This window comes from Gigantopelta aegis, unplaced genomic scaffold, assembly GCF_016097555.1.
Source record: "Gigantopelta aegis isolate Gae_Host unplaced genomic scaffold, Gae_host_genome ctg3560_pilon_pilon:::debris, whole genome shotgun sequence".
Taxonomy (NCBI): domain Eukaryota; kingdom Metazoa; phylum Mollusca; class Gastropoda; order Neomphalida; family Peltospiridae; genus Gigantopelta; species Gigantopelta aegis.
This window is the reverse complement of record NW_024533401.1, coordinates 7,289-79,377: the sequence shown is the minus strand read 5'-3', so window position 1 is coordinate 79,377 and position 72,089 is coordinate 7,289. Positions and strand designations below refer to the sequence as shown.

The window sequence follows — 72,089 nt, the reverse complement described above, 5'->3', positions numbered from 1 at the left end:
AGTGGGCAATTTTAATGGTCATTATAGCTAAAGTTAGGCTACTTTGTCCACAGGTATGTTTGTCAGCATTATTTTGTATCTTTTATTTTGAAATACTATTGAGGAGTAACCTCATCCTATTGGTCATAACAATACTTCATGAACATGGTGTTGTGAAATTAACCTTTCATCTTGGTTACAATAAATTAATTTTTCCTACATATATATACTACTGATGCACACAACAACCTATTTATTTCATTAACACTCTGTCAAGCTTCTGATTATAGAATTTTACATACTTCTTGCCTACATATAGATGATTAACTTTAACACAGTGTTTGTAATTGCAAAGTTTCATTTGTTTTTTTTTTCTTCATGAAATTAAGCTTCAGCTTTTGTTTATGGCTGTGTCAAAGAGTATCTAGAGATTATCTATATGTTATTAAGGTAGAGAATATGAGTATATGGTAGAAAGGAATACAGTAAACCACTAGTTATCCAAAAGTACTACATACAATAAAGATAACAATATTAAACAACTTTAAAAAGAATACTTTAAAAATTACATTTAAAATAAATTCATTTGGCGGGTCTAGTTTCAGAATTTCTTCACAGTTAGCCAGTATTAGGATTATGCCTGTGAAATCTTTCATAGCCACAAAGATAGTTGGAGCAGTTTCGTTTTCAACGCAGAGTAATCATATGTGTATCTGTAACAAATAATAGGGCCAGAGTTGTGTAAGTACAGATACCTTAATGATTATTTGATTTAAATAAGAACCCTTGGAACATGTTTCTTAATGTACACAAGACGTTGGCTGTAATTCCTCCACTGAACTAATGTAAAGGCTATTTGGGTGGTGGACTTACAGCTCAAGAATATTACATCCAAGCCTCATCATGAAAAAAATCATGAATATTTTAGGACAAAATTGTTAAGCTTAATGATAAACAAAGATTAGATTTTAGATATTGAAGGGAATATTGTATAGTTTGCTCTCTGTAACCTGCCTTTACCACCAACTCAATGTACCTTAAAACTAGTGCTAGGTGTATATATTTTATATAAATGAGAAATAAGATATATACCTGATGCGGTTATCAGGCAGGCAGGAGGTTATCATCATCTTGTCTATTGCCCTGGGTAAACCTTACAAACAAGTAAAGAACACACTAACATGGGTTTATAACCATCAGAATCAAACACATGAAAACTTATCACTGGAGGAGAGCAATGAAGATACAGAGCAAAGTAAGACTCCTTTGCCATAAAGAGCAGCTAAAAAGAAGAAAAAGAAAAGTGATAAGTACTAGAGCACATTAGTTTTGAGACTCAAAGAGTTAGAATATATAAAAATGAGCAACTATTGGTCATGTTGTTGAAGAGCCAGGTTAAATTTTGAAATTCATTGATTGTAATGCCTACACAAACACAAACTAAATGCAGCTTATTGCTGTTCTCATAATTATCAGAATAATCTAGCATTCAAAGACACTAAAATTCTTACCATTAGATCAGCTGGAAAATCCTCTGTTAATCCCATTGAACAAATTGGGTCAACACTCTCCTTCTTTGCTCCATGGAATAAATCTTTTTCCGTCACATAACCTTGACCATGAAGCATCACCCAGGTCTTCTTGAGAGTCTGGTATTGGCTGTTACTCAGATGATTCTGTATTCGTTGTAACTTAACTATTTCATATTTGGAATTTCCCTTAGTTTCAAAAAACGACCAGAGCTAGAGCATATTCGTTGGATGTTGCATCAATACTTTCAAAATGAACAACCTTAGTTCCCATGTTTAAGATTCATGCTTGTGGATAATCTGATAAACAGAAAAACAACAAAGTATCCACAACACAACACTGAGATAAAAGAACATTCAAAACAAGAGCAACAAACACACTATACCTGTGATCATTTTCCTGGTCCTAGAAATAGCTCTAGTCACTCCAGTAACATCACGTTCCTCCATAGCATTAAAATCAACAATACACATAACATCACCAATCATTCAACTCTAAAACGTGCTGATTATGTTGGTATGTTGCTGGGAGTCCAGCTGTTTGGAAATTTCAGGATTATATAGTTTTAGCATGCCATCATCACCTTGTGATGAACCACTCATAGACACGGAGGTACATAATTAACGAGACATTGTCACAACTTTCATCTGTATTTTGTGGCATACTCTCTCTACTGATCTTTCATCTCCTTTCACAATGGGACTCGACTTAGTTCAGAGCTGAGATGCTAATTTCAACACATTCTCTTCTCCAAGTGCATCCATATCAACATAATCCAAATTCTGTAAGAACATATTACAGTCTCTCCAAGGTCGACCATGTCATGAATAATCTTTGCATAGACAAATGCTTTCAGTTCTTTCTCAAACAATTGTCAAAGTCTGTTGTACAAGTCCATAAATCTTGAAAATGATCTTGCATTTCTTTCAAATTAGGTTTACCTTGTGGAGGGACTATTGTTGCAAAAACTAGGTCTAAAGACAGTTTGTGGGGCTATTACAGCATAAACACAATTCTTGTCTGAGGCTGAGGCAGTTTGAATAACCATATGGAGATGAGAAGGATTGATGACCAATATCAGCAAAATATCACAAAAATAGTCATAATATTGACCATACAGTCTATCGCTAAAAATGACAATACGAACATTTTTCAAGTTGGTAGGATTGTTTTAGCAAAACTCCTTAATAGCATCCAATGTTGGTTTAGCTGATTCAGGTACAGTTGTAGTACATCATCTAGACAAAATGCAGGCAGGCATAGCTAAAGAAAATTTGGCCCTCACCTCAGCTAATTTAAGACAATTGAAGACAACTTTCTGAAGAAGGTTATTCTGGGCTTGTGTAGGAGGCACTCCCTTCAATTTACTAGGAACATGAGTATGGTAGATTTTGTTACATCGTAATATTCCACTGGCGTTTTGTCGAAACAATCATACCATCCTTTACAAGACATTTTGGTCGATAAACAATTGAGGCTATACTTAAATCTTGTTCAACAGTAGCATGAATGACTTTACAATAATATTCGTTACAATTACATTCTGTTTCTTCAGCAGTGATATCACCAAGTAGTAGTTGCACTTGAACCCTTCTCCATTTCTTGTCACACCACTTTGCAGCCTTTTCTCTGGCTACCTTGAGTATATCCGGACATAATGGCTGGTGTGTGGTTAGTAATCTGATCACTAATTCTATCTTCTTCTTGTATTTTCACTGATATAATGTTTGTAGTCAGAGTCTTGGTAAACAGTAAAATGAAAACATGTGATAACATCTGGATTTGTTTATATGAAATGACACTACTTCTTCAAGGACAACTGGAAACAGTCTCACTTGTTGGATAACAAAGATTAGTGGCACCAAGACAGGGGAAGGCAATAGATTTTGTGGCCCTAAGCTTTAGCTGTTTGAAGAATGTTCTGAATGGTCTCTTAACCACGTATAATAAGGATATTAATGAGTTCAGATTTAACATAATTATTTATATGAATAAATTTATAAACTATTGGTTTGCAGAAAACTTATTAAGGTACAATACCAGGTATCTAAGATCATCTTGCTAATCTATATAGTATTGGTGACATGTATATCACCTACAATCAAATAACTTTATTAAATATTATATGGTTTAATTTTTAAATTTTTAGAATAGACCAACAATAAATAAGATGTCATTGTCTTAAATAGTGACGCACATTCCAAAACTACATAAGTAAATTGAGCTGCTATTACATACTCACCTTCCATGGGGCCCACATCAGAATATTGGGGTAAAGCAAATGATAAATAGCTTTGGCATTATGTTATCAGCAGTTGTTACTGCTACTTGACTAGGTTTGATCTCTACCAAACTGTTCATGTATTTTTGAGCTTCATCTACCAGTTTCTGGCCACATATCTTCCTTAATTTCTTAGACATTTCATTAGTTGAAAGATCAAACTAGGGTTAGTAAAATTGATGTATACATCAACCTAAAAAGGACAAAAGTGGACAGGTTATTACTATTGTGTTGTCAATTACAATAGATCTTTCAATCTCAAACCCTATCATATAAGTAACATGACTATAAATATCGTGTCCAAAATCATCTTAAATTGTTTTACAAAATGCTAATGTTGCTGAAAAAACAATGAAATTTAAAAAATTGGTAAGTTGGCAGAGGCTATGGAGAGAATAATAGAGACAACAACATGGATATAAAGCTGAACTTCAAAAGCTCAAAGTATGTTCAGTCACATCCACCTAGTTCTTAGTAATGTGTATATAATAAATTCAACTACGCCAAATAAATAAATCAAAATTCCCTGTGATAGTCAAATGGATTACTATACATACCTCAAGATCCAGCATGTTTCCCTTTATATAGTTTAATAGCATTCTTAAGAGGTTCAGTACTTGACCTTGCAGGAGTGGAGTTACCTCCTTACTTTCATCTTTATGACACCACTTGTGTTGGAATTCCAATTCACCCAACACTTTTCATTCAAAGAACCTTGCGCAATGAGTGATGCAGACCAGGCTCAGGTTCCAAAGGGACTTCTTCTCATAACTTCAAACTAGCATCAATCTCCAGTTGTCCTTTAATATTGTCAACTGATTTGACATCACCTTGGAGAATAATAAAAACTTCATAATTGTCGCCATTTTTGTCGGAAATTCCAACTTAACTTTCATTTTGCCTGCATCTTCTTCAAGCTGTTTAAGCTTCAGAAGTTGTTGTTCTGTTTTTATCTGCCATTTTGCACCTTTGACTGGAAAACTCTTCAGTAATTATTCTGAACATCTAAAAAGAATCAATTTGCTCGATCTTTCTGTTTAGCTGTAGAGCAAGACAGAATCTGACCGAGAGATAGATACAAAGTTGATGAGTGTATTGCTTCTCTCTGCTCTATCCTTCTCAAATACATAGTAAAGATTTCATCATTTCTTGTAATTGTTCAGCAATTTTGTCTTTTCCTTGATGACTAGATAACAGACTGTAAGCAGCCTGAGTTAACAATATGTTTTCAGTATGAACTGAGAGAGTTTCTCTTCTGCAATTTGTTTTACAAACACATTCTAATGACTTTCTTGACACACAAGCGGAAAACTTCCCTGGGTTCTTTGTTATAATTTTTACTGGAGGTGAATTGCTTTCGATTTCATTTGGGAAAATTTCAGGAGATATTCAATTTCTCAGAGGTGGTCTTTTTAATGTCAATAGAGAAACTCTATCTCTTCGGTCAGGAATGTTGTTAATAACGTCAGTGGCTGCACGAACACGCTGAGTATGACAGCCATTTTTAAACACCACTGGCTAAACTTTAATGAAGATCACGATTGTTTCTTTAAATTCACGCTAAACGGTCAAGAACCATAGTGATTGCTTGTGGCAATTCAATTGGCTGTTCAACATTGGGGGGGGGGGGGGGGGGGGGGGGGGGGGGGGTTTGTTGGGGTGTGTGGGGGGGGGGGGGGGGGGGGGGGGGGGGGGGGGGGGGGGGGGGGGGGGGGGGGGGGGGGGGGGGGGGGGGGGGAATGGGGGGGGGGGTGTGTTATACTTGCTCAGTACAGATGTACTTGAAAGTTCAGTCTATCAGTTGTTGTAGTGTGTTTTTTTGTTTGTTTGGTTTTGTTTTGGGGGGAGCTAATTCTAGGGGCTTATTTGCTCAAGGCAACTTGATGAATTAGTGCCTCTCCATAAATAGCAAGTAGTAATCATTATTCATTTCCTTTAGAGCATGTATATAATAGCTCTCAGATTCTGGTGCACTCTGTTCTCTGATAGATGGCCAAGTTAGGCATCGTTAGGACTAAGAAGAATAAGAGGAGGTGTGTCACTTGATACAGAGTCTATCTGTTCAATTTCAGCTAGAATAGGATGATTATGAAGTTATTGTTAGAGGTTGTGTACCTAATAAATGTATTTCTTGATCAAGGATTTTTTGATGACCTATGAAACAACAAATATAAACAATAAAGACATTAAATTTTAGTATACTTCAGATATTCTAACAGCATGCCAACCCCCTGGTCTGGTGTGGTGATAAAACATTGTAGTGGTAACTGTTTGATTTAGTCAATGGTCAATCTAAACAGATTTAATATTGCATGCAGTGAGTGAGAGTGTTAACATAATCTTAAGACCATCTGGACAAGAAAAAACACAACATGATCTCCCAGGACATGACGTAAGAAATATGCTACAATGAACATTAACCTTGTTGCATGTATACTGGACCAATGACATATATAACATATATAGATATATTTAACGACTGTTCAAGAAAGAGTAAGGCACAAGTCTTTGAAAACATTAAAAAATGTTTATTATTAGTCCAAGGACAAAGTGGGCTCCTATAGTTAAACATTTTGAATGAACTTACTGTCTTGTCTCTAAAAGACACAACACTATTCTCCTGGTCCATGTTCTTTTTTCTCAATAATCTCTCCAATCCTTCACAGTACATATCAAAAACGTAAGATGCCATATCTTTCTGGGCCTTTAATTAGAACACTAGTTGTTGGCTTTAGTGCTTCAATGTTAAGAATAACATGTCCTCAGGAAGGGGAGAAATAGACGCTTTATATCGCATGGATTGACATCTGTAAAAAAAAAATAAGTTGAAATAAATATAAAAAGGTTTACTATTAACTGTACATACAATTAAGAGGCTATAAGAGCTATCCTATATAAATACTTCATAACTTTCTCTGTTCTTACCTATCTTCTCTTTCATTTCCACAACTGACCCCATTGCTCCTTTCATGTGACTTTTTTGGCATGATACCACCAGTTCAAATTTTGTAGATATAACTCAAGGACCAGTCTTTAACTCCATCAGGAATGTTCTTCACTACAATAGTTCCAGAACATGATGGAGTTGTAGGATTAGGGACTGATGAAGGATGAGACTCTTTCTCCACTTTCATCTAGAAAGGAAATGGTTTAAACTGAAATTAATTACATACAAAATCAATAGCAATTTTATTCACAACAATACTTAGTAGAGAATGCCTTGACAGATAAATAGAATAAACATATAGTACATGTATATATACTATATGTAACCACTTACCTGAAGGAGGTTAGGTCTTCTTCAAGACTTAGAAATTTGACCGGTGACTTATTCATACTAGACAGATCTGTAGGATCTGATGCATGATGTTTTAATCTTGGTGTGTAAAGGTGATCCACTAATAGGCTAGTCATTGTCTTATATGTGAGTTGATTACCAAATGAATGGTACATTTGGAGGATTTTCAGCAATTTCTTTGCATCTAAAGTAAAATTTCAAATAACCACGAAACTCTAGAACATTTTCTACAGTAGCCAAATTATAGTGTATGTATTTTTAATGGAGATTCACATCCTTTGCATGCAGTAACTCAGCCTAGTTTTTGCTACTAATAAATTCCTATAAATTAAATCTTTTAATATTGTTTGTCATGTTTTACATACCATAAAATAATAATTGGAATACACATATATTCTAAGAATGATCAATAACTCAATGTTATAACTCTGACTAGGAATGAACTAAAGGATAATGACTTATATCATTCAAAATGTCTTGAAAGTCCTGCAATTTTTTTATCAAAAAAAAAAATCTTATATAAAAGAAATCGTGTTCTTTGTATTCCACCATGGACTAATGTTATACATAATTTGTATATTATTAATGAACACTTGTTCTACTTCAACAGAAAAATTCAAAAATCTAAAGCTTTAATATGACTCACAAAACTTTGCAACTACAACACCACACCTAGTTAGGTTGATGAAATTCTACTAAACTGCAGTCATTCTCAATGTGAACAAAGTATAATAGTATTGTTGTATGCTAACAACATAAATCATTTAACACATCATTAGACTTCAGAGACAGCAAAGGGCATCATTACATAGGCCTTTATCACTTAATGCATAAAACTAACATGTCACTCAATATAATTTTCTCCTTACCTGTTGGATCATCGTACTTGATGTAAGCTTTTCCATCTTTTATTTCACAAGAAAAGTTAGACTGTGTCTGGTTGCATTTTTCAAGAATACAAGGAAAAGCTTCTTCAAGACCAGGAAATCTGATGGTAATCCATCTACTACTACTACAGAAGTGTCAACGTCATCATCACTATTGGGTGATAGTGGACACTTATCTTCATCCACACTACTATAGATAACTGGATGACCCAAACAGTGTTGCGTCTGAAGGGAGAACTAACAAATGAAATACAGCTACAGTGAAGAGAAATCTAGTAAAAATATGGTACTATAAAACCCGATGAGCAATTTTTTGCATGTCTCTTATCCTTTAAATATGCAGCTCAGAGTCTGTTAGACTAATACAACTATATAATTCAACCATTATAATATAAACATTGTGGTTTTTCACTATGAAAACATTCATCTTTTCCTGATTAGGTATAAACATAAAAGATAAGCAATGCTTGATCTAGAAAGTAAATGGTTGAACTAAAATTAAAATACATATGAAATCCATGGGAACTTCATTCACAGCGAATCTTAGTAGAGAATGCTTTGATAGATAAATAGAACTCTCTAGTTATGTACATGCACATGTACTATATGATACTACTACTTACCTGGCTCAGTCATTATCTTATATGTGAGTTGATTACAATGAATGGTACATTTGGAGGATTTAGCAATTTCTTGCATCTAAAGTAAAAATTCAAATATCCACAAAACTCCAGAAGAATATTTTCTACAGGAACTGAATTATATTGTATTGTTTTTAATGGAGATCACAGATCGTTATGTATGTCGTAAGTCAACCTAGTTTTGCTACTAATGAATTCCTTTATTAAATAAGCTATAAGAAGCAATTATAGAAGCTAAAACTTTAATCTAGTTATTTACAATGCCTTCGTGATTTAAGCAAATTAAATTATTATTTGCAATGTGTGTCATAAGTCAGTTGAAGTAGATTAATTTTATTTAGATCTGTCATCATTATTCCTTCATATGACAATAGGATAAAATTCTATATATATATGTACTGTCTTGTCATTTTTACATATCATGCAATAAACATTGGAATGCACATATATTCTAAGAATGATCAGTAACTCAATATTATAACTCTGACTAGGAACGAACTAAAGGAAAATGACTTATATCATCAAATGCCTTTTCATTGAAAAAAGAGAGTGCTAATTATCTAGAAAAGTCAAACTGTATAAAGTGAATAGTGTTCTTTATATTCCATTATTATTAATGAAACAATTGCTTTAGTTTCAGAAGAAAAGTTCAGAAACTGTTGAAAATACCTTTAATAGTAAACGTATGATAGATTAAGAAAGACACTTCCACAAAGAATGATGAAAAGCTTCAATGTGACTTACAAAAACTTTGGAACTACAACACCACACACAAGTTGAGGTTGATGAATTGTAATTGAAATTCCACTAAACATTAGTAACATGAACGGAATATAAAAGTATTGGTGGTATGCTAAAAAACATATCATTTAACACATCATTAAAAAGGATATCATTACTCAAGGCCTTTATTATAACATCAACTGATATATACTCTACATGTAACTCAATATAATTTGCTCCTTACCTGTTGGATCATCGTACTTGATGTAAGCTTTTCCACTTTTATTTCACAAGAAAAGTTAGATTGTGTCTTGGTTGCATTTTCAAGAATACAAAAGAAAAGCTTCTTCAAGACCAGGGAAATCTGATGGTAATCCATCTACTACTACTAAAGAAGTGTCAAACATCATCATCACTATTGGGTAATAGTGGCATCTCATCTTCATCCACACTGCTATAGATAACTGGATTGACCCAAAATAGTACTGTTGTCTGGAGGGCAAGCTAACATTGAGATATACTACAGTGAGAGAAATCTAGTAAAAAATTATACTAATGAAACTGATTGAACAATGTTTGCATTAGATATTAGCTTGTTTAACTTATCAGAAGGAACAAATAGCATTCTTGGCAAACTTGAATCTTTATAGATATTTATGTCATAATTAAGATATGGTAAGAAACAGACCAACATTACAGACAATATGGTAGGTCCTTTATATATAGCATAGGGAATACTTCAAGTTGCATGGTAAAACATGTCAAATTGATAGAAAAATTGATGTAAACCTTAGAAATCTCAAATCTCATTAGGAGCTATGACAGTCAATTATTTGCAGTTTTTGACAAACATTGGATCACAAACTATAATTATAATTAAAAGTATAATTAAATTATACTTAAATTATAATTAAAGTATAATTATGATTAAATTTAATGAAATGGTATATATATATTTTATAATAATTACAATAATATGCTGAGTTTTATTTAAGGTAACCATCATACAATATACATCTATGTGTATGTAAGAGGGAATGCGTATGTACTCTAAGGTCATAATAACTGGCAGACCAGTCCCGACTACTGTTTGGGCAATGTTCAATTTTAACCTTAATATAAGTACATTACATTATTACATTACCACAAAGAATTACATGTAGCTATATTATAACATGTATTGTACATGTAGCATATACATACACGCTATATCCACTCTACAATCCTGACACATGTGATCATTTCAGTTGAGTTTATACTGCAGTAAGCATTATGTTGAGGGATATAATGTTTATTACAAATAGTGACACACACTATAATTAAACCACACCAGTTTGCTTGACCATGCCTACGTCATTAACCCACATCTATAGCTGTGTATGGCCACTCTAATGATTGTTGATAAGCAAAGTTCTCACTCAGAGGTGGGATTTTAATTCCATTAAATACATAATTTTAAGGAATGTATGGTATAATTGAACACTACATGATGCTATATATGTAAATCTGGAAATATCTAGGTGGATACATAATCAAATGTTAAATACTTACATCATTTTACTTTTGTGATGGAGAATTATAAATTTAGTTTATACTGGAAATTTCTGGTTATAAGCTTCATAGTTATAGAAGTGACAACTGAAATAATATCATTGACTATAAAAATTTCCAGTATTTACAATAGTATAAAATGTAGTGTTTGGTATATCCATTTACAAAATTAAATTTATCTCCTTACATTTTTGTCTTGAAACTTGAACATATGCTTCACTTTCCATCTATAACACATGTAGTTATAGTATGTCCTGCTAGTATTAACTGTCTTTGTAGAGACTGCTGATTTAAAAGGTTTGGTGGATCATCATCAGGAATATTCTTAATATGAAGAACTTGAGGCATACTATGAGGAGGTTGGAAGGCAGATACATCAGCTATGACTCGTACTGATTTACATTCACATAGGACATCCCAAGATATCTGTGGTGGCTGAGCCATTACATCAGACACTCCTATATGATGATGTGAACACAGATTATGTTGAGTTCACTACAGTCAAGTCCAATTAACTAACCCTTTCACATTGTAAATGTCAATAAGCAGTGTCCTCCTTCAATTACACAACGATCAACTTGCTAAATGATAAGGGTCTTTATACTAAAACAATATTTTAAAGCATTCTCAGCCAATGTTTCATTAAGCTGTATTCCAGTAATCTTCAAGCATGAGCTTCACAAGAAACTGGTCCATTACTCTCTTTTTTTACATTTATAGAAATGCCCCCTGTAGCCAAGAACGATTGCAAAGAGTGATCTTCCCCTTTTGGAATCACTTTGTCATCCAAATTTGGAAGGTCTATAAGAGAGAACAGAAAAGTGAACACAAACCTTCTTATTCCTTAAAAATATAGAGCAATTAGATGGATGCAATTACGTATTTTAAAACTTATAAACATTGGTGGTTTTTGTCACTATAAAAACATTTATCCTTTTTGCTGAAGAAAATGGTTGAAATGAAAATTAATTACATATGAAATCAATAGCAACTTTATTCACACAGCAAATCTTAGTAGAGAATGCTTGATAGATAAATAGAATTCCTAGTTATGTACATGTACTATATGTTGCTACTTACCTGGAGGAGGTAGGTCTTTTGTATGACTTTGAAATTTGACTGATGACTTATTCGTGCTAGAGAGATCGAAAGATCTGATGTACGATGATGTTCTATTCTTAGGGTACGGGTGATCAGTAATAGGCTCAGGTCATTGTCTTGTATGTGAGTTGATTACAATAAATGGTACATTTGGAGGATTTTCAGCAATTCTCTTTCGCATCTGAAGTAAAAATTTCAGATAGCTACAAAACTCAGAACATTTTCTACAATAGCTAAATTCACATTGTATAATAGAAATCCAGATCCTATGTATGGCAGTATGTCAATCTAGTTTTGCTCCTAAAGAATTTCTTTATAAAAATAAGTTAATAAGCTTTGATCTAGTTATCTGCAATACTCTCATAATTAAAAAAAATAAAATTTATTACTTGCACTTTGTGTCATGATTTGGTGGAAGTGGATTGATTTTATCTAGATCTAGTCACTAATGATTCTTTCATATGACAATCTATATATACATCTTTAGTACTGTCTGGAATGTTTTACATATCATGGAATAAAACAATGGAATACACATATACTCTAAGAATAACCCCCCAGTGTTATAACTCTGACTAGGAATGAATTAGAGGAAAATAATTTAGATTATTCAAAATTATGCTCTGTTCATGGTTGAGAATGACTAATGTTTAGTGGAGTTTCAATTACAATTCATCAACCTAACTTGGGGTTGTGACATTGTAATTAGTATCGTTTTTGTGAGCAGTCTATATTGAAGCTTTTCATATTTGAATGTTTTTGCTGAAGCTAGAGCAAGCATTTGTGACTAATATGCCCATATTATGTTGTAACATTAGTCATGAGGTGGAATGAAAAGAACACTGTTCACTTTATATAGGATTTCTGGTTTGTGACTTTCCTAAATACTGGGAGTATTGTGGTATGCTAAGAACATAAATCATTTAACACATCATTATATTTCAGAGATAGAAAAGGACTCATTATATCTAAACCTTTTCATTATAACATCAGTTGATATGTAAACTACATGTAACTCAATATATTTTCTCCTTACCTGTTGGATCATCGTACTTGATGTAAAGCTTTTCCATTTTTTATTTCACAAGAAAAGTTAGATTGGTCTTGGTTGCATTTTTCAAGAATACAAGAAAAGCTTCTTCAAGACCAGGGAAATCTGATGGTAATCCATCTACTACTACTATAGAAAGTGTCAACATCATCATCACTATTGGGTAATAGTGGCATCTATCTTCATCCACCATATTATAGATAAACTGGATGACCCAAAATAGTACTGTTGTCTGGAGGGCAAGCTAACAATTGAGATATAGCTACAGTGAGAGAAAATCTAGTGTAAAAATTATAATAATAATGAAAATGATTTGAGCAACGTTAACATTTACATTAGTTGCTAACCATCATACAAAACTTATAAGTACATATACATTATTGCTTTATTAAAACATTTATGTTAAGAGATATTGATGTTTATTATAAATAGCCACACACATTATAATTAAACCATAGCTAGTTTGTTTGACCATGTGCACTTCATTAAGCCACATCCACATCTCGCGGTCTAGCCATTCTGGGCCTGGTATGTTAAGCTCTCAATCAGAGGTAGAATTTTTAATTCCATTAAATACACAATTATAAGGAATTAATTATGTATGATTTAATTGAACACTACCTGCACTATAAACTGTAATTCTGGTGAAATATCTAGGTGGATAATACTCATTGCCATTTTAAATATTGTGGTTGAGAAGTAAGAATTTAATTTATAGCGGCAATTTCTGGTTGTAAATTATCATGGTTATAGAGTAACAACTAAAATTAAATTAGCTGACAGTTAAAGTTTTCAATTTTATATAGTATACAGATATATAAGTTGGTACATCCATTCCGCAAAACTACATTGTCTCCTTAACATTTTTGGTCTTGAAACTTGACATATGCTTCACTTCCATCTATAATACATGTAGTTATAGTATGTCTGCTAGTATTAACTGTCTTTGTAGAGACTAGATTTAAAAGGGTTTGGTGACTCATCAGGAATATTCTTAATATGGAGAACTTGAGGCATACTATGAGGAGGTTGGAAGGCAGATACATCAGCTATTCGTACTGATGTACATTTACTAGGACATCCCAAAAGATTGTTGTGGCTGAGCCATTACATCAGATACTCCTATATGATGTGAACAGCACAAGGATTATGGTGAGTACACTAAGCCAATCTAATTTCTAACTAACCTTGTTCACTTGTAAATGTCAAATAAGCAGGTATCCTTCAACAACACAACAATCAACTTGTAAATGATAAGGGGCTTCACCAAAAACGATCATTTTAAAGCATTCTCAGCCAATCTTCATTAAGCTGTATTCCAGTAATCTTCAGAGCGTAAGCTTCATGAGGAGACTCCTCCATTACTCTCATTAACTTTTAACACTTAAAAGAAATTCCTCTAAAGCAAGAGAGGTTCTAAAGAGTGATTTTCTTCTGTAATCACTCTGTCATCTAAATTTGAAAGAGAAAAAAAGTGAACCAAGCCTCTTTATTCCTTATAAATGTGAAGTTATCATAGCTCAAGAGTCTGGTTAGACTGATACAACTATATAATTCAACCTGAGTAGTCGTATATAAACATTGGTGGTTTATCACTATGAAAACATTCATCCTTTTGCTGAGATGTACACCAATTAAGTGTACAACATAAAGGATAAACAATGTTTGATCTAGAAACTAAATGGTTGAGCTAAAATTAATTACATACTATATGAAATCAATTTATTCACAGTAAATCTTAGTAAAGAATGCTTGATAGATAAATAGAATCCCTAGTTATGTACATGCACGTGTACTATATGTTATTACTTACCTGTTATCTTATATGTGAGTTGGTTACCAATGAATGGTACATTTGGAGGATTTTCAGCAATTTTCATCACATCTAAAGTAAAAATTTCCGAAATAACAACAAAAACTCCAGAACATTTTCTACAGGAGCTAAATTATTATTGTATATGTTTTTAATGAAGATTCAGATCCTTATGTATACAGTAAGTCAAATGATTTATTCCTTAAAACTGCAGCACCACACCCAAGTTTAGGTTGATGAATTGTAATTGAAATTCCACTAAACATTAGTCGTTCTCAACATGAACGGAAATAAAAGTATTGTGGTATGCTAAAAACATACACTGTAAAAATTGATTAGTTAATTTAACCCAATACATGGTATGTGGGTTGCATATGTAATAAGTAACTAAGTAATACTACTTTGATTACTAATGTATTATTTAATTAATGGTTATGTAGCTACATAAACAGTAGGGCATTAGTAATGAAAACAGTATTATGCTTACTTTTCTAACAAAAATAAGTTTGTAATTGCAACCTGTATAACCAAATTGGTTAAAATCAACCAATCATTTTTTACAGTGTATCATTTAACACATCATTACAACTTCAGAGATAGAAAAGGATATCATTACATCAAGGCCTTTATTATAACATCAGCTGATATATACTCTACAGTAACTCCTATAATTTTCTCCTTACCTGTTGGATCATCGTACTTGATGTAAGCCTTTTCCATCTTTTATTTCACAAGAAACGTTAGATTTGTGTCCTTGGTTGCATTTTTTAAGAATAAATAAAAGCTTCTTCAAGACCAGGAAATCTGATGGTATCCATCCATTTTAATACTACTACAGACGAGTGTCAACATCATCATCACTATTGGTAATAGTGGCATCTTATCTTCCATCCACACTACTATAGATAACTGGATGACCCAAAATAGTACTGTTGTCTGGAGGGCACGCTAACAATTGCGATATAGCTACAGTGAAAGAAAATCTAGTAAAAAATATAATACTAATAGAACTCATTAAGAAACATCTGCGCTAGTTTGTTAGTTTTGTTTTAGCTTATTAGAACGATATGAATAGCATTCTTACAAAATGGATCTGTCACAGATAGTAATGTCACCATTATAATATGTAAGAAACTAATCACATGTACAATATGATAGTACCTTAATATATAGAGTAGGGAAATATTTCAAATTACAACATATATATAATTAAAAATATACCCAGTTTTTCGACTTGCTCACTATTAAAGCCACACCCACAACCTTGTCTGGTCACTCTAATTTCTAATTTTGAGTCTGATTATTGATAATGAGTTTTACTCAGAGGTGAGAATTTAATTCCATTAAATACTTAAACATTAAAAAGAATTGTTCATGTATGTGTTAAATGAACACACTTGCACTATATATTGTAAATCTGAAATATCTAGGGGGATATATTATTATCGATGTTAAATACATCATGTTATTTTTAATATTGTGGCTTGAGAATTATGAAATGTTTACCAGTAATTTCTGGGTGTACAATATTTGTGGTTATAGAGTAATAACTAAATTAAATTAGCTGACTATAACAATTTCCAATTTACAATAGTATAAAATGTAGTGTTGGTATATATAATTACAAAACTAAATTTATCTCCTTACTATATTTGGAGTCTTGAAACTTAACATATGCTCGTTTCCGTCTATAATACATGAAGTTATAGTATGTCCAGCTAATATTAATTGTCTTTGTAGAGACTGGTTTAAAAGGTTTGGGTGACTCATCAGGAATATTCTTAATAAGGAGAACTTGAGGCATACTATGAGGAGGTTGGAAGGCAGATACATCAGCTATGGTACTGATGTACATTCAATAGGGCATCCAAGAGATCTATTGGTGGCTGAGCCATTACACAGACACTCCTATATGATGTGAAAACAGGATTATGTTGAGTACACCAAGTCCAATTCACTAACCTTGTTCATTTGTAAATGTCAAATAAGCAGTGTCTCCTTCAATAACACAACGATCAACTTGTAAATGATAAGGGTCTTTACTAAAACGATATTTAAAGCATTCTCAGCCAATGTTTCATTAAGCTGTATTCCAGTAATCTTCAAAGCATGAGCTTCATGAGTGGACTGGCTCCATTACTCTCAATTTTTATGTTTATAGAAATGTCCTCTGGAGCCGAGAGAGATTCCAAAGATGTGATCTTCTTTTGGAATCACTCTGTCATCCAAATTTGGAAGGTCTATAAGAGAGAAAAGAAACAGTGAACCAATTCCCTTATCCCTTAAAAAATATTCATAGGTCAGAGTGTGGTAGACAGATGCAAATTGAGTTTGTCACTATGAAAACATTCATCCATTTTGGTTAGATATATACTTGATAGATATGTCAACATAAATGTGATACTGAATTTGCTATAGAGGATAGGACATGTAATAACAACAAGAAAAGAAAACACAATAGTAAGAGAAGCCAAAGTGGTAAATATTAACACTAATGGCACTCACAAACCATTATTTCACATGAAACTTAATGATAATATTTATTAACAATAGGTAGTTTTTAAGTCTACCTTAGAGGAGGAAGACGAAAGTGCCACTATTACAACCATATCCTCATTATGGATATAGGGAAAGTTACATTTATTGTTTAAAGAATGTGTAACAAGGCTATTATCAACAAATAGTAATTTAATTTTAGCTTAGTGGAGGAAATTGAAAAGTACTACTGTTACATCATATCTTCACTATGCATACAGGGAGAATTATTGTTGTTTTAACAAGTGTGTAATAAGGACATTAAATGAAAGGGACGAAATGTAGAGTGAGAGTGTTTCATAATCCACATTTACTCTAAAATCATTCAGTATACAAGATATAGTTCAATACATTCATGTACTACCCTCTTATGAGTGGTCTCTTAAATTTTGTGTTTTCATTCTAAATACTTTAAAATAATAAATATGATGGATTTTACATTTCTATTATTAGGCCTCCTTCTTTATATTCCACATCTTCGTAATACTCAAGCCACAATAAATAACATGTCACTTATTTTCAGTTCTACTGAAGTTCTAGACTCACTTGTAGCTAGTTGAGCTTTCTCCCTCATCTCTGCTGCCTGAAATGATAACAAAAAAACATATGATATATGTAAATATGGAATCAAGACAGTTACTATAAGACCTGATAACATTACTAACATTAACAAACACTGTCCATATAATAGGTGATTATATTACTATACCCTATACCCTAAACTTTAACTTGACATAAGTATTGGAACCTAAATATATTAACTTCACAATAAGAGTACAACATTCTTACACTTGGTCTCTATTATATTTTATACTATTAAATTGTTATGTGCTAGTTAATCTGGTATTCCTGACTCTACATACACCAGAATAATCCTGTATTGAGTACACTAACCATAGTCATCAACTTTCTCTTGATACTCGACTGCAATCCTCTTCTGTCCAACATGATCAGTTTGTAAAGCGGTTAACAATGATCTTCTTGTAGCAGTATCAGCTCTCTTATTGAGCCCACGTCGTACATACGAGATAGTTGTCAGTCACAGCAGAATCATTATATTATCTAAGTCCACAGTATTCAGTTGTAATTGTATACCTAACTCGTACCAATGAGCAGTTCTAACATCGTTTGCATACTTCATGGAGTTGAGGTACTTCGTCCAACAATTGTTCGAGATACTCGTCAGACATATTTTGCGTTTAACAAATGCTGAAAGACTCTGATGTTCTATGGTTACAAAAAAGACACGTTGTGACGAAGATTAATAACTACTTAAAAAGTGATAACATCCGGAAAAATAGCAGGTTGAACTTAGAATGATTCCATCTTGAGCTCTGGAGAACCGTTGGCTTAAACTATTTACATTATGAAGAAAATGTAGGAATGGCTAATATCAGTCCTTTACAAAAAATGCAAACAAGATACTGATAGTGTCTAGAGTACTGTGCTATATGAATAGGTGATACCTTTTTAGAAAATGTTTTAATTTTATAATTGTTAGAAATCTCATGACTTCTCTGTCTATGAGTGTTTGACTTCAAACATGCACCTGGCAAAGTTTCCATGGAAACTATCCAGTGTTTTCACTAAGTGCTGCCATATCTATGATGTATTATGTAACTTTAATTATTACAACACGAATATCAGGGACATAAAATGGGAGGTGTTCTCAGGAATAGGTGGAGGAATGTTTCAACTATGGCTATTGCTGATAAACCTAAAATGCTATATATAGGAAAGTTTGAATAATATGATCACTTCCAGATCTGGAAGTCTAGCCAAATGGAAGTAGGTGAACACATTCATATAACAGAGATACTCTAACATCTATGGCTACTTTAATTTCCATGTCTTTAGTTAGTTCATTTGAGAGGTCTATTAACTTTCTTGTACAGTTTCATCAAACTCATAACAGATCTCTAGTAATCATGCATGAAGTGAACTGATAATTGAAAAGCAGGCTCGGTACTACAATCAGATAATAAGCCTTTGGACTGTCAGTTAATAATCTGTCTTACACACATATAAGTCAGTATTGTTATGTTATATAAAAATAACAACCAAATAGTAATTATAAACTAATAATACATATTTTATTTACTAAAAAAAAAACTTATTAGGACAACCAGTAGTGTGTATTATTACTTATAGTATTAATATGTGTCTTGTTCTTTACTGATATATTCACCAGTAACTTCTGTAACAAAAAATGAATTTAAATAATTCAAATTAAATACACTTTAAACCATATGGTTTTTTAATGATGAGTGCCTAACAAGAGATTTAAAATAGTCCCTCCATGAGATAAGAACATTCACACTATCAACAGTGCAAACCACTATATAAAATTTCAGCTATGATGACATGATTGATGGTTCAGTAAAACCAAATGATGATATGATTTAAATAGGTTACACATCTCTTTGTTGACATTAAAACTATTATAATCACTCAGACTTAAAATTGTTTTAATCCCTCTTATAAACCAATATATGCTTTATAATTAAATAAGAACATCATTACAGGTAAAACAGCTCATACTTATTAATTAATATATGATAATATACAATCCACTGAGTATTATATCTAGTCTACTAATATTACCTTGTCCACAGTATACATCATTGACTTTTGTTTACTTTCTAATGCATGAGTGAACTGGAATATCTATAATGTAATAAATTATACTAACAATGAAGTAACAGTCTTTATATCTACTACATACATGTACTGGCTTTGAAGATGATAACTTGGACAAGACATCTGACATGACCTTTGGTTCTTGAAATATTTCTTTTTTAGCCTATATTGGATATACCATAATAATAGTAATAATAATAATAATAATAATAATAATATTAATTATTAATAATAATAATAATAATTTCAAAGCAATATAATTTGTGAAGTCACTAGGCATTATAAATTTTAGTGACATTTATATGTTATAATATATACAAATCACATGACATATTTTATAACACTTGCAGCAATATTTGAATATGTATTAAGATATGATATTATTTTGTTACACTTTAGGTAGGAAGGGATACTCTTCAATTATAAAATGTTTAGCTGTCTGACTTCTTTGTTAATAAAAACATTAATAATCTAACTACAGAAAATATACAATGGAAAAAACGAGTCCAAGTATGTTAATTACCCAGTAATAAAAGAGAGTACAAAATACAACATATAACATTTATACTATTTAAATAATTCAAGAGATATAATACTTACTGTAATATGTGAATATGTATCAAGAAGTGATAGAATGTGTTTCTCTTTGGGGTTTTTTTCAAACGCCAAAAATATCCTCTATTTACCAAATTTTTAGGTGTCTCACCATTCTGTTAATAAAGACATCAGTGATTTTATTGATGTAGACACAATGATAATCCAAGTATGCTAGTTATCTAGATTAGAGTATTTGTAAAAATATTTAATCTCATTTGGTCTCTAATAATTGGGCTACTAACAATCATCAAAGATTATTTAACTCTTCCTGTCTACAGTACCTACCTTTGTCCTGATGTAAGGATCTGCACCACCTTTTAATAATAACTCAACAATAGTATCATAACTATGCTTGTCATACATGTGGGTGACTGAGATGATCATATAGTTGAAGAACCAAATGAAGAGCAGTGTTACCATCCTATGTTATATGATTTAAAGATGGCATAAAGAATATTTTAATGACATTACCTCATCTGTAATGTTAGGATCACATCCTTTGTCCAACAGTGTTCTAATGATGTCAACATCAATGCGTCTTCTCTCAGCCAGCATAATGAAGAGCAGTCCTCCCTCTCTAAATAGAAATACCCAGTAATAAAAATAGAGGACATAACACAACATATAACACATAATATAAACTAATAATAGGCACTTCAAAACATGATAGATGTTAGTATTAAAACTTGACAACAAGAAAATTATTACGTTAAAATGGACATAGATTTATAGACAATATAAGATTAGGTAACTCTTCATGTTTACAGTACCCACCTTGTTCTCAATGTTAGGATTTGCACCACCTTTTAATAACTCAATAATAGTATTATAAACTATGCATGCCATACATGTGGCGACTGAGATGATGAGGTTGAAAAACCAAATGAAGAGCAGTGTTACCATCCTATGTTATATATAAGATTAAAGTGGCATATAGATATTGTAATGATATTTACCTCATCTTTAATGTTAGGATCACATCCTTTGTCCAACAGTGTTCTAATGATGTCAACATCAATGCGTCTTCTCTCAGCAGCATAATGAAGAGCAGTCCTCCCTCTCTAAATAGAAATACCCAGTAATAAATAGAGGACATAACACAACATATAACACATAATATAAACTAATAATAGGCACTTCAAAACATGATAGATGTTAGTATTAAAACTTGACAACAAGAAATTATTACGTTAAAATGGACATAGATTTATAGACAATATAAGATTAGGGTAACTCTTCATGTCTACAGTACCCACCTTGTTCTCAATGTTAGGATTTGCACCACCTTTTAATAACTCAATAATAGTATTATAACTATGCATGCCATACATGTGGCGACTGAGATGATGAGGTTGAAAAACCAAATGAAGAGCAGTGTTACCATCCTATGTTATGTATAAGATTAAAGTGGCATATAGATATTGTAATGATATTTACCTCATCTTTAATGTTAGGATCACATCCTTTGTCCAAAACAGGTTCTAACGATCATATCATTAATAGTGTGACCTATCTCAGCAGCATAATGAAGAGCAGTCCTCCCTCTCTAAATAGAAATATTCCAGTAAAAACTAATAGATATTGATTTCGCAGATCAAGCAGTTTATAAAACAATTAGGTATATGTAATATGTACCCACTCTTTCATTCTATTGCTGTATGCTAATATTAACTATAATAGTTAGGAAAGATGATGTTTTCTTGAACTCAACAGATGATATATCATGCAGTGGATGCTTGAATATAGAAACATGGAAAAAGACTTAAGTTGAAGCTTTACTCTCTCTTTCCTTCACTTTTTTGTCATTATAATGATTCTACAAATAGTTATCTAACCTTATTCAAGCTATTGACATCAATGTGGACTTCATCTATTATCATTTTTGAAAGATCACTGAGACCACCTTCAGCAGCATAATGAAGTAATTGTTCCTGATAATTAAGTTTAATTATATTAAAATTATGTAGCTATTTACTTCGTAAATATTGGCTCCTTTATGAAGTAGTAGTTGAACAATAGACTGATGTCCTCTCTTAGCAGCATAATGAAGTGGTGTTTTGTTATGCTACATAATACAAGATAATAGATATTTGATAGTAAATAGTACTTAGTATGCAAATATTAAAAAAAGGACCATTAAATGCTAAAGGGGTTAGACTTGCAACATCAATATTATCAGATTACATATATAGACATAGTATCATATCAAAATAGAGAAATACTCCATTCATTATGCATTTAAAAAACTAATATCAGTACTATTTGCTCTACATTAATAACATATACTTTGTCAGTATATGTGGATAGCTTGAGCTATAATATAGGTATATTCTATCATTAGTTCAGTCTCACCTCATCTACAACATCAATACCAATATCTTGAGATAATAGTATTTTCATAAGATCACTAGCACCACCTTTAGCAGCACAATAAAAGCAATAGTTTCTGATAAAGAAACACAATGAAATTATTACTGACATCAAACAACCATTAAAGAGAACAGCACTATCCTTACTTGTAATTAATTTACATTATTATTATTATATTTGATGATAAATTATAGCAATTAAACACTCTGTAATAAATGTACATGTGGTAGTGTAGTCATTTACTTTGTCAACACAATCAACACTGGCTCCTTTATCAAGTAATCTTTTAACACTTAAACTGTTACCACTCTTAGCAGCATAATGAAGTGGAGTTTTGTTATCCTGTAATTATAATAAATGTACATGTTGTAATGTAGTCACTTACTTTGTCAACACAATCAACACTGGCCCCTTTATCAAGTAATGATTGAACACTAGATCCGTTGCCTGTCGTAGCAGCATAATGAAGTGGAGTTTTGTTATCCTGTAATTATAATAAATGTACATCTTGTAATGTAGTCACTTACTTTGTCAACACAATCAACACTGGCCCCTTTATCAAGTAATGGTTGAACACCATAACCATAAACATGGTCAGCAGCATAATGAAGTGGAGTTTTGCTATCCTGTATTATAATAAATGTACATGTTGTAATGTAGTCACTTACTTTGTCAACACAATCAACACTGGCCCCTTTATCAAGTAATGGTTGAACACCATAACCGTAACATGGTCAGCAGCATAGTGAAGTGGGGTTTTGTTATCCTGTAATTATAATATATGTACGTGTTGTAATGTAGTCATTTACTTTGTCAACACAATCAACACTGGCCTTTATCGAGTAATGGTTGAACACCATAACCGTAAACCTGGTCAGCAGCATAATGAAGTGGGGTTTTGTTTATCCTGTAATTAAAAATAAATGTACATCTTGAATGTAGTCACTTACTTTGTCAACACAATCAACACTGGCTCCTTTATCAAGTAATGGTTGAATACCATAACCGTTAAACATGGTCAGCAGCATAATGAAGTGGAGTTTGTTATCCTGTAATTATATAAATGTACATCTTGTAATGTAGTCACACTTTACTTTGTCAACAAAATCAACACTGGCCCCTTCATCAAGAATCTTTTTAACACTTAAACTGTTACCACTCTTAGCAGCATAATGAAGTGGGGTTTTTATCCTGTAATTATAAAAATGTACATGTTGTAATGTAGTCACTTACTTTGTCAACACAATCAACACTGGCTCCTTTATCAAGTAATGGTTGAACACCCATAACCGTAAACATGGTCAGCAGCATAATGAAGTGGGGTTTTGTTATCCTGTAATTATAATAAATGTACATCTTGTAATGTAGTCACTTACTTTGTCAACACAATCAACACTGGCCCCTTTATCAAGTAATGGTTGAATACCATAACCGTAAACATGGTCAGTAGCATAATGAAGTGGAGTTTTGTTATCCTGTAATTATAATAAATGTACATGTTGTAATGTAGTCACTTACTTTGTCAACACAATCAACACTGGCTCCTTTATCAGTAATACTTCAACAACAGACTGATTACCACTCTTAGCAGCATAATGAAGTGGAGTTTTGTTATCCTGTAATTATAATAAATGTACATGTTGTAATGTAGTCACATACTTTGTCAACACAATCAACACTGGCCCCTTTATTAAGTAATTTTTCAATACTAAAGAAGTCACCTCTCTCAACAGCCATAATGAAGTGGAGTTTTTGTTATCCTGTAATTATAATAAATGTACATGTTGTAATGTAGTCACTTACTTTGTCAATACAATCAACACTGGCTTCTTTATCAGTAATGATTTGAACACTAGCATGGCCACCTCTCTCAGCAGTATAATGAATAGGAGTTTTGTGGTATTCTGTAATTGTACAATAATAATAGATAACATCTAAAAAAGCATATACAAATTATGAAATGTCATCTAAATTTTGTCCTTGTCATAATTTGATATAATGGTAATAAACCAAAAAACAACATGTGATAAGTACAATTATCTTAATCCTGGAAAATGATAGCAATATACTAACAATTTTTAAAGTTTATATTTAAAATTAGCTAATAATTATGGTTATTTGGATTAATTTTAGATGTAAAAATACAGTCATTAGTAGTTTAGTATTTACAATACCTTAAAACAACTACACTTTAATATTATGTAAGGACAGTTAACATTGTCCAGTGAAATATAATTATTAGAAACAACACTAGATTAGAACTATTGCAGTGTTTACTTCTGAGTTACACTTTAAGATAGTCAAGATTTCAAAAATCAGTAAAATAATTTCTTTTTTCTTCCTACTACACCAAAATATTTTAGACACAAACACATTACAATTTTTACTGGGTCATCAGCTCTTGTAGTTCTCATTATTAGTCTCAATGGTGGAGAGGTGAGATTAAGTTGTCATATTAATACAAGGTTATAATACTGTCTGAGGGAAAAGCTTAAACCCAATGTACTAAGCAAGTACAAGTTTATATTATTGAAATTGTGGATAGATTTTTTATTTATTAAATCTACATATTATAAACAGTGAATATTGAGATACATACCAAACTAGTTGTTGGTTCTGTTGTCATGGTGATCATAGATTCATTACTGACTTTTCCTATAGTAAAAGAACATTAAATAATTACAATTACATTATTCATTAAAGTATTAATAGTTTAATACAATTTTTGATATCATTACCTCCATCAGGTAACTGTACTACAGTCACTCCAATATTGTCTAGTTTCTCTATTACAACTGCATCTCTGAGATCTTTTAGAATAGCAGGTATAGCAGAAGGAAGCACCAGCATATGTTATGAGGACACAATTCTCCTTTATTTCATGAAGTAAACAAGAGTCAGATGAAGGGACTGTTTCAGAAAACGTAGTATTCCAGGTATGAACAGGTTTCAAACGCCAATGCTTTTTCAGTCGTAAGACCATATGAGGTAATCCAATAGCTGTTAATGGTTTGAGGTCTGGACATTGGCGAAAACATCTCCATAATATCATTGATAGAAGCTGTTGTGAATAATGCTGTACCATTTCTGTTCATATTGTTCAAATTGATAGTTAATATTTGAGTCATCAACTAGTTTAGAAATTTTTCAAGAGAGCATAATTGATGTAGCTGATGAAATGCTGGTTGAGTAGAAAAGCTAGTAAGTCTTTCATATCATTAACTCTTTCAAGTTTAGCTGTATACATTTCCATCTCTTGAGATGAAAAATGGTTTTGAGATATAAAGCCAAACATATGAGGTCTTTAGCATCACGTAGATTGACATTGTGATCTTCTAATGATCGTCGTACTGCTATATAAAGTGTTGGAAAATTATCATCTCTCAAATTGTAAGCATTTTTGCTAATTTTTGTACCTCTTCAATTTCTTCATATATCATCTCTACATTCAAAATCAAACTTTAAATAATCATTATTATTTTTATCATTATTTAATTCTTTAAATTTATTCCAAAGAGGCCAGAGCATAAAATTAGAGAACAGTTTAAAAGGTCAAGAGTTTACATTAATGATATCAGTATCACAGTAAGCTTTCTGGTGTTCCATTGAAAACAATGGCACTTTTGCCAACTAACACAGTACATATATAAATGAGGGCTGTTATTATGAATAAGCCTATGCAATAAAGAAATTTTAATGAAAATGAAAAAGATATAGTTTTAAATGCTGGTTTGCCACTGAGTCTTAATGATATTCATGTAATTTATATTGAAAAACTATGTCTCCTGAATAATTTCAATATCATTGATATAGCTTTCTCAAAAGGTATATCAAATATGACATTGTCTTACCAGGATTTGGAGTATTTTTCTAATGGTTGATCTGTCAGTAGTTTCTTCTTGTTCCACTACAGTCTTTGACTTCTTTCACTGGTATACTTAAGTCTCTAGACTCACTTGTAGCTGTTTTCCTTATCTCTGCTGCCTGAAATGATAACACATACAATAAATATCATACTGAAATAAGGCAGTTAATAGAGAGCTGGTAATAAACATTCTCCATGTAATAGGTAATTAATACTATATCCTATATAGTACTTGGTCGTTTGTCTGTCTGTTCCCAAAGCACAAGCACATATGCAGACTTTATCACTACTAACAAAAATTTTGTGTGTACAATATGCAAGTTTTTTACATTTTCAACATTGGAATTTTAAAAAAGGTTCATTCTCAAGTTATGGCACTTTTACTTACCCTCATTCTACTAAGCTCTTATGTCCACACACCTATTTGGACATGGATGAGATACTTGCTTTGTATGTGTAAGTTAGCTAGCTGCATGGCAATGATAATGAAGTGTCTCTCACTATGTATACAACAATTGACAAAGAAACATCATTCAGTGGCAGCATGGTAATTATAAACAAACTAAAATCATTAAAAACTACAGCAAGTGTTCTACACTTTAGTAGTGCTTTTCAAAATAAACAGTGATATATTGTCTGACAGGAAGTCCTATACTTTGTTGTGTATTATGATACTGATCCCCACCCCCTAAACCTAAGCATTAACTATATGCAACAAAGTATGACTTTCTGACATACAAAATAACACTATGGCTATTCTCAAAATGGGATGATGGTGCAAACATGGCTGTCCTCCTTTACAAGGCTATAGGCTACGATACACTAACCTTAGTTATCAACTTCTCTTTATACTCATCTGCAATCCTCTTCTGACCAACATGATCAGTTTGTAAAGCCGTTAACAATGATCTTGTAGCAGCGTTACCTTTTCTTATTGAGCCACACGTCATCATACGTGATAGTTGTCAGTCACAGCAGAATCATTTATATTATCTAAGTCCACAGTATTCAGTTGTATTGTATCCTAACTGTACCAATGAGCAGTTCTAACATCGTTGCATACTTCATGGAGTTGAGGTACTTCATCCAACAATTGCTCAAGATACTCCTCAGCCATATCTGTGTTAAAACACACCCTTCTAGTCTCGTCCAGCCCCTTCAAACCAAACTTAACTCAATATTATTATTTTACAATGGCAATGGTTGTGACCTTCTTAGCATGTCTCAAGGCACACCAACCCTCCTGAAATTATATGATACAAGTTAATGATTATCAAATGATGACATATAGTACTTTGTCCATGATGTTTGGATCAGAGCCCTGTGATAATAATGTTCTGACCATTCCAAGCAGTCTGATTCAAAGCTATCCAACCATCCGGTACCAGAACCACTACCACAATATTGCAACATATCAAACTTACAAGATAATGTTATCAGAGAATGTGATCAGATCATTGTATTAGAGTGTGATACACAACTCACAATCAAATTAGTACAATCAGAATTATAATTTTAATGTAGAAAGGTTATAGTAATAGAAAATATTCATATATTTAGTAAGTAAGCAATTAACAACAATCATACTTAGAATACTTAACAACAGTGAATTGAGGCACACAACAACAATCACAAAAGTTAATGTTATTTCATCCATCAAGGGGTTAAAGTAGATGTAGTCAACAGGTCATGAGAAGAAGGCTACATGTTAGAAAGAGGGTACATATATAATAGTCATTAAGAAAGCTGAACACAAGAGTTATGCTATGATGGTGTTATATTAAGAAGAGGTTAGGTATGTTTGAAACAATGAGTAGAAGAGTCACAATGAAGAGTAGAAACTAGAAAGAAGGGATTACATATAAAAAAGAGGATAAGAAAGCAATGCCATTGTATTAGAAGGGAAAAAGTGAACAGGAGAGTTATGTTAAAACAATGTTATATTAATAAACAGTGGATAGGAAGTTTACAGTCAGGACAAGTTGGTTACAAAAACCAACCACAGTATAAGGTAACATTGAGACGTTGCATTAAGACACAGATTATCGAAACATTGGTAAGTTACATTAGGACAAAGAATAGAGGAACATTGGGACATTACATTGGCGACAAAGATAGAGGAAACATTGGGACAATACATTAGGACACAGAAGAGGGTAACATTGGAACTTTAGCACTCATAATAGGGTAACAATGGAGACTTACAGTATGCAGAGAATAGGGTAAGATTGATATGATACATTAGGACACAATAGGGTAAGATTAGGACATTACACTAGAGACACAAAACAGACGGCAACATTGGCAAGTTACATTAGGATGCAGAATAGGGTAGTTGGATTAGGACACAGGAAAACACTAAGATAGGGACATTGCACTAGGACACAGAATAGGGCAAAATTTGGATATTATATTAGGACACAAAAGAGGGTAAACATTAGGACATTAGCACTCATAAATAGGGTAACATTGGTAAGTACATTAGCACACAGAAAATGATAACATTGGAACATTACCTTGGAACACAGATTAGGGTAACAATTGACTTTGTTACATTAGGCCATAGTATATGAGATGTTACATTAGGACATAGAATAGAGTGACATTGGAACATAACATTATGAAACAGAATAATGTAAAGTTGGTATGTTATATTATGACACAATAATAAGATATAAGATAAGAATGTGATGTTACATTGAAAAGTCACACTAGGATGTTATATTACAACACAGAATTAACATTGGGATATTACATCATGACATAGTACAGAGTAATATGTGATTAGTTATATCAGGACTCAGAATATGATAACATTGGACATTTTATTAGGAAACAGAATAGGGTTTTAATTGGTATGTTATATTAGGACACAGAATAGGATGAGAATCAATGTTAGATTATGACACAGTACAGGAAACCATAAAGAGGAGGGTTACATAAAGACATACAGTAAACCCAAAGCTTATTTATGTGGAGGGAGGGCTGTCCAGTGCCCATATGAGCAAGTCAACAGGTGCACAGATAAATAATGGCATGAGGATTCCATCAGGATTTGATACAGTGGACCATGAAAAAGAAGGTTACCGTGATTATTTATGGGATAGTGATAATACATAAAATACAATGTTATCAGGGATAATGGATAGGAGAAGATACATTAGCACACACAGTGAAATCACATCTAAACATTAGGTAGCATAAAACACAGCCTAATATATGTTTGTATCAATGAGAATATAGGGTTTACATAAGGACAAGAATAGAAAGGAGGGCTTTTATTATGACATGGACAAACAACAGCTAATATGATATGAAACAATGGATAGCATATGGTACTATATATTTCAATATAGAACAGAGGGCTACAATGAGTTATATTCTGGGAGATTGAACAGGATGGTTGCACCCATTGGAGAAAAACACAGTGACCACAGTGAACAGGAGGATAGAGGAAGGTATACTAGACAGTAGATGTAACATGTTGTTGTTATTAGACAGGAGGATCCATTATAAATTAGTAGAAAGAGGGCTACACAAATAAATGGAGAGGGATATGTGATTTTGCAACGAACAGTCAAGGAAAAGGGTTGATGTTAAGAGACAGTATATAGGAGTTGAAGTGAACATACAGGAGGTTAGTTATGTTATGAATACAATGAGAAGAAGGTTTACATTAGACAATGTAATGTCCCAAAGTTACCCTAATGTTTCTATGTCCTAATGTTACTTTAACATGCCAATATTACACTAATACTGTTTCCCTAATATAACATCTCACTAACCCGGTCTTAATGAAACATCCCAAGTTAACCTATTCTGGTTTCCTAATGCGTTAATGTCCCAATGTTACACCATTCTATGTCCTAATGTAACAAACCAATGGTTACCTTATTATGAGTGCTAATGTCCCAATGTTACATCATACTGTGTCCTAGTGTAATTATCAAATGTTGCTCTATTCTGCGTCCTAGTGTACATCAAAATCTTACCCTATTCTGTGCCCTAATATAACATACATATGTTACTTTATACTATTTCCTAATGTATTGTCCCAAAGTATACCCTTTCTGTGTCATAATATAGCATACCAATGTTATCCTATTCTGTGTCTTAATTGTAATGTTCCAATGTTATCCTATTTGCATTCTAATGAAAACGTTCCAATGTTATCCTATTCTATGTTCTAAGGTAACTTACCAATCTTATTCTATTCGTGTCCTAATGTAATGTCCCAATGTTACCCTATCTGTGTCTTAATGTAATGTTCCAATGTTATCCTATTCTGTGTTTAATTGTATGTTCCATGTTATTTCCTATTCTGGGGGTCTAAACACAACATCTCAACATGTTATCTCCTAATTCTGTTCCTAAAGTTAACACACCCCAATATTATCCTGATGGTGTCCTAATGTAACTTCCCAATGTTACTCCCTTGAGAGGCTAATAGTCCCAATGTTACCCTCTTCTGTGTCCTAATGTAACTTCCCAATTTATACCTTTCTGTGTCCTACTGTAATGTCAAATGTTACTAATACTGCAACCTAATGCAACTTACCAATGTTGCCCTATTCTTCTAATTCTTATACTTTTGTGTCCTAAGGTAACTTAACAAAATTAGAAGGGTTAAATTATAAACTGCAAGTTACATATCAAGAACACACAAATAATATACATGTTGACTCAGAACATACTATAGGTCATAGATAATACCATAGGCAACAAAAGGATATATGACATATGGTACATACATACAGAAGACTATAGGGATATAATTTACATCAGAAGTACATGCATTGTATATAATTCTTCTATAATGTATAACTACACTACTAAAAGTAGCGTGATTACAAGATGGGATGTTACTGTACAAAACTTAACTCCAAATCTCTAGAGAGGGAGAGATATACTTGTACTATAAGCAGCTGATTGGCTCTATTCTATTAAACTTAGAAACAAAACATTGGCTAGGCACTTTTGTACAGCTATATATATAGGATACCTTAGGTTATAGAGCAGTACATATTCAACCCAGTTAACTCTGCCCACTCAGTGACCAGTAAGGGTATGTTAACTAGACTATACAGTACATGCAAATAGGCCTACTATATGTTATTATCAAAATGCTAAATCATAATCATATGAGGTTAGTTCAAGGCTATTCCATATTCTATGGCATGTACAGTATCCACATATGAAAACTAACTCAACTAAAATTAAAAAGCTCTATATATAGCAACAGTGAAAGGCTTTATCATTAATGTATGTATATATACATTATTATATTACAATTATCTGACCAAATAGTAAAACTGTCTTTTGTTGGTAGTACAGCTTGGTTTGTGTGACATCTGTGTAGTATAAAACTTTTATCAGATCTTCAGTAATATATATACCTACATAATTAAAAAGAGAACAAAATTAATAATAATTATATCTTATACCCCTTGAACTTACAATATATTAAATAAAATGTGTCAATCATTGGATACATCATTTTTTGTTGTAGAAATAGAATACCAACATAACTATAGAGATAGTTAATAATGAACATAATCATTACACAACACATTATCAGAGAACATCATTTATTATTATATCTCATATCTAAAGTAAAATTATTAACAATAACCACTACATTATTATGTGTTGTAGTTATAACCATACAGGATATGTCAGTACGACCGAAAAGAAACAGAGAGAAGATATAGAGCAGCAGCAAGTATTCCACTCTAGAAAAGAAAAACATTATTCAAACATTCTATATAGCAGTCCTCACTCACTATCAATAGATACAACATCTCCAATATACATGTCTAAAAGATTATAAATTTATTGCATACTAAGATCTATTAACTTACTAGTGGTGAGTGGTTTCCTTATATCTAAATCATTCTTCTCATATGGAATAAACACTATTACTATACTCAAAGTTTATATTCAACTCACAACTATAAGTGTTGATTGTATGTATATAGTTAATAGATTACCAGTAATATTTTTAATCTAATAATTAAAAAAGAGAAGGAGGGTGTTTTTTATTGTATGTACAACATATCAAACTTACAAGGTAACTGTTATCAGAGAATGTGATCTAGATCATCTAAGAGGATAACTATTTAACTACAAAATGTAATATAGTGTTGGACAAACATTTGTTAGAATGCATTAGAGTTTTTATACACAACTCAGTGATAGTTTAGTATGATAAGAACTATAATTTAAAATTTCTAATGTAGAAATTATTGTAATAGAAATTAATCAATAACTATATAGTGTAAATAAAACTTCTGATGGCAGCTAGAAAACTGAATACAAAATAATAAACCAAGAGGAAATGAGAAACCATAAATACTCAATGAATGATTAAAAACCCTAACATATATCATAATCTAAAATTCACTTTTGACACAAAATAAACTCCAACACTGACAACAGCACACAATGTATTTTAATGAATAGTTTAAAGGAGTGCAAGATTAGCGACCATAGTATACCTGTAGACATAGATAATAGAGTAATAATTATTATTCTATTATCTATGTTGTAGGTTAATGTTGGGATGTTACATTAAGACACAGTATAGGATAATATTGGGACATTCATTAGGACACAGTATAGTGGTAATAATTGGGACATTACATTAGGACACAGTATAGGGTAAGATTGGGATGTTACATTAGGACACAGTATAGGATTAATATATGGGATGTTAAATTAAGACACAGTATAGGATAATATTGGGACATTACATTAGGACACAGTATAGGTAATATTGGGACATTACATTAAATAGGACACAGTATAGGGTAAACATTGGGACATTACATTATGACACAGTACTAGAGTGGTAACATTGCGGACATTACATTAAGACACAGTATAGGATAATATTGGGACATGGACATTACATTAGGACACAGTATAGGGTAATATTGGCCCGACATTACATTAGGACACAGTATAGGAGTAACATTGGGACATTACATTAGGACACAGTATAGGATAATATTGGGACATTACATTAGGACACAGTATAGGATAATATTGGGACATTACATTAGGATGCTAAATAGCCGGACCATATTAGGATGTTACAATTAGGACAGAGAAAAGAGTAACCATTAGGCACACAGAATATGGTAGTGTTGGGATGTTATATTATGACACAGTATAGGGTAACGTTGGTACTTAACAAAATTAATATACCATTAGAAAACTTAACAACAGTAATATGAAAGGACACAAGGTTACTTACATGATTTGGTACTGAAACAAAATGTGGGTTACATTAGGAGTCACTGGGTAAGACAAGTATAGACTACGTTAGAACACTCTGTAAAAAAAACTGGAGGATTACATTAATACACAAGAGGTAAGACAAGTATAGACTGCATTAGAAAACACTCTGTAAAAAACTGGAGGATTACATTAATACACAAGAAGTAAGAAGAAGTATAGACTACATTAGAACACTCTGTAAAAAACTGGAGGATTACATTAATACACAAGAAGTAAGACAAGTATAGACTACATTAGAACACTCTGTAAAAACTGGAGGATTACATTAATACACAAGAAGTAAGACAAGTATAGACGGCATTAGAACACTCTGTAAAAAACTGGAGGATTACATTAATACACAAGAAGTAAGACAAGTATAGATACATTAGAACACTCTGTAAAAAACTGGAGGATTACATTAATACACAAGAAGTAGACACAGTATAGACTACATTAGAACACTCTGTAAAAAACTGGAGGATTACATTAATACACAAGAAGTAAGACAAGTATAGACTACATTAGAACACTCTGTAAAAACTGGAGGATTACATTAATACACAAGAAGTAAGAACAAGTATAGACTACATTAGAACACTCTGTAAAAAACTGGAGGATTACATTAATACACAGAAGTAAGGACAAGTATAGACTACATTAGAACACTCTGTAAAAACTGGAGGATTACATTATATACACAAGAGGTTAAGACAAGTATAGACTACATTAGAACACTTCTGTAAAAATGGAGGATTACATTAATACACAGAAGTAAGACAAGTATAGACTACATTAGAACACTCTGTAAAAAACTGGAGGATACATTAATACACAAGAAGTAAGACAAGTATAGACTACATTAGAACACTCTGTAAAAAACTGGAGGAGGATTACATAATACAACGAGGTAAGACAAGTATAGACTACATTAGAACACTCTGTAAAAAACTGGAGGATTACATTAATACACAAGAGTTAAGATGTATATAGACAGGAAACATACATTGACACACACGAAATTAAAGGACACATGTTTGAAGGCTTTTAAATGGTTTGCAAGAAACTTATTTATACTTTTCAAACAGCAAGTTATAAATGGTAAGATATACTTTGAACAGAATTTACTACACCAAGAGGATAACAGGTTATATATATAGATCTACATGTTGTAATGTACTACACAACAACTGTGGAAGAGATGTCTCAATAATATAAGCTGATTCTGAAACAAAATTAGACTCAAGGAGGAGAATAGGCATGTACTAAAAACAACACTTCACTGATTCGATTCAGACTTACAGTATTGTACTAAACAAATGGTTACTACAATCTGTAGTATATACAAAAGAGCTATCCCAGTATTGTTTTAAAAATGACAGGATTAGTTCAAGACTACTAATGCATTAACTAACACTAAAGGCTGAATGAAAAAAGACTCTAACCCGACTAAAAGCTCACTGACTTACAAAAGGTAAGTGAGACAAGCTATATATGGAGTACTGCTACTCTGACCGTATTTGTTACTGTCTTCCACTTTGTTGTAGCCAGGAACACCTTTGTTTCATATCTTTCCTGTAAGAACAATATCAGAATGACTGGCTGCATAGACTCTAGTTCCTTCTTTTGTCTTGCTAAACAGCTCAACAGCGTCCCGACAGACAGGCTCGTTAAAATGAAGATATGGGGGCTAAGTTTTACATTTTCTAGTACGAATTTGGCGCCACTATTAGAGCGCCTAGTCAAACTGAGCCATGCCCAGTGATCTGAGTAGAACTGAGCATGGCATCAGTTGATCATCAAAATCGCGCCATGATAGTAGCAACAATATAAAACAACCACCATTTTAATCTGATTGTATTAATGCATATTGTCGTCTGAATGCAGGTTTATTAAGCATACACATATGGAGCCCTGCCATTGTAGTGCAGTATAATAACAATATCATTACAATGGGGGAGTTGCTTACTGATAGTGATGGTATCACATTCCCATACTCCAAAACAGATTGTTTGTTAAATATCCTCCTAACAAATAATTGTTTAAAACTGTATGCATTATATATATTAGCTGAAACAGGTATAAATAAAATTACATCAATGTAACAAAGATACTGCTTAATATTGACATAAATAAGATGATCAAGAGTTATAAAATCAGTCAGTCATTAATAGCATATTTTATGATGTCTATATTAACTGTTATGTTTGTAGAATGTACAGAAATCAGAGGTTCTGTCATCAATGCTTAGATAAAACCAACTACCATTAAAATTAGAAGTAATCAGCTGGATTACTTCCAATTTAATGGTAGGTGGCTTATTTAATGCATTGATGACAGAGCCCCAAGTGTAAATGTAACACCCATCAGCATCTTCTCCAGTTATCTATCCAATCAAAAACGGCAAGCTCAGGAAAGTACAGGCTGCCTTTTTGCATCCTGAGAAGTTGCTTCCCAAAACAACTCACGCAATTTTGAATATCATCTTTAACACATCTAAAAACAGTCATAAGATCACTCTTCCTCCCCATCAGTTATGGACCCCATGATCGTATTGATTTATCTAGAATATCAAATTATCTATTAAGAAAAAGTTGGTAACAAAACAGTATATATACTTCAGTAACAAAACCAAGAACATGAGGGGTGGCTAGAGGAATCGGTTGGATCAGGGTAGGATATGAAATTCAGTGTGGATCAGTGAAGAATGCGTCACCTACATACATTGATTATAATCACAATTAGTATGTATAAATTAATTTCGGCATTAATCCAAAAAGGTGGCTAACAGATGTAGGTAGAATACATTAATGTTCCATCTAACAACAAAATAAATCTCAAACAAGTAGATTGCTTAGCACATTGCGCAGAGTTCTAAGAGAGCAAACATCCAAAGATCACAATATGAGATTTAGAGTTGTGGAATCATATATCCAATTTAAAAGCATATTCAGATATTATATTGTCAATATTGAAGAGAGTTAGCATTCTGGAGAGAGGTGATAGGTTACTGTATACAGGAGCTCCGCCCATAGGACATGCCAAATATGTGGAAGCAAATCATAATCCAAGTTTGTGACCCTTTAGGGAGATCAGATCATTGTTGAAAATCGAACAAAAAGAGCAGAGAGGATGGTACAAAGTTAATAAGTGCAATCATGCTAAATATGTATGTACAACAGTAGATATAATGAACACATCAAACTGCAGCATGGTCCACTTTGAGCTATCATATGTACATCATTGAGATTTGAAATACCAGGAATGTTGCAATAGAACATCAGTATGCATTGGTCTCTCTTAATTAATTAGCAAACCGATGTCTCAAAGCACATATACCTAAGAGGTACCTATAATATATCAGACTCCTGAGGCCAGAGGTGGTCATACAACATGCCGCATGCATCAAAATTAAACTAATGTGATATATATATAATGCTAGCATGTGCACACGCCTTTGATATATATGATCACACAAATAAATATATTGCTCAATAAAATATATAAAATCACTCAATATGTATATTGATGTGTGGGTGTGTGTATATATATATATTATATTATGTCAACAATAAATTGTTGTACCTAATTATTTTCTTGTAGTGCATGCATGTATTGTAGTTCTAGATTTGCATGCCCTGAATATTAGTCCATGATCATCTCTACATAAGCAACATTGTCAAAGAAAAATTCACTCAGCTCCTTCTCAACAATTGTCAATTTCCTTGTACAAGTCCAAAATCTTGAAAATGACGTTATAGTTCTTTCAAAGGTTCATCTTGGGAGGGACATGCCTATGTTGAGTGGGATCTAAAGGCAGGCTGTGAAACCTAACAGTATCGCAGTACATGTCAATTCTTTTTGAGTCACACCATAAGGCGATTGAGGTGGTGGTGACAATGTCAGCAAAATACTACAGAAATAACCATAAATTGATCAAATTGGTCGGTGATAAAATAACAATATGAACATCTTTCAAGTGGGTAGGATTGGTTTTGAGCAAACTCCTTCATAGCATCCCATGTGGTTAGCTGACTCCCGTACAGTGTAATTACCATATCTGAGACAAAATGCAGGCATAGCTAAGAGAAATTTGGCCCTCATCCTCAGCTAACTTGTAGACAATAAAGACAACTTTTCTGAAGAAGGTCATTCTGATTTGGGTCAGAGACACTCCTTTGATTTATCGGAAACATGAGCATGGTAGATTTGTGTACATCGTAATGTACCACTGGGCAGTTGTGGAAATATCCAACCGCTCATCATCTCTTTAACTTAGGAAAGTTTGGTCTACAAATGGATTGGACAGGATATCTTAAACACTTGTCCAGCAGCAGCATTGAACCCCGGCTCACTTCCACACAAATATTATCTGGCATAATGTCTCATATCAATAGAGGTATGTTGACGATAACTTCAGTTTGTTCAGCTGTGATATACCAAGTAGTAGTTGCACATTGAACCCTTCGCTATTCCATGTCACATCACTTGCATTCCTCTTCTCTGGCTACCTTGAGTACTTCCAGACACAATGGCGGTGGTGTGGTTAGTAGTCGATCAAACAAACTCCATCTTCTTTCATATATATAGATATAATGCTTTTGTAGTCAGAGTCTCGGTAAACATATTAAAATGATAAAACATGTGATAACATCAGGATTGTTAATATGAAATGACACTCATTTCTTCAAGGACAACTGGAGGCAGTCTCGCTTGTTGGATAACCAAGATTACAGCACCGAGACAAGGGATGGCAATAGATTTGTGGCCATAACTTTAGCTGTTTGAAGAATATTTCAGAATGGTTCTCTAAAACGCTGTATAATGATAAGATAAAAGTGAGTGATAAATATATTATATGTTAACATATTGGCATAAATAAGTTGTATAACTATTGAGTGGAGAACTTTATTGATGTATATACCAAGAAAGTAGATACATTTAAAGATCATATTCATGCACGCTATGTGATCTGCTGATCACATGATTTACAAAAAATAATCTGGTTTCTACAATAGCACACAATACATGGAGTATATACCATATGACACTAGAACAGTAACATTCCAAACTAAATTGATCAAGAATATATTAGCTGTGAAACATATTCACATACTCACCCTCATGGAGCTCACATCACAATATTTTGGGTAAAGACACATGATAAATAGCTTTGGCATTAGTGTTATCAGCAATGTTACTGCTACTTGACCAGGTTTGAGGGTCTCCTGAAGTGTTAATGTATGTCTGAGCTTCAATCTATTAGTTTTGGGCCACAAATTCTATTCAACTCTTTAGAGATGCCACTAGTTGAGAAACTCAAAGCTCAGGATTGGTAGAATGAATGTATACATCTACCTATATGCAAGGAAAAATAAACATTGGTAGGTTATTTTAATGGTCAATGTTGTGTATAAGATTTTTCCCAACTTATGATTAACACACATACAACAAAACATTTGCATTTTAAATTGCAAATTCCTTCATGCCATTTTTAAATCTAAAATCTCTATCATGAAAATCATGCAAGTGAGAAAAATACCATATATAGTAAAACAATCTGGCTCATATAAGATAGATAGGAGATGTACATGCAGACAAGTGTCGTAACAAATTGGATCACTGTAGTAATGCATACTGAAGATCCAACATGGTCTCCCTTAGAGATTTTAATAGCCATCCTTTAAATAGTATTGGACACTCCAATGATGTCCAAGTTTTGATTGAGTTTGTGTCAATAGAATTAGAAATCATTCTTGATTCCCTGATGATATTTCATGGAGATTGAATGAACTTCCTCCAAATCATACTGTATGACTACCTTGTGTGATGGTCTCTAATTCACGGCACTTGGTATCTAAGGTCTCATGTGTAGCAACTTACGTTTTTTTTCTTTTTTTCCCTCCCACCAGGCTCATATTGTAGAGTAGAGTAATTCTTTTACTAAGACTTTATCCACCATCATTTCCAGCTTTTCCTTAAGACTGTTAACTGATTGCATCACCTTGGAGGGTAAACATAAATTTCATCATTGTTACGCAGCTTTTGTGGGCAGTTCCAACTTAACTCTCATTTCTCCTGCATCTTTTTCAAGGGCTTGTAGCTTATGAGGTTGTTGTTCGGTTATTATCTGCCATTTTGCACCTTTGAGGGATACTGTTCAGTAACTGCATTCTGAACATCCAAAAAGTGATTGATTTTTTCAAAAATGTTATGGCAGTGCAGTGTCTTGACCTGTTATTGTGACAGTAATATTAACTCGCGCAAAAAAAAATCTGATTCCAACTTCATCCACAAAATTATTCCATTCTTGGCTACCTAATATAGAATTTCTTTTTCAGGAAGAAGTTGAATTTTTTTTACAGCAATAAGAGAAGAAATATTCCTTTTAGCTATAGGAGCCAAGATGCTGAATCAGACGAGAGGATACAAACTGATGAGTGTAGTCTTCTTCGGCTCTATCTTCTCAAATACATACACAACAATGTCATTGTATCTTGTAACCGTTCAGCAAATTTTGGTTTTTTCCTTGACGACTAGATAACAGCTGTAAGCAGCCTGAGTTAAACAGTAGTTTTCAGTATGAGCCTGAGAGAGTTTCTCTTCTACAATTTGTTGGACATGATCTAACGATTTCTTGACACCACAAGCTGACAAACTTGCCTGGGTTTTATTTCATTATCCTGTTATAATTTTACAGGAGGTTGAACTGCTTGATTGCATTTTGTGCCAAATTTTAGAGAGATATTTCAATAGTCTTGAGGCGGTCTCTCTCAATGTTCAATAGAGATCTCTATCTCTTCTCTGTCAGGATGCTTTTGATAATTGGGTGGCTGCACGAACACGTCTGACTATGACCAGCCATTTTAAAAACACACCACCATCTTAAATTATAATGAAGATCACGATGTGTTTTCTTAACAATTAAACCTAGAATATAAATCCCTGAACAAACAGAAATTAGCATTTGGCTCAATGGAAGTTGCAACTTTCTCTAAATACTGTTTATACTTCTTCAGTACAGTATGTACTCGAGCTGCTTCCAGTCTGTCAGTGTATGAGCTAATTCTAGAGGCTTTATTCAAGGCAATCTTCATGTATACATTTTCCCTCTCCCATAAATAGGATCTAGTAGTCATCATTCATTTCCCTTAGAGCCTGTATATAAATCTCTTAGAACTCAGGTGCAATCGTCTCTCTGATAGATGGCCAAGTATACAGATAGTCAGAAAGAGGTGGTGGGAAAGAGGAGGAGGAGGAGGAGGAGAAGGAAGAGGAGGAGGAGACATGTCATCGAATCAGTCTGCTCAAATTCAGCTAAGACAGGATGGATAAAATGTCACTGTTAAAGTTTGGGTACCTAATAAATGATTCGGTTGGGTAAGTATCTTTTGTGACCTATGAAGAAAACAGAACATAAAGAGTTTGTGTTGTCCACACAAGCTTATACAAGTAACCATATTTAAGACATTTTAAAAGTAAATTTTTTTAAGGAAGGCCATACAATAAATGTATGTTGACAAACAAATTTCACTGAATACTTTGCTCTCATGCATAGCTATTTCCTCCTATTTGATCTAATTATGCTGCCAGATAGATACGCAACAAGCAATATACATCTAGTCACATATGATCAACTACCCACTACCTAAATTATTAGTAAGTTCAATTCCACAAGTAGATGCATAATGGTCTTATAGCTTATGAACCTTTAAGCAAAAAAGCTATCCACTTAATTCTATTTCTTATGTGCTATATGTCCTCATAAAAAATCTTGTACTGTCTAGAGTATACACACCTACGATCCTTCTCTACTGTGTCCCTATTGCCTTTTATGGCTGAACCGAAAGATCCCAAATAGATGTCTGGCTTTGGGACGTGGACACAACTGAGGTTATACTCCAGTCCACTTTTAAATTCAAAAAAATTTATCCCTGAGTCACCTGAAAAACACTATTTATTTCAGGATACTAGGGTTAAAATAAAGGGTCAATAAAGTTTTGAAGTTACAGAAAAATCTTTCAAATATTAAAATATAATTTTGCCCCCTATGTGGATTTTCAGTCAGTGGTTATACATAGCATTAATAACGAATACTCTACTCTTTTGTCTTCAAAAGTGACAAGTGTATTCTACTCAGTCCATGCTCTTTTTTTCAGTCACTTCTCAAAACCTTCACAGTACATATTCAACTCCATGAGATAGTATACCCTCTGGAACTTTAATAGAACACTATTGTGTGTTTTAGTGGTTCAATTTTAAGAAATAACATTACCCACAGGAAAAGGAGATTTAGAGGCTTTGAATTGAAAGGATTTTATATCTGTAAAAGTGATACAGTCTTTCATTCATGCTATATTGTAGCTTCCTTATTTTTACCTATCATGCCTTCTGGTATTTTCTACAATAGCCATTGTGTCTTTTTATCTGAACATTTATCTTTTCGGGGGCATTGCACTCCAGTTAAATTTTTTTAAGTAAAGCCCAAGAGCATAGTCTTTCACATCAATCAGGTATGTTCCTTTACAAAAAGAAGAGAAACTTGAGAGATAGAATCCTCTTTTTTTCCTTGACTTCATCTAGTAAGGATATAACTTAATAATAAAAATTTAGCACTTTGACTCCTTATAAAAAAAAAGTTTAAATTCCCAATAATAATGGTGACCAAAAATAATTACCTAACAGTTTATAATATTAACAAATGCATTTGTATAAGAATAGATATATTGTTCACATATAAAATAATGAACAAATAATAATCATTATAGTAATAATGTAAAAGATCTACCCACACTAATATTAAAATCATAGGCAGCATTAGACCCTAGCATACCTAGGTATAATTAGAGAACTAATTACACTCAGCATAGTTTAGATTCACGTACTAGTTCCTTTCAGTAATTTGGCTAGCTCTGTAAGAACTAGAAGAAACACATCCTAGCTCCACCTATAATACTAATGGTGTGGAACATGTGACACACGTGAATTATAAAAACTATAATTGCCCACGTTTTCTGCAGCTAGCAGCTGCCTATGATCAAAAATCAGGTTAGACTCTATTTTTTGCAAATCTGCTAAAAAACATATTCTCAATTGAACAGTCTTGTACTATACACTTTGGTGAGGACTTGTTATCTACCGTTGTGGCAATGACATGATACTATCTCCAAAACTACTAACCTGTTACCTGTAGGTGAATACTTGACTTCAGGATGTGGCCAATGAGTTGTCCCTATTAGACAGATCAGCAGGATATGATGCACTATGTTTTCATTTCTGGTTGTTTATGTGACCCAGTAATAGGCTCAGTCCTGTCTTCTTATATGAGAGTTGTTTACCAATAAATGGTACATTGGAGGATTTTCAACAATTTTCTTCATGTCTAAAGTGAAGATAGCAATTTATAGGTTAATGATTGGTGATGATTTAATTTTATAAATATATACATAGCCAGGAACAAAGAGCAATGAAGGAGACATTGTGCAGCCAGTATAATATAAAAACAAGTAGCTACAATAAATAGTTCAATGTCACATTTTCTTATACTAACAAAAAGTCACTAAACAATTAAATATCCCTGTCATGTACCATAATACATTAGCCAAATACAAAAGTATATTATATACTATTTTGTCAAATATCAACAAATAGACAGTCACTATAGACATCCTCTTCTTACCTGTTAGATTCTCATACTTGATGTAAGCTTTTCCATCTTTTATTCACAAGAAAAAGTTAGACTGATGGGATTTGTTGTATTTTTTCAAGAATACAGGGAAAGCTTCTTCAAGACCAGGAAAATCTGATGGTAATCCATCTTACCACTAATACATTATCATAATCATCACCATGGGGTAATAGTGGCATTTGATCTTCATCCACATTGCATATAATAACTGGATGACCCAAAATAGTGCTATTGTCTGGAGGGTGAGTTAAAGACTGAGATTATAGCTATAGTGAGAGAAAATCTAGTAAAACATATAATACTAATGGAACTAATTTTCAAACAACATCTGCATTAGTTGCGTTGCTTGTTTAGTTTATCAGAAGGATATGAATAGCATTCTAGGCAAACTTAACCTTTCATAGATAATAATGTTATTATTAAAATATGATAAGAAACAAATCAAAAATTATGAACAATATGGTAGGTCCTTATATATAATAGCATAGGGGAAATGTTTAAAATGACATGGTAATTACAAATAGACACACCACACTATACAATTACAGCACACCCAGTTTGCTTGACCCTGCCCAACATTAAGCCACACCTAGTAAGTTGGCTTAGCTCTGCTAAGAAATATATAGGAGAAATAATCCTAATTCCACCTATGATACTAATGTGCGGAACAGTGTGACACACAGTGAATTATAAATTATCATGCCTAAGTTGCTCCAGGTTTACCAGCTGTCTATGATCAAAATCAGGTTAGACTCTATTTTTTTTTGCCAATTTACTAAAAAAACACATTCTCAATAAAAAAAAGCTTGAACTACAACGTTTGGTAAGGACTTGCATCACTACCTACTGCAATTGACATGATGACTATCTCACAAAATACTAACCTGTACCTGTAGATGATAGCTCAAATTCGATGTGGCCAAGAGTTGTTCCTATTAGAGGACAGATCAGCAGGATATGATGTACACAATGTTTTATTCTGGTTGGTTATGTGATCCAGTAATAGGCTATCAGTCCTTGTCTATTATATGAGAGTTGTTTACCAATGAATGGTACATTTGGAGGATTTTCAACAATTTTCTTTATGTCGAAGTGAAGATAGCAATTTATTTGGTGATGATTTAATTTTATAAAAATATATATATATACGGTCTAGAACAAAAGGCAAGGAAGTAGACATTATGCAGCTGCTGGTATATATATAAACAAGTAGCGACAATGAATATTGGCAATGTCACATTTCTTCTACTAACAAAAGCACTAAACAATTTAAATATCCCTGTCATGTACCCAATACATTAGCCAAATACAAAAGTACATTTATATACTATTTGTCAATATAAAAAATAGACATCACTATAGACATCCCTTCTTACCTGTTGGGATCATCATACTTGATGTAAGCTTTTCCATCTTTTTATTTCACAAGAAAAGTAGACTGAGGATTTATTGTATTTTTTTCAAGAATACAGGGAAAGCTTCTTCAAGACCGAGGAAAATCAGTTGGTAACCCATACCACTAATACATTATCAATCATCATCACCATGGGGTAATAGTGGCATTTGATCTTCATCTAATTGCTATAGATAACTGGATGACCCAAAATAGTGCTATGTCTGGAGGGTGAGTTAACGACTGAGATAGCTACAGTGAGAGAAAATCAGTAAAACATATATAATACTAATGGAACTGATTAAAAACACATCTGCGTTAGTTGTTATCTTGTTTAGCTTATCAGAAGGGATATGAATAGCACTCCTTAACAAAACTTAACCCTTCACAAATGTTTGTCAGTTAAATATGGTAAGAAACAAATCAACATTATGAACAATATGTAGGTCCTTTATATATACCATAGGAAAAAACTCAAAATGAAATGACAATTAACAAACTAGCCACATGACACACATAACTAATAATCAAACCACACCAGTTTGTCTGACCTTACCCACCATTTAAGCCACACCCACATCCTGGCCTGAGTCGCTCTAATTTGTGGACCTGATTGTTTATAATGAGTTCTGACTTGGAGTGGGATTTTAGTCTATAAAATATTTAAACATTACAAAGGAATTATTCATCTATGGTTTAATAGAACACTACCTACCTACTATACTGTAAAGTTGGAAATATCTAGGTGGAACATTATCAGGATGTTAAATACTCATGTTAATTTTAATATTGTGGCTTGAGATTTTATGAATTTAATTTTTTACCAGTATTTCTGGTTCATGGTTGTGGTTATTGACAAAATAATTACTTAACAGTTTATAATATTAGCAAATGCATTTGTATAATTATATAATATTGTTCACATATAATATGAACAACATTATAGTAATAAAACAGAAAAGATCTACCTACAACTATATTAAAATCATAGGCAGCATTAGACCCTAGCATACCTGGTATAATTTAGAACTATTACACTCAGCATAATATAGGTTCAGTTACTAGTTCCTTTCAGTAAATTGTGGCTTACTCTGCTAAGAACTATGAGAAACAATCCTAGTTCCACCTATCATATTAATGGTGTGAACAGTGAACCACACAAGTGAAGTATAAATATCATTGCCCAAGTTTCTCCAGCTACCACTGCCTATGATCAAAATCAGTTAGACTCTATTCTTGCTAAATCTGCTGAAAAAAATCATATCTCAATGGAAGAGTCCTTGTTGTATATACTTTGGTAAGGACTTGATACTTGGACAATTGACATGTACTATCTCACAAACTACTAACCTGTACCTGTAGGTGATAGCTTGAATTCACAGATGTGCCAATGAGTTGTCCTATTAGACAGATCATACCAGCAGGATAAATCAGGAATGCACAATGTTTGTTTAATTCTGGTTTTCATGTGATCCCAGTAATAGGCCAGTCCCCTTGTCTTCTTATATTACTTAGGAGTTGTTTACCCAATGACATGGTACATTTGGAGGATTTTCAACAATTTCCTCTTCATGTCTAAAGGTGAAAATAGCAATTTATTGGTGATGATTTATTTTTTATAATAATATATACATAGCCAGAAACAAAGAGCAATGGAGACAATTGCTCTCTCTTAGACATTGCAGCGGTCAGTTATAATTATATAACAAGTAGCTACAATAAATATTGCAATGGCCACAATTTTCTTCTACTAACCAAAAGCTCACTAAACAATTTAAATACCCTGTCATGTACCCAAGACATAGCCAAAACAAAAGTACATTTATATACTATTTTGATCAATATCAACAAATAGCAGTCACTAGTTAGAATCACCCTACCTAACCTGTTGATCATCGTACTTGATGTAAGCTTTTCCATCTTTTATTTCACAAGAAAAGTTAGACTGAGGATTTGTTGTATTTTTCAAGAATACAGGGAAAGCTTCTTCAAGACCAGGAAAATCTGATGGTAATCCATCTACCACTAATACATTATCATCATCACACCATGGGGTAATAGTGGCATTTGATCTTCAAACCCACACGGCTATAGATAACTGGATGACCCAAAATAGTACTGTTGTCTGGAGGGTGAGCTAACCACTAGATATAGCTACAGTGAAAGAAAATCTAGTAAAACATATAATACTATGAACTGATTAAAACACACATCTGCATTAGTTGCTTGCTTGTTTAGTTTTATCAGAAGGATATGAATAGCATTCTAGGCAAACTTAACCTTTCATAGATAATAATGTTACTATAAAAATATGGTAAGAACAAATCAACATATGAGCATATGGTAGGCCTTAATACATTGGGAAATATTTAAAATGACATGCTAATTAGAAATAGCCACACACACTATACAATTAAACCACACCCAGTTTGTTGACCCCTGCCAACATTAAGCCACACCACATCTTGGCTAGTCACTCTAACTTTGGGTCTGATTGTTGATAATGAGTTCTTGCTCAGAGGTGGAATTTAATTCCATTAAATACTTAAACATTAAAAGGGATTATTAATTTATGCTTTAATTGAACACTACCTTCACTATATACTGTAAATCTGGAAATATCTAGATAGATACATTATCAGATATTCATGTTAATTTAAAATTGTGGCTTGAGAATTATGAAATAAATTTTTACCTGTAATTTCTGGTTCATGGTTATAATTTTTTGTGGTTATAGAGTAACAACTTATATTAAAATAGTTGACAACATAAATTCTAGTTTTTACGTTAGTATAAAATATAGTATTACTATAATATGTAATAACAAAATTAAATTTATTTCCTTACACTTTTGATCTTGAAACTTGACATATGCTTCATTTCCACTTATAATCACATTTAGTCATTGTATATCCAGCTTTTATAAATAGTCTTTGTAAAGACTGGTTTAAAAGATTTGGTGATTCATCAGGAATATTCCTAATATGAAGAACTTGAGGTATACTAGGAGGAGGTTGGAAGGCAGATACATCAGCTATTCGTACCACATGATGTACATTCATAGGACATCCTAAAAAATTTGTTGGTGGCTGAGCCATTACATCAGACACTCCTATATGATGCGAACACAGGATTATGTTGAGTACACTAAGTCCAATCCAATTAACTAACCTTGTTCACTTGTAAATGTCAATAAGCAGTGTCTCCTTCGACAACACAACGAAAGCGATCAACTTGTAATGATAAGGGGCTTCACCAAAACGAAATTTTAAAGCATTCTCAGCCAATGCTTCATTAAGCTGTATTCCAGTAATCTTTCAGAGCACAAGCTTCATGAGAGACTGGTCCATTATTCTCGTTATCTTTTATGTTCATAGAATGGCCTCTGGAGCCAAGAGTGTTCCAAAGATTGATCTTCTATGAATCACTCTGTCATCCAAATTTGAAAGGTCTATAAGAGAGAGAATAGAAACAGTGAACCAAACCTTTTTATCCCTTAAAATATTCAGTTATCATAACTCAGTGTCTGTTAGATAGATGCGAGTATACGTATTTCAACCATGGAGTACACACTGGTGTTTATCACTATGAAAAACATTCATTGGTTTTGCTGAGATGTATATACCTGAATAGATATGTTAACAAAAATGTGATACTGAATTTGCTATAGAGTATGTAATAATATAACAGAAAAGAGAAAGCAACTAGTAAATATTATTAGTAAGACTGGCATCTACAACCTTTAATTATATAATTAATTTATCATGAAACTTGTCTTATAAAAAATGATTGGAATTATCAAAACAATAAACTGTTTCATTCTACCTTATAGAGGAGGAAGTTGAAAGTACTATTGTTATAATACACCCACAATGCATACAGGGAAAGTGATTGTTATTGTTAACAAGTGTGTAATAAGGCCATTAAATGGAGGAATAAAATGTAAAGAGTGTTCATAATCCATATTCACTCTAAAATCATTCATATACAAGAATAGTTCAATACATTCATATATAAACTATAATTCAAATACTACCCTCTTTATAAGTGGTCTCTAAAATTTGTTTTTTTCGTTCTAAATACTTCAAAAACAAATTAAAATATTAGATATGAGGATTTTACATTTCTATCATTATACTTCTTTCTTTATTCAATATCTTGGTAAATATTCAAGACACAATAAACAACATGTCACTTATTTTTCAGTTCTACTGGTATACTTAAGTCTCTAGACTCACTTGTAGCTAGTTGAGCTTTCTCCCTCATCTCTGCTGCCTGAAATGATAACACATATGATATATAATATAAAATATGGAATCAAGACAGTTACTATAGACCTGATAACATTACTAACATTAACAAACACTGTCCATATAATAGGTGATTACTACTATACACTATACCCTAAACTTTAACTTGACATAAGTATTGGAACATAAATGTATTAACTTCACAATAAAGTACAACATTCCTACACTGGGTCTCTATTATATTTCATACTATTAAAGTTGTTTATGTGTTAATCTGTTATTCCTGACTCTACATACCAGAATAATCCGTATTGAGTACACTAACCATAGTCATCAACTTCTCTTGATACTCGACTGCAATCCTCTTCTGTCCAACATGATCAGTTTGTAAAGCCGTTAACAATGATCTTCTTGTAGCAGTATCAGCTCTCTTATTGAGCCACACGTCGTACATACGAGATATTTGTCAGTCACAGCAGAATCATTTATATTATCTAAGTCCACAGTATTCAGTTGTAATTGTATACCTAACTCGTACCAATGACCAGTTCTAACATAGTTGCACACTTCGTGAAGTTGAGGGACTTCATCCAGCAATTGTTCGAGATACTCGTCAGACATTTTTTCTGTTAAACAAACGCCTCCTCCCAGCCCCTTCAAGATACATAATTCAAAATTAACTCAAAAATAAGAAATAAGCTATGGCACTGTGTGTCTCGTCTTCCTGTATAATATACACATACACACTAATCACACTCACACTGCACTCTAATCTCTACATAATAATAATAATTTCTAGATTTGATGAGTGCACCTCCCTTTGTCATTTTCAAATGAACCCAACATAATTATATCTCAATATGTTATATCTCAATTTAATGGTAACTTTGCCAAATAATTCTAAAATAGTTTTATATTATCAATGGCTTGATCCATTGGTGTCTCTCCACCTGTATAATGTATATATAAACATCACACTCTAATCACTACATATTAATAATAACTCACATCATCTTGAATATTACATCTGCTCCATACTTTAATAAAACTTGAACAACATCAGGATTCCTCTATTAACAGCATAATGAAGTGGAGTTGTACCATTCTATTTAATACAACACAATATAACTTTGAAGTATAAAATACAATTAATCTTACATCATCTACAGCATTAGGATCAGCTTTATTTTTTAGTAGTATCTCAACTACTTCAACACGTCCTGGTTTATAGAGACATCAACGGCATGATGGATAGAGGTCTTCCCATCCTCCTAGTGTGTTTTTATAAACAATAGTTAACAGTATCTTACTTACCTCCTCTATAACATTGATATCTGCTCCATACTCTATCATTGTTCTAACAACCATCAGGATGACCTTTAACAATTGCACAGTTAAAAGCACTCCATCCATTCTGTGTAGAAAAACAATTTAGTATTAACTCAAGGTAATTATAACTGTCACTACTTTTTGTAATGAAAAACTATGTACAATAGTGACATGATATAGTCATAATCATACTTCATCTTTGGCATTGACATTAAATTTGTTCTTCAAAAGAACATCAACAACATTAGCATATCCAACGTTGAGCTGCTACATGAAGTATCGTCCATCCTTCCTAAATATAAACACACATCACTAAGAATTGTCTTTTAACAAGATAGTTACCTCATCCATAACACTAAGATCTACACCATGATTTATTAATGTTTGTATAACATCACTGTGACCTTCTTTAGCCGCATGTCGGTCAAGGCACCCCAACCCTCCTGAAATTATATTGATACAAATTAATGATATCAAAATTAATGGTGACATATAGTACTTTATCCACAAGGTTTGAATCAGCTCCCTGTGTAGTAATAGTTCAACTATTCTGTTCTGACCATTCCAAGCAGCCTGATTCAAGGCTGTCCAACCATCCTGTGTCAGACCATTAACAAAATATTGCAATATTGTAAAACAATATATATGTGCGGGTATGTGTGTGCTTGTGTGTGTATTACTTACTTTGGCAGCAGCGTTAATCTTAGCATTTATGAGATAATAATGTTGATACTACCTCATAATGATTACTGGCAGCATTATGAAGTGGGTATATATTTATACTATAATAATGACTACCAATAAACGAGTGACTTAATATATTTTCAATGTACCTCATCTACACAATTCACATCAGCTTTATATTTTATCAGAATCTCTACTATAGCATTGTGACCTTTCTCAGCAGCATAATGTAAAGGAGTCTTTTTATGCTATTAGTAAAAATATAACATGATAATTTAGTTATCCTATTTAAAGTGCAAGTGGTATATTTGGTCACTTTAACAATCCCATATTGTATATTATAACAAACCATTTCTAATTGGTATAATGTATTAAACTGACAGTGTTAGTAAGTTTATGGTGATTTAATTGACACTTACCTTTGTCTTTAGCATTAAACTTTAGCTCTATGTTGTAACAACATTTCAGTAATATCATCACTACCATAGTCTGAAGCAATATGAAGTGGTGTTCCTTATCCTATGATCACAACAATACATAGTATCATACTTTGTTATATATGATAAAACTTTTAAAATTTAATAACACATACTTCATCCAATATGTCCACTGTCACTTTATACTTTAATACTGATCTAAAAACTGGAGTATGACCTTTCATAGCAGCATAATGAAGGTATGACTATAGTACATTGAGAATACAGTTAGTAATATATGATAAAATGTGATTAAACTACTTACATTAGCCTCTTTCATCTTAACACCATACCAAGAGATGTTGAAAGCTGTAATATTCTCCTTCATTGCTGCTAAATACAAAGGACTCCATCCTTCCTGTATAACATGACTAAATCATTGACAGTTTTGTAGTATTTCTGACCTTCCTGACCTTATTTTGGCCTCTTGGATTAACTCCATGTTTTAGCAATACCTCTACAATATCATTATAACCAAAATTAATAGCACAATGAAGTGAGTATCTCCAAACTAGATATATGTAATAATATTACACAATATATTGAACTACTACTAATACTTTATCAGGTAAGTCTCCATTGACTCCTTTAGAGAGTAAATTTTGAATTTCTTTAGTTTTTCTTTGTTCAACAAAGTAATGAAGATAACTGCCGCCAGTCTATTTAGAAATATATAATAAATAAAAATGATTAGTTCAAAGTGAACTGACTTTGTTGATAGTTGCTCCATGATCCAATAATGTTTGTACCATGTCACTATAGTTATGTTCAATAGCATAATATAATGCTGTTTACCTGTCTAATGTATATTAAGATTTAATGAAGACTAATGAAGATATGATGATTATATCATTACCTTAATCAACTATATTAACATCAGCTCCTTGATTAATAAGAGTAAATAGTACATTATGTCTGCTGCATCTACTGCTAAATGAAGGAGAGACTCACTGTTGCCCTAGAAGACAGAGACAAGTGACAATCATATTTGATGATATTCATACCAATCTACAAACTCCAGACTCATCATAAAACTTGGAATTTATATCAATTCTGTCTTTAATCAGTTGAATTATTTGAACAACATCTCCATTAACAACAGCTCCATATAATCTTTTAATCTATAAAAATTATAATGTCATTATAAATAATATATTGTATTGTGTTGTACCATTTCTCTTGTGATATTTTTTGGAACTTGTAAGTCTTTCTCTTCTGTGTGTCCTAAATGAAATAATAATCAGGATACAAGAGGATAGGAGGATAGATTTTAATATACCTGTGCTCTCATTTCCACTTTTCAATACATCAGGTAACTGTACTACAGTAACTCCAACATCCTCTAGTTCCTTTAGTACAGCTGGATCTCTGAGATCTTTTAGAACAGCAGGTATAACTGAAGGCAGCACAGCATATGTTATGAGAACACACTTTTGTCTTATTTCATTGAGTGAAGCTGAATTAGACCAAGAGAATCCAGAAAAAGTTGTAATCCAACTATATAATCGCTTTAAAAGCCATGGTCTATCAAGTTGGAACAACAATATGAGGTAATCCAATAGCAGTTGATGGTTTGAGGTCTGGATATTGACGAAACATCTCCATAATATTTTTAAAAGAAGCTTTGTTAAATAATATAGTACACTCTTGTTCATATTGCTCAAACTGGTTGTTAATAGTTGAATCATTAGCTAGTCAGAAATCTTCCTTAAGAGAGCATAATTTAAGTAGCCAATGAAATGATGCTTAATCAGAAATACAAAGAGAAGTCCCCAATATTTTCAACTTTCTCAAGTTTTTTCATACATGATTCCATCACTTTAGGCAAGCAACGATTTTCTTCTAAAGACAGACAAAGAAGCTCTTTAGCTACAGATAAATCAATGTTGTTAGCTACTAGTGACTGTCGTACTGTTATGTATAGTGTTGAAAATCGTTCTTTCAATTTGTGAGCTATCTCTGCTAATTCTTGTACCTCTTCAATCTTTTCATAGACAAAGTCTACAACTAAACATGTTGTTTTATATTAATCAATAGATTTAGATCATTTTTGCTTACCTGGATTTGATTTGATGAGATCAGAGTCTATAAAATATAACAGAACTTATTAAGCTTGATGACAATATTACAAAACTCACTCAAACTGGTGCTGAACTCTGTATGGAATAGCTACCTGGTTCTAAGTGGCTCCATGCTGTAGCAAATTCATCAGCAGCCTTTTTTGGTGCTCCACCTAATTTTTCAAGAACACCAATAAACAGTTGACAGTGTTCTTGTAACTCTGGGATACTATGTTTGAATTCCATTGCTGACATAAATTGTTCCATAATATCATCATAATTGAGAGATCTCATGACTCCTCTGCCTATGAGTTTGACTTCAATCATATGTCTGGCAAAGGTTTCCATGGAACTATTCAGTGTTTGACTAAGTCTAGCATATCTAGAAGTGATAACATCATTTATAGCTTTCCTATATTCTAGTACTCCAGGTTTATCAGTGGCCATCTCTTCCTGAATACACTCCCTTGTCCACCTCCCCTTAAATTTCATGTAATAACTATTTACATAATGCATCATATAACATTAATATTATATTTGTACAGTTTGAAGTTTACAGTTTCTACTGATAACTCATATGCTAATATATCGTATTCTGGTGATTTGTATACTAAGGGAATTTACTTCCTTATCATGTGATATCTAGCTCATCTCTAATCACTTAATCTAAAGTAAATATTCTTCTTTACTAATTATCAACTCACTATTACTTATCACACTAAAACTTATTATATACTATCAATCACTTATTTATCTCTGTGTTATTAATGATACTATATCCTGTACTTTAATACCTTAATTCTGTTTATTTATTATTGTTCTATTCTGTTTGTGCTCTTTAAACTAGCAGTAGCTATTGGGCATTCATTTTTTTCAATAAAAAGGGTTATATTATAATGTCAATGTCATTGTAAAGAGTCACACTTCTAACTAATGTATCATAACTCAGAGTCTGTTAGATAGATGCAAGTATGTATTTCAACCATATATACACAGTGGTGGTTTATCACTATGAAAACATTCATTGGTTTTGCTGAGATGTATACCTGATAGATATGTTAACATAAATTTGATACTGAATTTGCTATAGAGTATTGTCTTATAAAATGATTATAATTACCAAAGCAATAAACTGTTTCAATTCTACCTTATAGAGGAGGAAGTTGAAAGTACTATTGTTATAATACACTCTCACTAGTGAGGGTGTATTATAACAATAGTACTTTTCCCTGTATACACAGTACTGTGTATACAGGGAAAAATATTGTTATTGTTTAACAAGTGTGTAATAAGGGCATTAAATGGAAGGGATGAAATGTAGAGAGTTGAGTGTTCATAATCCACATTTACTCTAAAATCATTCAGTATACAAGATATAGTTCAATACATTAATGTACTACCCTCTTTATAAGTGGTCTCTAAAATTTGTGTTTTCGTTCTAAATACTTCAAAATATTAGTTATGATGGATTTTACATTTCTATTATTATACTTCTTTCTTTATTCAATATCTTGGTAAATATTCAAGACACATAAATAACATGTCACTTATTTTCAGTTCCATTGGTATACTTAAGTTCTAGACTCACTAGACTAGTTTCTCAAGTTTCTAGACTCACTTGAGCTTGAGTTGAGCTTTCTCCCTCATCTCAGCTGCCTGAAATGATAACACATGTGATATATATAAATACTGAATCAAGGCAGTTGCTATAGACCTGATAACGATACTAATATTAACAAACACTGTCCATATAATAGGTGATTAATACCATACCCTATACCCCAAACTTTAACTTGACATAAGTATTGGAACATAAATGTATTAACTTCACAATAAAGTACAACATTCCTACACTGGGTCTCTATTATATTTCATACTATTATGTGCTAGTTAATCTGTTATTGCTGACTCTACATACACCAGAATAATCCTGTATTGACTACAATAACCATAGTCATCAGCTTCTCTTGATACTCAACTGCAATCCTCTTCTGACCAACATGATCAGTTTGTAAAGTCGTTACAGGGGGGTAGGAATGAAGTTTAAGTTGGGGGGGGGGGGGGCTGACCTTAGCGTTACATCAAAAATGACCAAACAAATTAATTCATCTGTCGTTAAAAGAAACAAACTATAGCTATTTCTAATAAGTTTATGTTATCTGTATGGTCCTTATGTGTGTGTAACAACATGACATTGTTTAGTTGTTCTTGGGTCATAGTAGTTTGTAGGTAATTTTATAGTCTGAGTAAGATTGAAAAAGTGCATTCCATTCTATTAATACTTTTGTTATAGCAATTAATTTTACAGAAGGTAACATCACCACACAATAATGTGGTGATTGATTGTTAATGTACACAAATTAACACAATAACCACTTCAGTCAAGAGGTTATTATGTACATAGTCTTGAGTGCAAATCAGGGGGGGCTTAGCCCCCCTGATGTGAAGTTGGGGGGGGGGGGGGGCTTCAGCCCCTCCTGCCCCACCCTTTCCTACCCTTATGCGTTAACAATGATCTTCTTGTAGCAGTATCAGCTCTCTTATTGAGCCACACATACAGGATAGTTTGTCAGTCACAGCAGAATCATTTATATCATCCAAGTCCACAGTCCACAGTATTCAGTTGTAATTGTATACCTAACTCGTAGCGATGAGCAGTTCTAACATAGTTGCACACTTCGTGAAGTTGAGGGACTTCATCCAACAATTGTTCAAGATACTTGTCAGACATTTTTCAGTTAAACAAACGCCTCCTCCCCAGCCCCATCAAAGGTACATAATTTAAATTAACTCAAAAATAAGTTCGTAGTTGATGGGTTCTTCTTATATAATATACACAAAGATATCACACTCAATTACTACTACATAATAATAATGTTCTAGATTTGAGAGTGCACCTCCCCTGTTGTCATTTTTAAATGAAACCCAACATAATTATATCTCAATATGTTATATCTCAATTTAAATGGTAACTTTGCCAAATAATTCTAAAATAGTTTCGTTATCAATGGCTTGATCCATTGGTGTCTCTCCAGCCTGTATAATGTATACATAAACATTACACTCTAATCACTACATAATAATAATAACTCACATCATCTTGAATATTAACATCTGCTCCATACTTTAATAAAACTTGAACAACGTCAGTATATCCTCTATTAACAGCATAATGAAGTGGAGTTGTGCCATTCTATTTAATACAACACAATATAACTTGAAGTATAAAATACAATTAATCTTACATCATCTACAGCATTAGGATCAGCTTTATTTTTTAGTAGTATCTCAACCACTTCAAACACGTCCTGGTTTGTAGAGACTATCAACAGCATGATGGATAGAGGTCTTCCCATCCTCCTAGTGTGTTGTATAAACAATAGTTAACAGTTACTTTACTTACTTCCTCTATAACATTGATTTTTGCTCCATACTCTATCATTGTTCTAACAACATCAGGATGGCCTTTAACAATTGCACAGTTAAAAGCACTCCATCCATTCTGTGAAGAAATCAATTTAGTATTCACTCAAGGTAATTATAACTGTCACTACTTTTGTAATGAAAAACTATGTACAATAGTGACAGATATAGTCATAATCATACTTCATCTTTGGCATTGACATTAAATTTTGTTCTTCAAAAGAACATCAACAACATTAGCATATCCACGTTGAGCTGCTACATGAAGTATCGTCCATCCTTCCTAAATACAAACACACATCACAAAGAGTTGTCTCTTAACAAGATAGTTACCTCATCCATAACACTAAGATCTACACCATGATTTATTAATGTTGTATAACATCACTGTGACCTTCTTTAGCCGCATGTCTCAAGGCACCCCAACCCTCCTGAAATTATATGATACAAATTAATGATATCAAAATTAATGGTGACATATAGTACTTTATCCACAATGTTTGGATCAGCTCCCTGTGATAGTAATAGTTCAACTATTCTGTTCTGACCATTCCAAGCAGCCTGATTCAAGGCTGTCCAACCATCCTGTGTCAGACCATTAACAAAATATTGCAATATGGTAAACAATATATATGTGCGGGTATGTGTGTGCTTGTGTGTGTATTACTTACTTTGGCAGCAGCGTTAATCTTAGCATTATGAGATAATAATGTTGATACTACCTCATAATGATTACTGGCAGCATTATGAAGTGGGGGTATTTATACTATAATAATGACTACCAATAAACGAGTGACTTAATATATTTTCAATGTACCTCATCTACACAATTCACATCAGCTTTATATTTTATCAGAATCTCTACTATAGCATTGTGACCTTTCTCAGCAGCATAATGTAAAGGAGTCTTTTTATGCTATTAGTAAAAAATATAACATGATAATTTAGTTATCCTATTTAAAGTGAAAGTGATATATTGGTCACTTTAACAATCCTGTATTGTTTATTATAACAAACCATTTCTAATTGGTATATGTATGAACTGACAGTGTTAGTAAGTTTATGGTGATTTAGTTGACATTTACCTTGTCTTTAGCATTAACTTAGCTCTATGTTGTAACAACATTTCAGCAATATCATCACTACCATAGTCTGAAGCAATATGAAGTGGTGTTCTCTTATCCTATGATCACAAACAATACATAGTATCATACTTTGTTATATATGATATAAACTTTTAAAAATTTAATAACACATACTCATCCAATATGTCCACTGTCACTTTATACTTTAATACTGATCTAAAAACTTTGAGTATGACTTTCATAGCAGCATAAAAATGAAGGTGTATGACTATAGTACATTGAGAATACAGTTAGTAATATATGATAAAATGTGATTAAACTACTTACATTAGCCTCTTTCATCTTAACACCATGATCCAAGAGATGTTGTAATGCTGTAGTATTCTCCTTCATTGCTGCTAAAAAACAAAGGACTCCAATCCATCCTTCCTGTATAACAGACTAAATCATTGACAGTTTTGTAGTGTTTCTGACCTTCCTGACCTTATTTTGGCCTCTTGGATTAACTCCATGCTTTAGCAATACCTCTACAATATCATTATAACCAAAATAATAGCACAATGAAGTGGAGTATCTCCAAACTAGATATATAATAATATTACACAATATATTGAACTACTACTAATACTTTATTCAGGTAAGTCTCCATTGACTCCTTTAGAGTAAATTTTGAATTTCTTTAGTTTTTCTTTGTTCAACAAAGTAATGAAGATAACTCCCACCAGTCTATTTAGAAATATATAATAATAAAAATGATTAGTTCAAAATGAACTGACTTTGTTGATAGTTGCTCCATGATCCAATAATGTTGTGTACCATGTCACTATAGTTATGTTTCAATAGCATAATATAATGCTGTTTTACCTGTCTAATGTATATTAAGATTTAATGAAGACTAATGAAGATATGATGATTATATCATTACCTTATCAACTATATTAACATCAGCTCCTTGATTAATAAGAGCATATAGTACATTATGTCTGCCTGCATCTACTGCTAAATGAAGGAGAGACTCACTGTTGCCCTAGAAGACAGAGACAAATGACAATCATATTTGATGATATTCATACCAATCTACAAACTCCGGACCGCATCATAAAACTGGAATTTATATCAATTCCGTCTTTAATCAGTTGAATTATTTGAACAACATCTCCACTAACAACAGCTCCATATAATCTCTTAGTCTATAAAAATTATAATGTCATTATAAATAATATATTGTATTGTGTTGTACCATTTCCTCTTGTGATATTTTGGAACTTGTAAGTCTTTCTCTTCTGTGTGTTCCTAAATGAAATAATAATCAGGATACAAGAGGATAGGAAGATAGATGTTAATATACCTGTGCTCTCATTTCCATTTTTCAACACATCAGGTTAACTGTAATACAGTAACTCCAATATCTTCTAGTTCCTTTAGTACAGCTGGATCTCTGAGATCTTTTAGAGCAGCAGGTAGAGCAGAAGGAAGTATGGCATATGTTACTATAATACATTCATTTGAATATTCTTTAGGAGCAAGTGAATCAGCCCAGTTAGGAAATCTAGCTTTGAGATATTCTTGCCAGGTAAGTATGCTTCCTTCAGGCCAAGGGCTCTCCAGACGAAACATTATTTCAGGAAGTCCAACAGCAGTAGTTGGAGAAAGATCAGGATAGTCATGGAACACTTGCATTAGAATATTAAAAGTTGATGCATTGAGAAGATGTTTATATTCACTCTCTAACGATCAAACTTCTCTTTACTTCAGTATTTTCCACTAACTCACTGATCTCCTTCAACAAACCATAATTGAGATACCCAACAAAATCATTTTTGATGAGAAAAGGAAAAATTTTCTTAACAGAGTCTATTTCGTCTAAAGTCTTCAATACATATCAGTTGACACATGTCGAATATTATCCTTTAAAGCTAAATTTATAATAAGTTTTTACTTCATCTATATCAACATTTTCAACTGATCTCTTAACGTCTACACTCAGTTTACGAAATTCTATTTTGAGTTTCGAAGCTATGGTTGCTAATTCTGGAAGTCGCTCAATATTCCGATAGAGAATATCTACAACTAAATTTTAAAAAAGATAGTAATAACATAACATCATAGTCAAATGAGACTTGAAAGTTATGTTATTAATTTACTGAGAATACAAAATATATAATAATCATGTGAAAGTGTAAGAAGAGATGTTGTTATAAGTTTTTGTCAGATGGGCCTGTACAATATTGGGAGTGTATTACATTCCACAATCTTATTCTAATTAACATAACGTAATATAATTTATTATACCAGGATTTGGTACTGATTGTTTGGTAGATTCAATTGTGACTACTTGAGTTATCTGTACCTGTAGTAATTTATTGATCAGTTTTGGTATCATACAAGTATAATAACACTGACCATTCTATTTAATATTTTTTCATAATTTTCTGCGACTGTGTTCTCTCCAACATCTTTTTGTTCTTAAAGCTGTCAATAGTTGTCTTCTTGTTGCATTAGGTTAGTACGAAGCCCATAACTGATACATTAGAGTTCTTTTATAAGATCCAGTATCATTTCTAATTTCTTTCAGTTCTACTTCATCTACCTCTAATTGTATTCCCAATTTATACCAGCGACTAGTTCTAACATATTCACACACTTCAGGCAGTGGCGGCTTTTGATCTAACAGCTTATCTAGGTGAGTGATGAAGGATTAACCCACCGCCATAGCAGTTTTTAAAATAAACACTATAAACCATAATATTAATTAATACCGCTATGAATTATTCAAATTATGTCCTGTCCACAGGTTATGTCATGCAGAGTTAATCACGGCTCCCTCTCTTCAGTATTCCATATTGTATATATGTGTACATATATACCTACACTGTATATACTGTCTGGGTTTTTGTATATACATAAACTCGATAGTAAAAATACTACTTAAAAATGATTTGGTATACATAATTATAGAGGCAGGAACAATACGAAATAAAGTGCAGCATTAATAAGTTAAAGATATTTTATAAGTACAATTCTAATAATTTATATCATCCAGAGACAGTGTAATAACCAATTAAGATATTAAAGGGAACAGTAGTTGTTTGATTAGTTGTTGTCTCTAATATATACATCATAAACACACCTCAGGAATAATCCAATCTGATATCCAGATCTGCATCTGTTCACTAGTTATTGTAAATGTTAACTATAAAGTGGAAGAGAGAGAGGATACATGACTTAGATTGATATAAATTATACAAACCTGTGTTGTGTCTCCTTTAATAATAAAATTCCTCTATTTACACCCACTAACTGTCTAATAGGAGCTGGTATATCAGGGTTCTTCCATTGGATATAAACTTGAGTCACCTGATCATAAAGAAAACTCTGTTACTTAACTCTACTGTATTTCACTGTCTTACTTCATCTCCATCCATATTTCCAGTATTGGTTACAGAGACAATGACAGTGATATTATCTCCTGTTTTTAGCAATAGTTGGAGTAATAGATAAGTCAGAATATTTGAAGGTAGTATATGATCTGTAAAATTATATCATATTAGAACTATGTCAACTATAGGAGGGGACTTGGTCTAGGCCAAGTGTTACCAGCTGGGATATATTTTCCAGTAAGTACCATTGGCTATAGCTTCACCAGCAGTCTGTTCATATAAAATATAATACTACATTATTGTAGACTGTCTTATACCTGAGCTGGATAATAAGCTTCTAAAATAGCAAGATATCGAGGATTTTATTTAGCATAACTTATATCAAATGGACCAGCATTGAAAAGGATTAGAATAATTGGAGCTAGAAATGTATATAAAAATAGTCTAAAATGATTTAAATTAGCTAATATACCATTTCACTAGCTTTTTCATGTCCCTGACATTTGTAGTTATAATATAGATAGATTGATATCATCATGTTACTCAATTTCCTATCAGTTTAACTGTGGTGTGTGTGTGTGTGTCTGTATGATGGACAGAGATGATAAAATGATAATAACAGTCATACACTTACTAAGTCCAGCTGTAACATTAACTATAACCTACATAGTACAGCTTTAATAGCATCTGTACTATCTATTTACTAGAGAATAGTAAATAGATAGTATTTTAAATCTCAATCTCACTTGCAAACAGAACCATCTGTATACCTAGTAGAATTATTTAAAATATTTGACCTGATTTTAGTGAAGTTTTAAATACCCATTAATGGAGTAACAACGTATTCTATCTGTAGAGAAAGAAAAATACCGCAAACTATAAGAGAATAGTAGTATCATTAAGTAGGAGATCTAGAGAAGTCGCCAAATAAAATAAATAGCTAGCTGGTTCATATTACCTATAATGTATTATATCAATGATGTAACATGCTTGCACAAGCCTCGTCTACTTGACCTAGAGGTAGTCCTATAGTTTCATTATTCTTTAAAAGTACAATAATTTCCATAGCTGCTTGTAGAGAGATCTCAATATAGTAATGTTGTAATGATATAAAAATCTCATTTTACATTTACTAATACCAAAAGTAAGTCCAAAGCTTTTGAGCAATATTTATTATTGCAGCTCCTTATTACTAATACGTATACACAAATAAACTGTAAATTATATCTACAAAATAAAATTATAGAATAACTAAACTTTAATGCAAGCACTCAAAAATTTTGGACTTATGGCATATCTATCTATATATGTAAATCACCACACCATTTGATTGTATGTCCTACCAACAACTTAGTCCAGTGTGGAATCATATGACTGATGAGCTTGTGAGATTATTATTTTTACCTCTGACCTCATCTCCATTCAAACACTCTGCTTCCCATTGGTAAGGATTAATAGTTAATCTATCAATACCTGAACTGGACCTGTAACACAATATGCATCAAAAATACACTACTATATAGGTCTACATATATACCATTTTTTTTAGTTACTCCATGACCCAGTTTATTGAACTAAATAATCTAATATGAGACATCCAACCCAATCCTAAAGGCTACATATATAGATACATACATATATATATATATATATGTATGAGAATTAAAGAGTTATATTTTGAAAGATTGATGCACCTTTACTCTCCTCTCTTCGTATGACAGAGAGGTCCATTTCTGAAAGGATAATTTGAAAAATGATAAGCATTTTGAAGATATTAACAAAACAAACAGAAGCAAATAAAATTAATGACCACTGAACTTGGGAGTGGCTCAACACTTTTGCTGACAGCAATGTGGGTGTGGTCAAAAGAGCGTGTATCCACGTGATCATTCAATTACGCCCCTGTGTGCAAAATTAAAACTTTTTGTCTCTCCTTACATTTCCTGGTCTTTGTACGTTGTATATTATCATTGTAATGACTAGTTAAGAGGTATGGGTCTTAGTAAAGAAGAGGCTTATAAGATATTGGGAGTACCCAATGGTAAGTGGTAACTAAAGGAAAGTGACTAACTCTGTTGTTATGATCACGTTTCAATTCTATCAGTATGTTTGTGATAATTTTATTATCAATTTGATATTGTATACTTTTATTTACAGAGTCATCCATTTATTTGGCTCGTGCACGTTATCGTAAACTAGCCAATCGTTATCATCCTGATAAAAATCCACATCGAAGAGAGTAGCCCTTAAAGTGAGTGGGGTTACCAGATGTCATGTTATTGTTCTCATTGTAGAGGTTCCAAAGAATTGTGGAAGCATATGTTCGTTTACAAATTGATCCCGATGATTGCGATCAAATGAAAATGAAAATGATATTAGCTGAATTATATTCTATGAATGAAGAAATCTTGGCTGGTAAGGGGTTGTGGGAGAGATAATCGTTTGATGTGTAAAACTTGTATTTTGAGGAAAGTTATTATAAACGATTACATCCTGTTTTTAATTTACTGTTTCTCTAGATGAATTTAAATTCTCTGAAGACTCAGACTCAGACCCTGATGAATTGATTCTCATATCTTCACGTCATGATTCTTCTGTAGACTATTCATCTTCTCCATATGATTCACAAAAGGACCTTATGCTGATGTTTTACAAGACTTTATGATACGTAGTTACATGTCTGGTGGACGTAAATCTAAGCCTTCAGTCAATATAGGTATAATGACAATGAATGCTCCATTGAGTATGAATAGTGCCAGTACTTTGTCTTCTAATCAGCATAGATAATGGATTAATAAACATATTAACTGTAATTATGAGAGCTTAATTAGAGTATCTATTACACATAATTGCTTATCAGGTGGCCTCATATCAATTCCTATTTTAACATGCTCTAAGGTCAAGTATTTTGGTATTTTAAGTAACTTCAATGGGGCCTAGTTATAGTTAGTATGTTAAATATTCTTATGACAATCGACTATATAAATCGACCTAAAAGTCATAATATTAACTAGTTTTATCTTGTAAGCTTTCAAGAACACTGTGCACTTAAAAGTACAGAACTTGTATAAAGGATCATCTATATTAGCAATATTGGGTAAAAGGGGGTCATCTATATTAGCAATATTGGGTAAAAGGTCATCTATATTAGCAATATTGGGTAAAAGGGTTGCCTATATTTGCAATATTTAAATGATGTATAAAAAAATTTATCTGTTTTCAAGGGGATTGTGATAGGAAGTGTGCCCTTTACTTCATTAAAAAACATGTAGTGGGACTAGCTAATAGTATGGGGTCACTTTGTATGCTATCATTTGCTGAGATAGTACAATACACAACAGTTATGCTACTTAAATCAATAAACATATCATAAATAATATTCATTGTTTTGAGACCATTTAGAGTAGTAACAGTCAATGAACTGTGAACAGAATTTAGTACATGCCACAGTCTGCCATGAGGTCTATCTAACATATTAAGTGTCTTGTGAGTTTGTGTTAAAATGTGATTGGAATCAGCTATATACACAAGACGCTGAATAAAAGAACTGACGCTTTTGTCTAAAATTGCATTATTATTAATTAATATTAAATAGTTGATCACATGCCATATCCTTATATGGACTTGCCACCTTTTTTATTAAGACTCTAATGAGGTTATGTAGTAGGTTAGAGGTTATGTAGTAGGTTCTAGGTTAGAGGTTATCAGACAACTACTCTTCTATAGATGAAAAAGCTAATTTACAATTGTTTCTTTAGCTCATTTTAACCTTAAAACATTAGGCATTTATATGTTGGTATCAAGTATATTAGACAATACATTCTCCCATTGTGTTTTGTCTAGGAACTGAAAAGAAAATCTTTTGTCAGTGAAAGGGTAAGTCATTAGCTATTTGAACTTCAAAGTTTAAGTTATATTTTCGTCATAATTATTGTAATTGTCTCTGTTTGTATAGGCTCGTGAAAGAGCTTCACAACATGCTAATGATTATTGAAAGTTGAAGAAGAAGAGAGAAAAAAGATGAAAAAAGAAAACCAGAGAAATAAAAAGGTTCATCTTCATAGAAACATAAACAGACCTATCATTGCAGTAGATAACTGACTTATCTCTATGACAACATTATTGTGTTGTAGATGATGTGTACTCTGTTTTTGTTCACTTTCTATAGAAAAAAAGAAGCAAAAAAAACAAGAAATGTCAGTAAGAGTGTGCATTCTGATAATATTTTCAGCAAGTGATATCAATGTTTGTACAAGTACTTGTATTAAGATTGTAACGACTGCCGCCACCTCTTTATGTCAGTATTTATGTTATAATACTACTGTTGGTATTATATAACAAAAAATAAAACACCACGAAAAAAAAAAAACATAAGGTGTCTTGTAATAGCACAAACTATAATGTCTGAAGTAGTGATCAAATGACATTTTACTTACTTTAGAAGTCTCAAGATGTCTATGGTGGAGAAAAGTATCTCCTACTCAGCAACAATTTGTTATTGAGGAGGATGTTGATGAGGATGTGGATGATGAGGAAGAGGAGAGAGACTTAGAGGACATAGAAAATGGCAAAAAATGTCTTGTCATCTGATGATGAACATGAGGTGTGTATTGAGGGAAATAAGTAGGATATGGAACGACACAAATCATATTAGCCTTCATAGTTGCTGTCCATGTTTGCTTTGAGCTTTAGAATAGGGCACAGATATAAAAATAAAGGTCCAATATCAGATTTATTATATTTTTCTACTACAGTGGGACATGTCTAGTGCCTTTTTTGCTCACATTACTGCCAAACTAAATGAACAAGCTAATACTAGTCCTACTGCGACCTCTAGCTCTAGTCCTGCCTCTAGTGTTAATGGTGCTGGTGCTAGTGTCCCTGAAACAAAGAACTCTGATAAACCACTTCCCAAGGTGGAAGAAGACAAATTTAAAATGACCTCACAAGAAACTGATATATCAAAAGAAGTGGTGGTGACTGCCATACCACCACCCCCCCAGAGATGGCTAAAGTTTTACAACATCCTAGATATTTTGGGTGTAATTCCTATAGTGGGTCGAAATACTTACCAATGTGAACTGCCTCCACGCTTAGCAAAGAAAGCACAGATGAATTATTCAACAAGAAATGGACACACAAGTGATGCTCCTACTAGTCAGTTAAAACCAAATCTGTGACTGTATCTACTCAGAGTGATATTAACAAAGAGAAGAAAGGGAAGCATACTTCAATACAGGTAGAGATACTAGCTTCTTAGATACAATTTGACAATTTTGAATATCCAGTATAAGTATTTACTACATGTATAGTTTATGGTAACATTGACCCCATTTTTGGTTTCTTAGAATGGTGACAAAGATCATGATTTAGATCAAAGCCGTAAATTGGCAGGTATTTTTAGTTCCTTTTGTTGATCTATGTGCTTCACTCTCCCTCCTTCCCTCACTCACCCCCCTCTCTCTCCCCCACAGTGTTAGGTAATAATGAAGCTAAAGAAGGACGGTTCCAAGATGCTGTACATCATTTCAGTGAAGCTATCCAACTATATCCATTTGATCATCGGTATATACCATATAGATATTAAATTTTAATATGTACACCTATCCTCCCCTGTATCTATAGATATTTTTGGTAAGATCATTTTTGTTATGAATACATGGAAGACTATAAACGGTAAAACTATTATAGTACAGCAACCCTTGAGAGATGATGATTGTACTCTCCTTGTAATAATTGTAATATATTATATAAGTAATTTTTTAGTGCTTTACAAGATGCTACTGATTCATTGAAATTAAACCAGATTGGCCAAAGGGATTCTTTAGAAAAGCTAAAGCCTTAGCAGGATTGAAAGTGAGTATAACATAACACCATCACAATAATGATACACTGTTTATTGTTTAGAAATATGAAGAAGCAGAAGAATGCTTTGAAAAGGCCCTCAAATTTGATCCCACTTATGTAGATGCTAAAGATGAACTTAAAAAAATACAAGTTAAAAGACTTGTGGTGAGCTAGTCCGTCAACTCTCCACTCCTTTTTCACTTATATTTCAGAGTATGGGTTTTGATGAACCCATATCTATTATAGCATTAAGAAAATGTGGTAATGTACAAGATGCTGTTGATGCTATTGTCAGTAATAAAGGTACCCCTGCAATCAGATGTCATAATGATACTATAATTGTAGTTCCTGGTATCAAGTTATCTAATGGTGATAGAAAGGAGTTACATAATGGAGGAAGAGAGGACCGCCTGGTTCAATGGAACAATATGTTAATGATGAACCAACTGAATATTTTGAAAAAAATATTATTACTACATCTAGTGGACTTCCTCCAAGACTAGCATCTTTATCTGTTCAAAAGTAGAGATAATTTAATACTATTATTTTAATTTTTTACATATTATAGTACTTGTCCTACATTGTGGGTAGGTAATGTGGATCCAGCAATAATTACTGAAGGAATGCTACTTGATGCTTTCAAAAAGTACACTTCAGACATACATTGAAGATGTTAATCAATCTCTCCTTCAATAGATGTGGTACTGTAGAAGCTATACATATTTTACATGATAGATTCTGTGCCTTTGTCACTTTTCAGTAAACCACAAGAAGCATCTCTTGCTCTTAAAACAACTTCAGGTTAGATACCATAACCATTTGTTAGGGTTCACGTGGCTTATGAATTATTCATATACTATTTATATACATGTAGAATCAAGATGTAGGAGGTTGCTTTCTTCTTCTACGATATCCTGATAATCCATCATATTCTCCTTCAGCAAGAAAGAAAAAAGATCTTTCTAAGTATGTTAGCATAGGCATTGTAGTGAATTCTAATAGTAACAATTGTCAAAACAAGTTTTAAAACAAGCCCTAAGTATTATTTTTAATAGAAGTCAATAATATCATTTAGTTACATTTATATTATATATTATATATATATATATATATATATATATATATATGTAGATAAGGTTTAGTTCATCCATGCACAAGAATTAAATAAATTAATGTTTTTGCGTATTAATTTTTACAAAATAAGAGCTTCACAAAATTAAACAACACCAACATTAACATGATTACAGTATATATATTTCATAGATTTGTCTTTTTCTTAAGGTCTGGTCCAGTTAATGGTGATGAGTGTTATTTTTGGAGGACTACAGGATGTGTATTTGGTAGCAAGTGTCGTTTTCGTCATGTTACTAAAATAAAGGAATTGATATGTCGTCTGTTACTCATAAAGTTGGTAAAAATAGTGATGGGAAAAAACCCTCAAAGATTAATTACTGATAAAACTTGTCTCTGCCTTATAACAATTTGTATAATATTTTAATTCATACCGAAAAAGTTGAAGTCGATAATGCTAACAAATTAATGTCATGACAAAATTTTAGGTGTTTCAATATGAATAATTCATTAGTAGCCCCACCCTCCGTAACTGTAAATGATTCGTCTAGTTTTAGTGTCTCACTATCGTGCAGTTTTCCTCTGCCAAAGCTGCCAGAGTTCTCATGGGATACTTTACCGGTGTTCTTTCATTCATCTAACACCAGTGGACTATATTCTCAACAAGCCCTGAAGATCATTGCTAAATTTTCGATGGTAACTATCGAAAAATGGCAGTCCTTTGATGTGAAAAATATTGATGATGAGGACGGTATGGTTGCTGTCATGAAAGCAGTGAAGGAAGTCAATCCTAATGTGGCCACTTATTTCTACATGAACTCCTTTAAAGATCGTCCTGAGAGATGACACGTATGGCACGACAATTTGATGAACATCCTGACTGGGCACTGCGTGATGTAAATGGATCTCGAGTCAAGAATGGTCAAGGCTACTTTGTATTTGATGTGTCCAAACTTGAGGTTAGAAAATGGTGGTTGAACACATGTTTAAATGCAATAATGGCAGCTAAGGAGATGGGTGTTTCTGTGATTCTTCACAGCGTGTAACTGGTCAGCACTTCAAACCTCCTGTAAGTGATCACAAAATGAAGCAATGGGGAGAAGGTCTACTTAATTTAACTAAAGAAGTTCAAAATGCTTTAGGAAGTGACAAGTTACTTATAGGCAAAGTGGCAAACCAATCTTATGTCAAATCTGTTCAAATTGAGTTCTTTAGAGCAGACAATGACTCAATCACTGAACTAATGTTAGGTGCTAGCGTTGGTCAAGTTATTCAAGCACACACGTTCCTGTTTTTTGAGGATTGTCATGGTGACCTAATCAATTATATGGCAGCTTTCTTATAGGTGCTGGAAAGTATTCTTACTTTGGTTGTGGTCATTGGAATGCTACAGGAGATGACATTGAACCTTTGATATGGCACACTGAGTATGACAAACCTCTTGGGACTCACTGGGTCCTGCAATTTACAGTGAAGGAATATGGAAGAGAGAGTTTGCCAAGGAACTAAGGTTGAATTTAACATTAAAGAGAACACTGGAACTATTGATTGGGGACAGTAGACAATTTCTATATCAAATGGCCTGTCATATATATATATATATATATATATATATTGTTTTCTAAATATTGTTGCTATAGTTGTATTTTGAATTGAAATTGGCATAATAAACCTTGGATACTAAGGAAAATGTTGGTATGTATGAGGGACAAGCACAGCCAGGTATATTCTTCTAACTATGTCAAAGGCTTTTCGTAGCTGACTACTTGGATTGGTATCATGATAACCAAACAATCTGACACAGCACACAGCCAGGGATACTAGCTATAGCTTAACTTGAGAGTAGATTGGTATGAACAATTGCTTGTCATTACAAATGATGGTTTTTACACTATGTTAAAATGAATGGATATTGGTACTAGTACTTGTGTTACTACAACTTGTTATAATGACCACAATTAGTTATGTTTGTAAACAGTGATATAAAATGAGATTCTTGGAAACAGTATTTGTCTATAATTAGTTGGGAACTTGACGTCATTTCCAAATATAAAATTTACCATACCTTCTTTCCTAATCATACCACACTTATTATCTGGTGTCAGCATAATTCTTATTTTTATAGCTGGGTTTGAGGTGTCCTAGTTCAGCCCCCTCATACTATGCAGGGTTCTTGATAGGGCTATGGTTCATGAAATATAGCATTACATATGTAGATGAAACCTTAGCTAGTTATTATTGGAGTGGTTATTGGCACTACTATGTATTAAGACAGTTCTTGTCTTCAGTTCAATCATTGTAGTCATTATTGCTGCATGTAAATACCAATATAGACAACAGTAAGAGTTATCTCATCTGATGTCATGATCAATGAAAGAGTTATCATTAGCTCAGTATATAGAAAGATGACTGGAGATAGAGGAACATGAACATATGAGTCAGATAATTCATATTGAAGACATTTTGGATCTGTAATGTATTGAACTTGGAACTATTATCATCAATGGACATTTATGATAAATATTGAGATAACATCTATATTAAGTCAGAGTGTATTTTTGAAAGTGTTTTTATAAACTGTCCATATCTAATAGACGTTTCTTAATAGCATACTGTGATATGGAGGGAAATAATTGTAATGATAAAGGAGGATGGATGCATGTGGCCTTTATCAGCATGTCTGATCCCAAGGAAGATTGCCCTTCAGCACTTCAACAACACATGTATCCTAATCTCAATACAGTGTTGTGGTCACCTAAGCCATCTGGTGCAGGCTGTAAATCAATGTCCTTTACTTCCTATGGTATTAATTATATGCAGTATATGATCAAATTAGAGGCTATCAGTTTAATTCTAATAATCTTTCTATCCTAATGTAGTAGGTAGTACTGACATTAATGTGGATGGATACTCAATTACTTATGGTAATCCTCAACAACATCATTTGGTTTTATGTTTGTGTCCTTGAACAACACTTACAATTGGTATTTTTTCTGATTCATGCCCCTGTAATCAAAGATAAACAAACGAGACGTACAGTCCCACCTGCTTTTGTCGTTAATGATTATTATTGTGAGTCTGCTCTTCCAGTTGATCAAGGCTGGACTGGAGTTCTCTATGCTGATGATCCACTGTGGGATGGTGAACAATGCATCAGTGATGAAGTGTCTTGTCGTACTAATCCTAACTTGCCATGGTTCTCTTGGAGTGACTACAAACAGTGATATTGAAGTAAGACTTTGTGCTAGTCAGCATACCTT

General features: G+C 32.6%; 2 protein-coding genes across 2 annotated transcripts; both read right to left on the bottom strand.

The window, feature by feature from the left end:
- Positions 1-17,877: 17,877 nt before the first annotated feature.
- On the bottom strand, positions 17,878-27,812 carry LOC121392237 (ankyrin-3-like). Its single transcript, XM_041523552.1, has 9 exons — positions 27,690-27,812; positions 26,954-26,981; positions 25,597-25,652; positions 24,516-24,613; positions 24,092-24,188; positions 23,525-23,623; positions 22,463-22,558; positions 21,584-21,688; positions 17,878-17,973 (listed from the first exon to the last, which is right to left on the bottom strand). The coding sequence occupies exons 1-9, from the start codon at positions 27,810-27,812 to the stop codon at positions 17,878-17,880; spliced, it is 798 nt and encodes a 265-aa protein (XP_041379486.1).
- Positions 27,813-49,415: 21,603 nt separating this feature from the next.
- Positions 49,416-58,924, bottom strand: LOC121392236 (ankyrin repeat domain-containing protein 50-like). Its single transcript, XM_041523551.1, has 10 exons — positions 58,859-58,924; positions 58,264-58,362; positions 57,118-57,216; positions 55,642-55,679; positions 54,137-54,405; positions 53,243-53,419; positions 51,146-51,246; positions 50,789-50,851; positions 50,030-50,128; positions 49,416-49,499 (listed from the first exon to the last, which is right to left on the bottom strand). The coding sequence occupies exons 1-10, from the start codon at positions 58,922-58,924 to the stop codon at positions 49,416-49,418; spliced, it is 1,095 nt and encodes a 364-aa protein (XP_041379485.1).
- Positions 58,925-72,089: the final 13,165 nt, after the last annotated feature.

What these genes read in the sequence shown, in the direction of transcription:
- LOC121392237 (XM_041523552.1), bottom strand. Translation starts at nt 27,812, where the DNA reads ATGACGTGTGGCTCAATAAGAAAAGGTAACGCTGCTACAAGATCATTG. An exon ending in AAGAGAAGTTGATAACTAAG is followed by an intron (nt 26,982 to 27,689) that starts GTTAGTGTATCG and finishes TTATCATTTCAG; the next exon opens with GCAGCAGAGATAAGGAAAAC. An exon ending in ATCCTAACATTAAAGATGAG is followed by an intron (nt 17,974 to 21,583) that starts GTAAATATCATT and finishes TTATCATTTCAG; the next exon opens with GCAGCAGAGATGAGGGAGAA.
- LOC121392236 (XM_041523551.1), bottom strand. Translation starts at nt 58,924, where the DNA reads ATGAAGGAGAATACTACAGCATTACAACATCTCTTGGATCATGGTGTT. An exon ending in ATGTGAATTGTGTAGATGAG is followed by an intron (nt 57,217 to 58,263) that starts GTACATTGAAAA and finishes TGTATTAAATAG; the next exon opens with AATGGCACAACTCCACTTCA. An exon ending in TTCACGAAGTGTGCAACTAT is followed by an intron (nt 49,500 to 50,029) that starts GTTAGAACTGGT and finishes TTATCATTTCAG; the next exon opens with GCAGCAGAGATGAGGGAGAA.